This window comes from Lonchura striata, chromosome 2 (assembly GCF_050655825.1).
Source record: "Lonchura striata isolate lonStrDom1 chromosome 2, ASM5065582v1, whole genome shotgun sequence".
NCBI lineage: Eukaryota > Metazoa > Chordata > Aves > Passeriformes > Estrildidae > Lonchura > Lonchura striata.
The window spans coordinates 133146776-133218864 of record NC_140704.1 but is presented as its reverse complement, the minus strand read 5'-3'; the positions used below and the strand labels follow the sequence as shown (position 1 = coordinate 133218864).

General features: G+C 39.4%; 2 protein-coding genes and 1 long non-coding RNA gene across 16 annotated transcripts; 1 reads left to right on the top strand and 2 right to left on the bottom strand.

Annotated features, from left to right (window-relative positions):
* Positions 1–9445: 9445 nt before the first annotated feature.
* Positions 9446–17045, bottom strand: PDP1 (pyruvate dehydrogenase phosphatase catalytic subunit 1). Of its 7 annotated transcripts, none has more exons than XM_085572348.1 (4): positions 16859–17045; positions 16411–16445; positions 14748–14821; positions 9446–13395 (listed from the first exon to the last, which is right to left on the bottom strand). In XM_085572348.1, exon 4 carries the CDS (start codon positions 13349–13351, stop codon positions 11744–11746), a length of 1608 nt encoding a protein of 535 aa, XP_085428474.1. In that variant the 5' UTR covers positions 13352–13395; positions 14748–14821; positions 16411–16445; positions 16859–17045; the 3' UTR covers positions 9446–11743. The 7 variants fall into 7 exon arrangements, with proteins under 7 accessions (XP_085428474.1, XP_085428476.1, XP_021398882.1 ...); XM_085572350.1 differs by having other exon boundaries at positions 14748–14852; positions 16859–17003; XM_021543207.3 differs by lacking the exon at positions 14748–14821 and having other exon boundaries at positions 16859–17012.
* A 118-nt stretch (positions 17046–17163) lies between these two features.
* On the top strand, positions 17164–29090 carry LOC146768431 (uncharacterized). 4 transcript variants are annotated; one of them, XR_014953001.1, is made up of 3 exons: positions 17173–17738; positions 22151–22308; positions 22791–29090. It is a non-coding gene; the product is annotated as an uncharacterized LOC146768431 (long non-coding RNA). The 4 variants fall into 4 exon arrangements; XR_014953000.1 differs by having other exon boundaries at positions 22729–29090; XR_014953002.1 differs by having other exon boundaries at positions 17174–17489; positions 17574–17738; positions 22151–29090.
* A 7724-nt stretch (positions 29091–36814) lies between these two features.
* Positions 36815–70701, bottom strand: TMEM67 (transmembrane protein 67). Of its 5 annotated transcripts, XR_014952998.1 has the most exons (29): positions 70514–70701; positions 68511–68599; positions 66970–67063; positions 65337–65436; positions 64831–64900; positions 64652–64726; positions 63399–63461; positions 61878–62032; positions 61649–61757; positions 60053–60139; positions 58103–58168; positions 55811–55967; positions 55315–55438; positions 54375–54480; positions 52512–52568; positions 52320–52418; positions 51743–51841; positions 51326–51412; positions 50489–50588; positions 50249–50388; positions 48690–48830; positions 48143–48223; positions 46885–47001; positions 45590–45706; positions 45406–45510; positions 44944–45046; positions 43820–43962; positions 39607–39699; positions 36815–36923 (listed from the first exon to the last, which is right to left on the bottom strand). XR_014952998.1 is itself a non-coding variant. In XM_085572338.1 (28 exons), the coding sequence occupies exons 1-28, from the start codon at positions 70698–70700 to the stop codon at positions 39670–39672; spliced, it is 2901 nt and encodes a 966-aa protein (XP_085428464.1). In that variant the 5' UTR covers position 70701; the 3' UTR covers positions 39529–39669. The 5 variants fall into 5 exon arrangements, 4 of the variants coding, with proteins under 4 accessions (XP_085428464.1, XP_077639036.2, XP_085428466.1 ...); XM_085572338.1 differs by lacking the exon at positions 36815–36923 and having other exon boundaries at positions 39529–39699; XM_077782910.2 differs by lacking the exons at positions 36815–36923; positions 39607–39699 and adding an exon at positions 40199–43367.
* Positions 70702–72089: the final 1388 nt, after the last annotated feature.

Below are 72089 nucleotides of genomic sequence, written 5' to 3'. Positions count from 1 at the left end.
AATGACTGCTTTTTCCTGCCCTCTTTTCCAAGTGAGTGTGGATTTTACACTTGCCATTTGCCAAAGCTGAGAGCCATACAAACACCCCACCAGGACTGGAATCATCCTTCTCTGCTTTTCCTGCCCATGTAATCTCAATAAGTACAAAGAGAAGCAATGCTTCCAAAAGACACCATAAAAAAAAACAGTTAATATAACAGAAAGGAAGACTTTTTTCCTAATTTCTGTAAAGAATGTGTCAGTTTCCTCTTAAGAGTTTGCCTTTTGCAAATAACCAATTTTAAATTACTGAAAATTCAAAAGGGTTATATTGAGAAAATATCAGTTTTTACTTCAGGGGACCGAATTTTATTTTGACTTTTCATAATTAGACGGGGAACATGTTTTATATTTGGAAATATATACAATATAGAACATCAAAGAAAAATTGCATATAAGAGCTATCTATAAATTCTATTAAGGTAAAATATTAATTTTTCAAACTTGAATGAACTGTTTCAACTTTGACACATAATCTTCAGATATGATATTTTAAGGTTGAAAATGCAGCATATATTCCAGCTTTACTAAGAGAATATTTGACTGAAAAGTCACCACTAAATAAAACTGCAGGCAGATTGGGTCAGAGTAATTTTGTATTAATGCAGGACAAAGGGAAGTGTTTCCTCTCAGGGTCCTTGCCCTTGTCAAGCCTGAGGCTGTTGGCAGCAGCAGCTGTAATTAATGTAAAATTAATTTTACATTAATTAAAGAGTGGTGGGTAAATTTGATGGTATCTACCATTATGCCTTGAAGCACATAAGCTGCAGCTGTGAATGGAAGGCTGGCTGGGCTCCTCTGGAGAGCATCTTCCTCCACACCGCCTTGGCCTGGCTCTGCAAGAACACCACCACAGCTGGCAACCATCTACCGCTCCTCGGGCTTGCACATGGACCTCCGGTGTCAAGCGTTGCCATACGACTGGAAGGCTTTTTACATATTTATCCTTAATGATTTGCTGTGCCTAAACCCAGGCAGTTGCAGGACCGGCCAGCCTCTGCCCAGCCCTGTGCTACGAACATCACACACAAGGAGGAGCCCCACTTACAAATAATCCATTAAAAGATGAGAGCTCTGCTTTAGGCGTACCCAGGTTAAACAGATTAGCGAAGAACCACTTCTTCGTAAAAGAAACAGTGGCGTTCTTTACAACTAAACTCCCCTCAGAAGGAAGATTTGCCAGACAGGGGATGTTTGCCTAATTATATTATTCCAACTTTTCCCAATTACAAGGAGAACAGATGTTTTGTGACTGGAAATGAACCCAAAGGGAAGGAACATCAAAGACTAACTGCCTACAACAACAGCCTACTAAATCAAATTTTTTTCCTTACACTTGATTAGTTATGATGCCAAGCACGTTTTGCCTAGGCAGGAAGGTGTGATTAAGTGAAACTGCTTTCCTGGGAACTACAGGATGATACTGAAAGGAACACAGTAAAAGTTAGTAGAAAGATTTACACAGTAAGGTTTCTGCCTGAAAGTGCAACAGCAGTTTTCATTTTTAATTTACTGTGCTTATTTCAGAATAACCCACAAAGCTTAGTTTAACTGAGCATTGTTTCTGTTAATAGCTTCATTACTATCTTACAGCTACAACATTCTGGAGAAGGAAGAGCAAATGTGCAAACAGTTGTGTAGTTGTGACTTCCCGTGCTCGATTTTTCAGGTGTACTGAGCCTTCTGAGAGCAGTTTGAAGCCAAAATGGTGCAATCAGGCTGCATGGGCATAAGCTTTTGAAACCACAATCCAGAGCCTGAGGTCTGCAAATTAAGCGATTGTGTTTCAAAACTCCATCTTGAGCAACTTGCCTACAATTACCCAGTCATGCCTGGTAGACTAAGGAACAAAATCCATACCAGTCAAAGATCAATAAAATGTTGCCAGATACATCAAAAGCACAAGCAAAGATTTATCTTGATTTTACATGAGGAAGAATTTCACTCAAGATTTCTTTAATGTAGGTGGGTTTTAGCTCAGTTTTCAGCTCACTCACTTGAAAAGAAATGTGGTTCTTCCTTCCTGTTTGCACATTTAATTTACATACCCAGAACTCACAGTAAGGTAAGCAGTTTATCTTTTTTTTTACGTGTCTGCTGCTATCTTGATTACTTTTCAGTTTAAGTTGTTGCCTATATTGCAAAATAAAATAATCTGAGCTGTTTTCAGAAAAAAAATGTCATTAATAATATTTTTTCCTGCATGATTCAGAAACAAGTACCTTCAACAGATTGTTTTCATAAAATTTATTAAATGCTGAACTTAGGCATTCTAACAAAACCCTGCCGTGCTATGATACTGGCTGGAAAGTAAATCCAGAAGGACCCAAGCAATCTGGGGCTTACTGGAGTGAGCAGTTGCCAACAAATATGATCACAGATCTAATGGGGGCAAAACATTCAGCTGGATGGCACACTTAAAACCAAGGAATACGACCAAGGAAGAACTCATCAGGGATGTGAAGATCACAGGCATCCTTTGGTGCAGTGGCCATGAAATGGTAGTGCATCCCATAAAAAGGAAACATGGAAAATAGCAGCATCGACCCCTGGAGTTCAGGAGAGCAGGTTGTCTTAAGGTGTCTACTTGAAGAAATCCTGTGCAATGCATCCATAGAGAGAAGAGGGAACCAGAAGAGTCAGTCGAGTTTCAGGCATCACCTCCTCCAGCTTCAGAATGATCCATCTCAATGTGCAGGAAATCAGTCAAAGGCAGGAGGCAGCTACAAATATGAGCAAGGAGACTCTGACAAACCTCAAATAGAAAAAGGAACTGTTCTACAAGTGGTAAAAGCAAGGACAGGTGAACTGCCAGGAATACAGAGATGCTGGCCAAGCACACAGGGGAAAGGTTAGAAAAGGCAAAACCCATCTGGAGTTGAGCCTGGTAAGGAATTGTAGACAGCAGCAAATACATCTACAAGTACATCACCTGCAAAAGCAAGCCAAGGGAAAATGTGTGCCTGCTGCTGAATGGAGCAGGGGACCTGGCAACAAGAAGCTGAGGTACCTGTGTTTACTGGTAAGGCCAGCCTTCAGGAACCTCATGCTCTCAAACCTGTGAGAAAGTCTGGAGCAAGAGGAAGAAGATCAAGTTAAGAAACATTTAATTTTAAAAAAGGGCATATTAAATTCCATGGGGCCTTATGGGATGTATCCATGCCTCCTGATAGTGCCAGCTGTCATTGAGACTACTCTCAATTATCTGTGAAAGATTATGGTGATCAGGAAAAGTTCTTCAACTACAGAAAAGAGTGAGTGTCACTCCTGTCTTCAAGTAGGACACAGGGAACTACAGGCTCTTCACCCTAATCTCTGTTCTCTGGAAGGTGATGGAGCAAGCATTCCTGGAGAGCATCTCCAAATAACTGAAAGATTTGTTTGTTTTAGGTGTGTTAGGTTTTTGTTGGTTTTGGTTTTTTTTCAACTGGAACAGGATATTTTACTTTATATTTTATAGACTTTCATCCAGACCAATAATGCTTTTATTGTCATGGTATATATAGGATTGCACATTAAATTATTAAGCTTAAGATGTGAATAAAGTTGTCTTTTTACTTTGGGTTTTGTTTTCCTGTTATGTTTTGCTGTCAGGTGTGGATGTATTACGGTCCCTGCTAGTCAAATGCTCTAGAATGCAATTTTTGCTTAGTTCAGTTAATAATTGATCAATTTGCTGTTGTGAAGTCAAAATGTATGTTGCAGCTACATCCCTGGCAGGTTCTGCACAAACAATCACACCATCATTACAGACCTATTCACTGGTCTACTAAATTCTCAACAAGTGGAATATTCTGGCAACTGAATTTTTCTCAGAGGAAGTTTCTGCAAATGAAACACCCCCAAAAGTCCTATTTTTATACTATGATAAAAATTTTAGTTCCCTGACAGGCATCATGTGATGCTCCCAGTTTTGCAAACAATTCAGTCATCTGATTATTTACTCCCCTCTTGGTAGTAGTTGACCCAGTCATCTCTGTCGACTGGAAGGATCTCCAAATGCCTTGAGGCTCCATTTAAGGAATGCACATAGACACCATTTGCATACTTGCAGCATTGTTTTTGGGTGAGGGTGATTAAAGATAGACAAAATGAACTCTGTCTTTAGGATAGCAGTATTCACCTGAGGTATGGAGAACAGGAAAAACCTGTTGAACAAGGGAATGCCACAACTATTACCATTCATTTAGGCAGCAACTGGTGGAATGCAGAACAGAACTTCCAGTTTGGTATTTTAACAACCACGAAAATGTCAGCGTGTAGTTGCTTTTCACTACATTATAAGCAAAACTTAACTTTTCATGGTCTACAAATGTAGCCCAAAAGTTCAAAAACCTCTGAAAAAAAACCACACAGGCATCATTCAAATTAGAAGACTGACAGAAAAAGAAAATGAAGTGACAATTTCTCCTCAGCTCTGATTTTTTTCCCCTCTACTTAGTTTTTTCTGACCTTTTTTCTGTCATCCTCATTCACGGCTTTCTTACTGTCACCTGTACTGAGGAGCCACTGCAATGTAAAAATCAGGAAAGTACTGTTTTACAAGGTGCATTGCCCTGGATTTTAAAATTCCTTGCACCCATACATTTGACTTATGTCTCTGTTTTCAGATTTGCACAGAAGCATTTAAAAACAATTTAAAAATATTTAAAAATCAGAACAACAGCAGCTATTCTTTGTTCAGCTTTTGTCATTTTGGATTTTCTTTGGTGAGTTTTATGTTTTGGGTTTTTTTTTTTGGGGGGGGGTTTATCTTCTGCTTAGACATTAGTAATTTCTGATCTTTTGATCTGCTGTTTTCTTGTTTTTCTGAGCAGGACCATGTCACCAAGCATAACTGATGCAAGACCTTTCTCTTCATAACCATTTCTGACATTACTGTAGTTTACTTCTGCATTATTGTGTTTACTTTTTATAACTCACACCTAAGTTTCCTTTCATGTGTGCAATTTCAGCTTAAAAGACACATTATATAGCAGGTTTTTCCCCCTTACATTTTCCTACTTTATCTTGAATTTTTTTAGGTGTGAATTTAGTACACACTCTTGCCTTTGTACTTTTGAAACATTCCACATTTTGTTATCTGAATCTGTCACCTAATTTCCTATTGCCATTTTGGTCACTGCTTCACAGCTTATGATGGTCTATTTATGTCTCTTCATTAGCTACACAGACCTCGTGTCACATTTTGGGGTTTTGTTTTTTTTTTTTTTTTTAAGAGCTAGCTGCTGCAGCAACTGAGAGTTTCCAAGCACTCTTCCTGCAGGTACCCTGGGAACACTCGATCTCGTATCAAAGGGACTTCTGATTCTCTGACTTCAGAACCGAGCTTTTAATATCACTGCTGTGATATGCTTCAAATGCTCTTTAAGCTGCAGCATTGAGAAATAAGACCCATAACACTCCAATGTTTCTATTTTAATACAGGTTAGCAAACACAGCAGACATCAGAATTGTCTTTTATCAATTTAGTTATGATATATTTCAACTGTCTGAACCCTTGCCACAGCTCAGGCAGTTTTAATTCCCAAAAAATTTGTATAATACAGTGGCTTTAAAATGCAGTACATCAGCTTAAATGCTTGCCATCTACCAAACTGTAGAGCCTATGTTATTTTTGTGCCCTAATCTTGTGTGACCTTCTCACTGCATTTTTGTCAGTTGGATTTTCACAACAGCTCCTCACATAGTCTTCACTAAGTAGCAGGAGTAAGGGGAGCCTTCCTCAGCTCTAAGAAGTGTCTCATGCACATTGATTCCATAGAATATAGATTCTTCTTACCTGTTTGAACATGATTTGGCATGAACTTATATTAATATAGCCCAAATGTAAAAAAATCCCCAAATACTAAAAATACAAAGTGCTGGTCAAAAAGCAACACATATTTTTTGCTTGTCTGTCTTTCTGTCATTGAGCTAGACAGCTTCTCAGACTCTTTTGTGTGTTTGCTAAGCAGTGAATGGTACTTTAGTGTTCATTTCCAGAGCAGCCTGAGAAGACAGACACAGGACTGCCTTGCATTGCCACACTACAGTGCTGCCAAGCCACTCACTAGAAGACTCTTCTGCCTTCTGTACTATTAACAATAAGTTCAGACTCTGTTTTTTCCCTCATTATTACTATTTCAGCCTTTTACAAGCTGGACTATTTTGATAAAAAGACATTGTCTCCTCAGTTTTGGGTATTTTACTTCTTTTTTGTATAAAGGGGGACTGTGTAAAGACCCAGATCATCATTTCTGTAGAGGTGTTCATAGGATTGAGCTTTGTAAAAAAATGGATAGAATACAAATTCCTCTGATCAGCTGAGCTGGAAGCTTTACAGATTCCTTCTCATGCAAGCAAGAATGAGTGTTGAACACTGTTCCAAGGGCAGGCTTCAGAGGTTGTGCCAAGGAAATCTTCTGTTGCTCACTTAATTGTTGAACACTGGCAGGGCTCTGCAGCAGGGGAGATGATGAGAGTCCTTGGTGTAACAGCAACACCTCCCAGTGCACAGCAGTGACATCCTACACACTGTCAGTGTAGGTCAACACAAAAGATGACACTGGAGCTTGAGCTGCTTCCACATACCTCAATAAGCATGCCTTAAGGTATGCTTCCACATACATTATCAGAATAAGAACAAGCCCTTAGAATAGGGCTAATTGCAGGAATATTAGGTACAAGATAATAAAAACCCCAAAGTAATTATGCAAAAGTGGCAGGTGCAAAAATTTCAGGACTACTATGCCTTTGAAGATCTGGAAAAAAATGTTTAAGATTTGCCTCCAGAAAACACCTAAATGCAGCTACCTATGTGTGGACAAGGTGACTAAGCTTCTGTTGTGCTCAGTGGAGTTGAACCATGGGCGTGGTGTGGGCTGAACAGCTACAGGAGACCACACAGCATGAACACAGCTCCACCACCTCTAACAGGCGCTCCAACGTGCACGATGCAGCACACACAGAGACGTACCCGAGACAGGTGTCTTAAGAAAAAGCTGGTAAGGGATCTGCCCCTACCTGTACATACACAGGAATACAGCGTGTTTTGCAGGGACATTTGAGCTACTTTCAGAGTAGCAGGGTGGCAGCTGCACTAATGCAGCATGCTGTACAAATGAATACACTTTGCTTTTTAGCAGGAGTAAAAAATCCCTAAACACTGCTGTGCTCTGGCTAGGTCCTCTGCACAGCAGCCAGGTTTTGTTAAGAAAAAGATTTACTTTTTCCCCCTGTAGAAGAGGCTGCTACCAGGGAAGCAACATTAATTCCTGTCCCAGCTGCCTAAACCTGGGAACACTTAATTACTATTAGCCATTTAAATCACCTTGCACAAAATCCTGGAAAATAGTATTCTTGTTAGCCCAGCTGTTGCACTACCACAGTAGGAAAAGAAGTACTAGGGATGAGCAACAGGAAAGGTTACAGAATTAATGACTATAGCAATTTTGACAGACTCATTTCATTAATATAGAGCTTTTGAATGAAACTATGCTTAATGCATGGCTGTGTGCCAGCTCATGGGTGCTCTCCTGTTAACAGGAATGATCTCCCTATTTATTAGGCATCTTTCCTGTCTTGCAGTATCATGTACCAGTCCTAATTGAATTATTTTTGCAATTAAGATGTGAGCCAATACATTAAAGGCTACCCTAAGTACACATTTTGGGTATTCAAACTGACCAGTTTGTTGATGGTGCTACAAAATAGTTTGGCATTCACAAATTTTATTAAAGAAGACTTTCTTTCTAGGAAATCTAATAGAAAGTCTATAAAGCAAGCACCATTTTTCTGTTCAGATAAAGATTCACCATGAGGCTAGTGAACAGCCTGCTGCATAAAACATCCCCTAAAATCTGTAAGGCTGACTTACTTATCCAGTCTAGGAACCACAACAGATACATACTTTGCAATTCTTTTCATCTTTTTTTTTTTTTTTTTTTTTCCATCTTCAACACAGGAAGAGACTATATAGGGAGAACAATCCTAAAACAATCTTGTACTGGGTGGTCCTTGTTTTTTGAGCTAGAGAACTTTCAGTCTCTTCCTTTTATTTGTTATGTTAAAAAAAAAATCTAATTTCTTATTAATTGCCACAAACAAAATAAAGTACCTGCTTATCTTGGCATATACTGAATAGTGCTTGTATTTTCTTATGCTTAAGTTATATGTAATCCTGGAAAGTTTAATGATTGATTAGGTGGGTCATTTGCAAGAAATGCAGTTTCAGAAGACTTGCACACTGATCAATACAAGAGAAAAGTTGTTTAGGATTTTTTTTACCCTCAGACCTTGCAGAACAGATAGGAACAGACCACTTATGCATCTCAGATTGCTTTAAATTTTGCCACACAATGCTCCTGCCAGTTTATACTTCATTTGCGATCCAGTCATGAACGTCAGATTATCCTTTCCCTCTACCCAGAAATTCACTAATACTCACAGGCAGCAAATAAAACAGCAGGTATAACAATAGGCTTATCTATTGCATTGCAAATACAACCACCACCACGTCATGGACTTGCCACCGTGTCAGTGGTGTGAGCAGTAATGAAACCTGTCAAGGAAGCTTTTGATTACAGTTCTACATAAGCTGCAGTTAGAAACAACACCCTTTGTACAGCTGACATGGGTTGTGCTTCAACATTCAGATGGATGGATTGCAAATACAATGCAGACAGCACTGGACACAAGGGAACAGAGTTAACAGAGCCTTAAGCTGGAAGTACAGATAACATCTCCCACTCCTCTTATATAGTATTACTGTTGAACTGACATATTCATCTAGAACACTTTTAAAGATTAAGGTAAATCTTGTGTTGACTGTCAAGATTCAGCCATCCTCTATGGCTGAGCCACATATCTGCAGCTGTTAAATCTGTATTTGAAAAAATAAACCCAGCATCACCCTTACACACACAATATCTGTACTTTCCACAAGGCAACAATTTTGGTAGACAAGGCAAATGTGTCCTCAGTCTGTGGCACAAGAGCTGTTTCTGTTTAGCTCACCATCAGCTCATTCCTACCCCAGTTTAATCTCCACCTATTTTAGACTGTTTATTAAATGCATTATTGCTTGATACAGAGTACAGCACCCAGCCTTAAGATCCAAAATGCTGCTGCTTCCTCAGCAGCACTGCCACTGAAGGTACTCATGAGGTGCTGGGAACTGAGACACACAGTGATACTGATGGAAGGATCTGAGCTTTGTTGCCTGGAGGAGGCAGCAGCAGCATGCCTGATGCAAGGTGGCATTGAGCCTCACAGTGGCACTGAAGTGCTCTGAAGTTCAATTCTGTGTTTCTATTTATACTTAGCTTTCATTGGCCATCTGATGTATTCATAATAGTGATCACTCAAAAGAACAAAGTCTTAGCAGTACAGATATCACATTCTGCAGCAACTCAATACACATGGATTTCTGCATAATTGATCATTTTATTGGAATCTGTTAAAAGATGTTTGTTCAGATCACCTGTTCAGCAGGCAGTTATGCTGCTTCTGTTCACTGCATACATACTGAGCAAGTCTCCAAGCAACGCATAAATATTGTCTGACCCCATACTTAAGTATCTTTACTACAAAAAAGCAGCTTCTCCTCAATAAAAGTTGTATCCATGGGACCAATGTGCATTTCTTCTAGCTATGACTTGTACCAAATCCACATCAACAATTGTAGGCTAAATACATCAATGCACATTAATAGAGCTTTAACAGTAAAAAAAAAAGTAAGAAAGTTAAATACTGCAACAGCTGAGATACATACTGCATTCAAATGATAGAACAGTCAATTGACCTAGTTAATGACACAGTCACCAAAACACAACATACAGAAGCAATGTCAACAGCCAGTATTGTCTAAGCATTTAGAGTTCCTCTTTTCCCTTCAAATAAAAAAAGGTTGTGTACATCTTGAATGTGAACTTAGGCATCATTAACCTCACAGCAATATTGATGCTGATAGTTAAGGTTAGGTAGAGACATACTAAAGCTACAGGCCACTGAGTACACACAACATTTGTGAGTTTGAGGAGCCAATGTTTACTATAGCTCAGGTTCATTGTTCAAATTAAGTGCACCCTATGTACAGTAGCATTAATTGGCAAGACATTTAGTAAAAAATGCCACTTTAGAAACCTAACATATTTCAGTTAATTAAGTGTTGATTTAACTAGCTATGATGAGGGCTAGGGAGGTGTTTTAACTGAAACACCTTGGCAAAGTGGAATAAGCTGATCTAGCATTATACTCTAGAACCCAGGAATAAAGTTAAATGTGTTCTCTCAGTCATCAAGGACTAATATTTCAGCAGGCATTTCAGTTTTTAACCTAAGGGCAAGTTAAAACAAATGTGTACACAATGCAACATACCTCAAATAGATGCAATGATGACCAGTTAGCTGTCAGTCTCTACTTTCCCCATTACAAGCCCAACAATTTTGGAACAAGTATAGCCAATCCTTTAAGTTCAAATTCAACCATTTCAAGCCAGAGAGACCCATTTCAGAGACTGCTCTGCAATAGTATTCTGGACTGCAAAAACATGCATACACCAGCTGCCCAGAAACACACAACTAAAAGAAGTTGCTAGAAATAGCCACTGAACATGCATGCCAGTGAGCTTTCCAATTAAAATGCTATTTACAAGCCATACTTCAATTTTTTTGTAATTTGTAATTTTTCACTCAACTTACACATGAGTTCAAATGAGGGACATATATTATGACCTTTTGAAATATCCAAAGTGAAAATGAGTGCAAGTTACAAAGCTACAAAGAGGTTAGCAATGACTTCCTGATCTTTTCAGGTGAAAAAATATTTAGTAGATAAGCAGTGACAGAGAGAAATGGAGTCCATGAAGGACATAACCTTTGGGAAAGCAAACAGCCTTAACCAACAATACCGACTTTTCAAAAAGTCTAAAAGCTTCTTTACACTGAAAACTGAAGTTCTCCATGAAGTTATCTGGTATCTTACTGCATGTTGTAATGGGTTATTGCCCTACAAGTTGTGCAGAAAACCACAGCCAAGTATTAATGCACAAGAAATTTAGAAATTACTATGCATAAGATATGATTAAATTGTAACAATCTCAGGTATTGATTATGGCTTAGACCTGCCTTGAAAGTCAACACTTAGACAAATATTTTTACATTAATGACATTGTCCATATGAAAGTGAGACAACTTTGTTACACTGAAGACTTACTTGGTTCAAGTGACCTTCTGCTTAGAAGAAACAATAGACAATATATTCACACATAACCATTGTAAGAATTAGCCCTGTAAAAAATTCAACAATATGTTTTACTTTTCTTTTCCTTAGCTGTATATATTTGCAGATATTTTATAAGCAAGCTGTTTCTTGAACAGCCAGATCTTTAATAGTTAATTCTTTATCCTACTTCTCCCCTCATCCAAATTTGCCAAATTCAAGACATTGTTTTAGCAGCATTCATGAAATCAATAGTGCAAAGTTGTTATAAAAACTCTTTTCCCAAGCTGGGACATCCTCTTCAAGTTTTGTATTGGGTCAATAGCACTTCCCATGTTTTCAGATCTCTGGGGAAAGGCAGAAACAATAGATATGCTGAATCTAACAAACAAAAATTGTTTGCCAAAGGCTTTTTTAAATTTTATTTTTGGGTGGATTTTTTTAATTTGCTGCTCATACTGGCCCTTGTTACAACTTTAGTAACTAGTTCACTGCATTAAATTTACAATTCCTCATTTTGATATGCGCCTATAACATGGGAATTGAACTGCACCACAATAATTGTAATGTCATCTCTATACATTCGAGCCAGCTCTTCTGGAAGACTAAGCATCTTGGACAGCCGCTCATGATCCACAGTTCCAAACTCATTGTTACCCACTGCATGGCGTATCAGGTGAGTTGCTGCATTCTGATCTTCAAATACTGAAGAGATTCTTGCCCTCCTTTCTGTTAAGAGACCATGCATCTGTCCCAAAGTTACCTTATAGCCACCAACAGCTATTGGCTGTTGGTGGTGAACACCAGTGAGGTACTCCCCCACAATTCTAGCCACATCTTGCCTGTGCATTGTTTCCCACAGCCCATCTGTAGCCAAAACCAGGAATTTATCCTGTGGCCGTAACTTGTGATGTATGACTTCTGGTTCAGCTGTGAGGTACGGGGGAGTGTGATAGTTTGGAGGAATAAACTTTGTATATTCATTGTCATTCAGCTGATCTGGGCCTGATTCCACCACTCTCTTCTGCAGTTCAATACTCCATTTAAACTTCACATCACCAAAAGCTCTGAAAGGCATCAAGAGACCCAAGAGACGATCTTGTTTGACAAGACTTTTCTCTTCAGACTTCGGATGCTCCATTTTCACACGTTCCACTTCATTTTCATTTTGTGCATTGTGGTCATAGGACAAATTAACTGCAGACCAAGATCCATCTTCTTCCTGAACGCCAAGCATTGCTCTGCTGTCACCTGTGTTTGCAATGTGCAAGTCAACACCATCCACATGGGCTACACAAGCAGTTGAGCCAGAAAATGCTACTCGCAGTACTAGGTAGTTGAGAAAAGAATTGGGATCTCCTACTTGAGCTTCTAAAGAAATATCATTGTCAAGCCTCTTAAAGGCATTAATTAAAGCTTCTCTGACATCAGTAGTCTCTCCACTGTTGAGATCAATCAGCTCCTGCCAGTAAGTTCTTAGACTGTTGAAGTAAAGCTTGGAGGCCTCTTTGCTAAAATAATCATTGGGATGCTTGTGCCACTGTAAAATGGGCAACAGAGCTCTGCCATTCTCCACAGCATTTTCTATTTCAAGTAAAGTTTCATGAGGTAACAAAGAGACAGCAATGTAGTAAAACAGTCTTTCACTGACAGCTTGAGCACAAGCACAGCCTGCATGGCCATCAAACACACCCAGAAGCATCCCTCTTGTCTGTAAACAAGTGGCAGCACTCCTCCGGTCCTCTATTGGAGCATTAGCAGGCAACTGGTTGCTGTCAAACCCAAGAACAGAACTTACATTTTTACCATCAAATTCTGGGACTTTGAAACTGTATTCGTTTGCCTTCAGGATGCTGTTGACCTGTGCAGGGGTGAGGTAAAACCTCTGTGGCGTAGAAGCATAATCCCTTGCATGAATAAAGTGATTAAAGTGCTCCTTCGGCCTGTAAAGTGCCGCAAATTTCTTCTGCGGTGCATATCTGAAGTGACTGTGAGCAAAATGAGATGACAAACAACACAGATGTTTATGGTGGCAGTAACACGCAGTACTGCCTATTCTGCTAATCTCACAGTTACGAATCAATGGGAACAGATGAGCTGGTGCTGGCATGGCATCAGACAACAATGGCAGCCTGGAGCTTCGGACTGGAATTGCTGAAAGACAAGAGAACAACTATGCTTAGCAGGACAGCTAAAAGATTTTTTTCCCCCAGAATTGTGTGCTAAGATGTTTACAGCTCCTAACCTAGTTGCTTGTTATATGGAGTTCATAGCTTCAAAGGACTCGACAAAGAGAGCCATTTGCAAGGTGATCATTTATAGACACCACACAAAAAAGCTATACTGTATTTCAGCACGGGTATTTTAGCTCTTATACCCAACTCAGATTACAGGCAGGAAGTGAAAGCATCACCCAGACAGTCAATGAACCTTCAAACAATTTAGCACAATAGGTAGCATGGAGCACTCTACAGAACTGCCACAGAACTTCTACAGATATTTGCTTTCCTGGTGATTTCACAGCTGACAGAGACAGATGTGGCACAAAAGGAAGAAAACACTTTATGTAAGGCTGAAGAAGAGAATGTATCTAACAGGGAGACTCAAAACTCTGAGATGACATACAATAAAGATTGTTTAAACAGCAGAAGCAAGAAGTAGGTGATAGAGAACTCATATTCTTTATGCAATCAGAAGTCAGTAGCAGGTTTTGTTTCTTTCTGCCCCTTCCACATGCAAAACTTCAAACTTGTGTTACATATACAAAACAGCCACAGCAACCTATGCAGCAATTTTCTAGCTTAAGATGTAAGTACAAGAGGTAGAAAGGAAACAGCTTTCCAACAACTATTCCATCCCAGCACATTTTAAGATTAAAAACACCTTGAAAAGCTACTCAACTGAAGGCCTATATATGAACTGTTTGCTTCCATGACTAGAACAGAGCCTTGCACAATACTCCAAAGCTAGTTCAGTGTTAAGATAAACCATTAGTATCTGAAAAAATATTCTACTGCTACTTGACACATCTAAAAGCTTTCCTTATTCTTCACTTCCCTGAAAAAAAAGAGTACACTAGCATACTCTCTCTTGTCTCCATTTACATACCAAACCACAACATTAGTGAGAGTGCCTCTCAAAAGCCTTATTCACTATGCCTCATTATCAGGAAGTCTTTCACAATGTAATACTTGAGAGACAACCCCAGAGTATAGATGGAGTTAAACTGTGCCTTGTGTGAAGTACGCACATTTAAGACAAATTCCATTTTCTCTTTTATGATCAAGTTTCATAGCAAAAGCTTTTTCTCAGAAGAGGCCATTAGAAGGCTTACTGCAGTTTTAAGTACTAATCTATCTACACTGTTAGATGTCAAATTGTTTTACTGAAGAAGTGGATACTGCTGTGTTATGCAAGGTGCTTCAGTCAGTAAATTGATTTTTTTAGCCAAGCAGGCATACCAGTATCTCAGATGAGACTCAATCCCAATAAAATATGCAACAAACCTTTTTTTGCAATTTCTATTAGCTTTCCATAGCTTCAGCCACGACTGTGATCACCTGGGCCAGCTGAGAAGTGTCTGGAAACATACGAAGCTCCACCTCATTATCCTTGTTTCAAGAAAGGGAAACAAATCATATTCTCCCTCCAAGCTTGTTTGCTCTTTTTAAGTAAACCAGAGTAAAGCTTACTTCTGTTACATGACGTGCAAGTGCTGAAAGCAGAGTAGAATTCATGCTCCTGTCACTCCACTGACCCCCCAGTACTAATGAGTGACTGTTGTACATTCACAAAAACTCTCCTGAGTCTCCCAATGACAGCTGAAGATTGAAGTTTTCTGTTGTGCAGGTATCAGGAAGAGCTCAGGCTGTAGTCCAGATGCCCAGGAGCAGTGAACTGGCTGAAGCTTCCAGATGCATACTGAATTTATGTTAGCCATTTGCTTCTCCAGTCCAGGCTTCACACGCACACAGCATGACAGCAGTAGACTGCAACTCCAAATATAGATTTTAAATTCTATTCACTGCCTTCTAATTATATAGGAGCTATTTTGGTAGCAGTTATGTATATTTCTTCACATGACATTTAAAAGCAACAATTTTGCTTAAGGTTCTATGGATGTGCCTGGCCTACAGCAGCACCTCAGCTTCAGCACTGGTCTCCCATTAGACTCCACTTGGATCAAGATGTCCTGACTGCTCAGCATTTGTGTTCAGTGCTCACCCACAGCGGTGCCTCACTGTTCTGACAATTTTGTTGGTCCATGATGAAGCAAAAATACAAATGTATTGCTGCTGTAACAGTTCTGCAGTGCCACCAGAGGATATTGTTATGATTTTGAATCATTAGTTTATCAAATGAAATCCAAGAGGAAGTAGTAAGAAGCTGGCCTCACATTTTCCACGGCTCATATAATGATATGAGATCTATGCCAGCTTAAGAGATCAGTCTGTTTCACATACCAGCTTCAATAATTCCAAAAAATGGAAACGTCTAATTCCAACTATCCAAACCTGAACTGAAACTAAAGTCTCTCCCACTTACCCCCAAAACACAGCTGCCCCAAATATAACCAGACACTCCAACTGCCCTTTAAGTAATTAAGATCCCAATATCATTATGGTTAGTCAAAAGATGGCAGACACGAAAAAGAAGTAGAAATTTTACAGTTCAATCAAGGTTTATAAAGATATTAGAATCAATCTAGTGTAAACACCTCTCCAAGCCCAGAGCAGGGTACAAGCACTATTTTTCAAGCTGTAAATACAATATGACCAATAACGAGTCAAATGGTCAATTTATGGGGTTTTGTAGTACTACATGAAAAAAACAGAAAAGTGTTCCACGTTTCTTTAATAAAGGCTCGTTATAGCCATACTGTTAGGGCTAACTGACGCTGCACAGACAGGTTCCTGCAAAACACTGTACCAAAGGCACCCATGGCTTCAGGTAAAACCACTCAGGTGCCTTTCCTACACCTGACAGACCCGAATGAGCCACCTGGGAAGAACGGGGAAGCGGGGAGGAGGAACAAGAAGCATTCAAGACAAGCAGCACCGTTAATCCTTCCCTCCGGCCTCAGCCCTCAGACACAGCCCAGCCTCGCAGCCCCTTCCCCGGGTCCCATCCGACCCCCGAGCCCGTCGCTCCGCGAAGGGAGATACATACCGATCCGCCTGGGCCCAGGACATACACACATTCTCCTGTCACAACATGAAGCCGCCAACATCCACAAAGCAGAAGCCCGGGGGGCGGGGGGAGAAGCAAGGCAGAGAGTTTGTTAGAGAAGACGTAGAGCTCCGGCACGGAGGCGGGACGGCAGACAGGAGGAGACAAGCACACACAGCCCTTCTGCGGGCGCACGGCGCCGCCGCTGCCTCTCGCCCAGCGACAGGACCGAGCCCGCTACGCAGAGACCGTCCGAGTCCGCCGCCCGCCGGGCACCGAGCCCCGCCGGCGCCGCTCTCCCCGCGGGCGGGGCGGCAGGCAGGGCCCGCTGTGGCTGCGCGCCGCCGCTGCCCGCTCAGGCGCTGCGCGGCCCCGACATGGCCGCCCCTCCCCAGCCGCCCGCCCGCCTCTGGCACGACCACCTCCTCCCTCCGCCCCGGGCACAGACCTGGGCCTTTCCCGGGCGGCTCAGGGAGACGGGTGGAAGGACCGTGCGGCGCAGGAAGGGAAGCGGGTGGAAGGACAGGACCGCGCCGCCCAAACGCACCCGCCACTCCCAAACCCCCGGCAGCCACCGCCTCACGCCTGCGGCCGCCGCGCCTTTATAAAGGGCCCTGCGGCGCGCGGCGCGCCGCCCATTGGCTGCTGAGGAGGGCAAGGCGGGCACGTGACGCGGAGGCTGAGGGAGCGCGCGGGGGGCGGGGGAGGAGGGGAGGGCGGTGCGCGCGCACGGCGCGGGGGCGGGAGGGCGCGCAGGCGGCGGCGCGCGCCGCGCCCGCGCCCGCCGTGCCCGCGCCCGCCCCGAGGCGCCCCTGAGGGCGGGACAGCCTGCGGGGCTGCCCGCCCTGAGACAGCCCCCGAGCCCCTGTGTCAGGGGCAGTCACACAACTTCTGACCGCTATGGAGACCCAGTATGGGAAAATGTCTAAATTTTGTAGCGCGTATTGGCATTTATTCTGAATTCCTTTTAAAGAGCGGTGCTTTCTGAGTTTTTTTCCGCCTTGTTCGAGTTGACTTGCAGTCACAAAGCTCGTTAACTCCGCAAGATACCACTGAAGCTTGTACTGAAACCTGAGGAGGTTGTGGGTTTTTTTTGTTCTGTGGTTTGTTTTTTTTGTTTGCTTTCTTAATTAGTTTACCCCGTGATGTTTTGTGTTCTCCAGAATCCGTCGAGGCAGAGGAGAAGACCAGGGCCCTCTGCCCTGACATCGCCACATTGCTGCCCTCACTACCAGCAAGGAATGGTTCGAGGGCAGTGGCTACCAAGAAGGACCAGCCCTTCCTCAGAAGGGCCACACGTGTCCTTCAATTTCGCATGTGCTTCTGAGGTACTCTGATCAGACTTTTCATGTACATTTCTGAATATGGAAAGTATGTAAGTTCGACAGTGTTTTGATGTCTTTGATCATCTCTCTGTTTATAGATGCCTGTGCTCTCATGCCTTACTATTTTTCAGGGTGTCTGGGATGCCCACTTTGCTGTGTATTGTTTGCAACAGATGCTCACAAGCCTTGGGGTTTGCCATTACCATTCCCTCAGCAACTGTAACAAAACAGAGATTTTTGACTATACTTAGGTCTTTACTCAGTTGGTAGGATGTGTATAGCTGTGTACCAAAACCAGGAGAAGAAACAAAGAAAAATCTGCACTTAGTGCCCAGAAGACTCAAGAGCTCTACTTGAAATGTAAGAGTGTGGAAAATACTGCCCTGTGACCCTCTGTGTGAAAACCAGCTAGAACAATAAATTTATGCCATCCTTAGAAATGCAAGTTTTTCATGGTAGTAGTTGAAAACACAGAATATTAAAATTTTCATTTATTGGTGTTCTTAGTGACTTTTGAGACATTTATTTCTTTATCCAGAATGGTATGCCATCATCTTCTCTTTGATGCTTATTTTAGAAGTAAAAAAAAAAAAGGCATCAGACAGACACCATTGTACATTGAAAACTTCATTAAACAGCATGGAAAACAAATTATTTGCATTCATTTTTAATGGTAGCATATGGTTAAAAATAGATTGCCAGCATGTGCTGAAATAACAACTATTTATATAATTTTCTCTTTCAGCAAGAGTGACTGTAAGGCCCCCAAGTTTAGAAATTTTCTTATAGACTGTGTAAAGGTGCCCTATCAAGCCATCTTCTTACCTTGCCAGAAGGAAGAAGGCTGTGGGAAGACAGACCTCTGCCTGGGTGAATTTGAGTCATTGTTCTAGGAGGAGGTACACAGAAATTGATTGGGATGAAGTCACCACCGATCACCTAATACTCCTCTAAGTGAGGAGTTTGCAGACTGGCTTCATGTGTGACTTTCACAGAGAATGTTGTTGTCTAAATTGCCTACCTAGAAAAAAAGTTCCACAGCATTTAGCACTTTTGGTCTTCAGAACATCTTGTGCCCATTAGTTCAATTCTCCGTAATTTGCTGTGAGATTGAAAGGTTAGTTTATTGATTTAATTATCCTTTTCTTCCTGATTTGAGGCCAGGAGAGGAGCTGCTTTTAGAGCTGGTCTTGGAATTTGTAGCTCCCTGTCTCACAGTATTCTATTGATACATCTGAACATTAGACAAAATTTGAATTTTAAAATACTGAGTGAGAAAATATTGTGGTCTTACTAGCCACATATAAATCCCACCAATAAGAGACAAAATGCTAAAATTTGGCTGACATTTTGCTCATTGAGCTTATGTGAGTTTCTGGTGTGCTGCCAGATGTTAGATGTTGCAATTTAACTGGAAAGTTAGATTTTTCTTCTCTTCATCTTGCTGCTGCCAAGACCTTTTTGTGCAACTTTGAGCAACAATCCATTTTTGCTGATACCAAAGAATAAAAAAATGTTCTAATGAATAAAACCACATTGTTCCACATTTAACATTTTACACCAGAGATTGATGGAAAAGCAACTACTTGTAACTACTTCAAGGTATGCAAAGTCTCCCTGTTTTCCTGGATGAAAGGATTATCAACAGAGTGTAACAAGAGACATCAGTTCTTGTCTTAATGTGCCTGTTGCCTGCAGTGGCTAATTCTGCACTGCAGAGCCAACAGGCAGCTATGCATTATCACTGCAGCTAAAGTGCTGCAGTACTTACCCTAACACACATTTCCAGAGAAACTGTTACAGATCACCAAAATCCATTTTCATTTGAAATCAAGTGTTTGCAGTAACCTAGTTTTAAATTGTTTCTTGTGCCCAATGCATAAATAGTTTATTGATTCATTTTTATTGACTCACTTTTACTGTAAGCTAGTTTGGGAGCACAGGATAATATTTCACTGGTTTTTATATCCCTTAACTCCTTAACATTCTTCTGATATCCTTGCACACAATGTTACAGAAATGCTGTGTTGCTCCTATGCTTGTTGAAAAAAACAGTTGCTCATAAAACCTGTCTTAAAACTGAGTGCACAGATCAAACACTTCCACTTGGCAGGCTGCCATACCAACGTGGAGCAGGGAAAAAGGGCAGAAGAATCATAAAAGTTTTGAGAGCAGAAAGAAAAGCCTAACAAGGGAGAAAATAAGGGAGACAAAAAAAGCCAGGTATGGAATTAACGGGAAGGACTGGACAGGATTAAACTGTGTTCTTTCCTTTCCTGAGAAGCAATGACAGAAGCAACGACAGCAATCTAAGTATGCTGTTCCACAGAGCAGCAATTTATTTTTAGCAGAAATCAGGAGCATTATGTGGCAAAAATAAATGTGTTAGTAGAGCTCAGAGCAGATGGAGTACCTGCAAACAGCGGTGGCCCGCGCTCTTCAGCCTGCTTCAGAGGGTTTGGTTGTACATTCAAGTGTTCTGCTGCCCTCTCAGGGAGTGTTTGCTGTGGGTGATGCATCTCTCCTGCCTCAGTGCAGCTGGGTTCCTGCGTACAGTGAATGTTTCTGAAGTTTTACAATGAGCCCTGCAAAAGGTGATTTTAAAGAACGTTTAAGAGTAATAACTTTAGAGTAAGCCAGCAGCACTGAGTCACATGGTTCATCTCTCCCCTGCCCTTTCTAAAGGCAAGTCCAATGACAAATCACAGACAATTGCTTTCAATGGGTATTTTGCTGTCACTGTGGGATTCATCAATAGTTTAATTAATTTTGTCTCTCCTAGAGGCCCTTTGTATCTTCACTCTTAATTCCTTTCTGAAATGAAGCAATGGGTCTAATTCATTCAGCAGCTCAGATCCAACTTCCTAAACTCAGAGAGTAATTGAGGTCAGACAGGACCTGCTGAAAGCAGGGGCATCTTCAAAGCTGGATCAAGTTGTTCAGGGACTTGGTCAATCCTGTTTTAGACATGTTTGAGGACTGAGATTCTCCAGTCAGCCTGGGTCCCAGTTCCAGTACACCACTTACATTTTGAAGATTTCTAATTTTTAGTTTATCAGAATTTTCCATGTTAAGCTTATATCTGTTGTCTCTTGCCTCTCAGGACTTTTTTTGTACCATCCAATATGTTGATTCCTATCTCATTAGCCGAGAATTAAATGCATTTTTTTTTCATTTTGTAGTAGTTGTGCACTAGTTTGCACTCTTCACCTGGGCTGTTTTTTCAAGGTCTGATGTCCAGTTTGGGGAATACAGCATTCTGACAGCTTGATGAAGTGAAGGAAATTCTGTAGAAAAATAATTTTTTTGCCAGCTTCAAGAATGATATTTAGGACATTATCAGTGTCTGACTATGAGGAAGTAGTTTGAGGATATCAGGAAGTTGGATCCAGCAATAACTTTGTTTCTGAAGTGTCTGATCCTGTTTCCATCTGTAGTTCATCATGTGCACTTTTCATATTTCTTTGTTACAGTCATTTTCAAAAATAACTACATTTGCAGTTATAATGGCTGCCATGCAAAAGATTCAATAGACTTCAGGGGAAATAGTGGAGATTAAAATTGGGAGTGGAATCTGCTTGCTTTTTTCCATGCAGAGAATAGCTTACACTTTTGAACAGATAAAATATTGTTTCCCTAATGCTGCTGGAACAATGATATCCTGGGTTCATTTTATCAGATATAATGCCCTGAAATAAAAGATTGCTCAGATGCTGGTAATTGAATACAGCCTTTTGTCTTGAGGTCACTGGAGTCAAGGAATGGAAGCCAATGGTTGGTCTGTAGAAACAGCTGGCTTGAGCTGAGATCTCTCTATGCAAATGTGAATGTTAAAGACTAATATTTTTCTCCAGCAATTAGCAAGAGCAACCAATGCCAACTACTAGAAGTACCAGTGTTACTGTCTTAGCAAGAGGTGGTACTTTGAAGTGAAAAGTAGATATATAATGGAAGTTATAATTAGAAATTTCAATTTAGAACCAAGAGTAGCCTCTGAGCCAATCTTTTAGGTGTCTTGGGGCCCAGGGTTAGATGAGGTCACATTTCCACTTGTAACAAGGAAGTTTAGAATGAATATCAAAGTAATCTCCTACTCATTCCTCTTTGCCTTTCTCAGTTTAGCCTTACCTAAATGCTGGGAAAATAAGACCTTGTATCCTTTGGGGTTTGTATTTGATGAAAAAATAAGCTCTTTTTTTTTTTTTTTTTTTTTCTTTTTTGTAGAAAAATGATGAGTTAGGTTACTGGTTTCCTTGGTTGAGAAACAGATTTATTATCCCAAGTGACCCCATCTACAAAAATATTTACCATTTGCTTTATACTATATGTTTCATTTATATTTTTAACAACAAACCAAACATATTTGTTCTAACCTCTTCCCTTCCCTGACTAGATCCAGTATTCTGTTCTTCCAGGCAGGTGTCTCAAGCAGAAGGTTACAGAGTCTCATTTGCTGCCTCTGAGCCATGGAGTGTTGGATTCCTGTGTGAGTGACCAGTCTTCTCCGCCTCAGCTGACCTGCAGCCAGACTGTAACAGGACTCACCTGGAAAAAGGGGCAGTGTGGAATCAAGGTGACAATTATACCAGCCTTTTATATTTAAAAGCTTTAGCCATTAGGCTGTTATATGGCAAGATAGGAACAAGCAGAAAGAGCAACACTGGGCCTTGCAAGTGAATCTGGAGCTTTGTTTATGGTATTCAGGAACTGGAGGCAGTGAACTCCCTCTGAGAGATCCTGGCCATCTCAGCAGAGCAAAGTTCTGGTCCTGCCAGGCTTTTAGTCAAAAGAGAAGGCCTGACAGTGATAATTTCCAGCAGGCCTGCTTTAGGGGTGCCTTTCTCCTCCTGGGGAATTTTTATAAGGTCATTTAGAGATCCCCATTCTAATTTTGCCCTTCATTGGCACTGGGGTGCTTTCCTTGAATCTGGATTCCAGCCCAGGGCTGGATTTGGCTTTCAAGTCTGAATAACCTGCATATTCAATTGCACAGCTCAATGATGTCCCTGTGGCAGAGGCCAGGGAGATGGTGCAAGATCACATGTTCCCACACAGATGGGCTGTGCCTCTGAGGAGCCTCCATGAAGATCTAGGAGCATTGGGAGGACATTCAGCAAGCACAAGATGTCTGCTACCCTGCTGCTTCTCAGGAGCTCAGGACACGTTTCCTGCAAACCTTTGGGGCTTGTAAGTTAGCAGTTCAGGCACCTTATTCCTTCCCCATGGTCATTTTACTCAATGTGTTTCAAATGCCCTGGAGCAAGTCCAGATTGCAAGCTAAGGGTTTTAGAGTAGTATTTTAAGAAGAAGGATTATTTATTCAATTAGTGTTGACTTTAAACACTGGAGCTAAACACCGGCTACATCAGGCTGTTTCTTTGAAACTTCTTTGAACTTTGGATGCATTTCTGCAGCCTGCAGCCTTGTGTAACTGCAGAGGTTTGTTCAATTTGTCTGGATGTTATATAAGCTTTTATTTTCCTTTTGCTTGTTATCATGTTATGTAGGCTGCCTTCTTAAATTTCAAGAACCCTAAGGCAGCCTGAGTCATATGTATGAGGCTCTTTTTTGCACGGTTGTGTAAGGTAGTGAATTGCAAAGGTCATGGGAATGAGTTATTTAAAAACTGAAACATGCTGGGCTCTATCCAGCTTAGAATAGATGAGCTCAGAAAGGCATTTGCGTTTTAAATTACAGTTTGGGTTATCAAGGACTGATTCACCTAACTCACTATTTCAGTTTCCTTAGTAAACTGTTGTAGCACACAATATTTTTGTTTATTTTAAATGTGTTGCTGATATAATCATGCATTCCCATGAGATAATGAATAAAATATTTTTTTTTCAATACTAGAAAACAAATACATTCACAAATACTGTCATCATAGGCACAATCTTCACACTCATTCATTTTCAGTGCTCACAGCAATTAATGTCCCTTAATTTAATCCCAATGGAAGATCCATGTTCAAAGTGCAGAGAGGGCTTTGATCTACCCAGTGAACAGCTGGGTTGCGATGTGTCACTGTGCCCTTGTGTAAGCTGGCTCAGTCATACCGATGCCATGCAGGTTAAAGGTACAAGAACAGATAACCCGGGAAGTCTCTAGGGCAGAAGGCTGTGTTTCTGTTCACTCTGTCTACTGTCTGGTTGGTTGAAGCCATCCAATTGTACCCTCATTTATAGAAAGACCTTTCTTGCTTCCTATTTCAGGTCTCCTATGAGGCCCTCCAAGTCACCACCCATAAAAAAGTGTATCCAGACATACTTTAACATGAAAGTGCTCTGAACTCTTCCAAAAACACTTTTCAACTTGGATAATTTCACAGAGCAATTCAGGGCATGAACCATCAACTCCACCAACTGCTCAGCACACGGAGCAGGGCAGGCAGCAGTCTCTGGCAGCAGGGAAGGGCATTGCCAGCAGGCCAGAGGAGCAGGAGGGAATACAAACCCACACCCTGGGAGTGACTTTTGTTCTCTCTCTCTCTCTCTGGCCATTTGCAAAATTCATGTGTGCAATTGTAATTTACTTCCCTTTTCATGCAGCAAAATGTAATCAACTTGTGATCACATCAGCTCTTGTTGAAAATAGTGAGAAAAAGCTATGTGATGAGAAAAAAATACATTAAATTGGTTTGGCATAAAGAAGCAGTTAAATGACCCTGATTACTGAAACCAAAACCAGTCCAACCCACCTCCCCAAATATTGCACCAATATCGCAAAATTAAGTAATAGCATGTCCCTATATAGGCTTGCAATGCATTGTACTGGTAAATGATTCAGACAGAAAGTGGTTAACCCAGAAATTGTGGAGTCATACATGGGCATGTAGGAGAGGGGAAAAAAAACCCTATTAAAAAAAAGGCTGGAAATGCAAAGAGCACAGTAAACTGTGTTCAGGGACATGACACTGAAAGGAAGGAGAACACTGGGGTAAAGGACTTCCTGGAAAGGGCTTGAATGTAAACACAGGTGAGCTCTTGCTGTTTGCCTGCTTTTTGCTGTGTTCAGAAAAACAAGAACTTTTTAAATACAAGAATTAGATGTGAATCTATTGCATTGTACCCAGCATCATGACTCAAGGTGATTGCTAGGAACAGTTAAAAGAAGAGCTGGAATAACGGAGGACAGGATCTATGAAGTTTAAGTGTTTAAAGATGCTGGCAAAAAAAATCCCAATTATTTTCCTGTATTCAAGTCATTCTGGTTTGTATTTGCATATATCAGTGGGTAAAATATATGAGTCACGGGATGGGGTTTTTTTCTTGCATGTTAATAATGGACACCTTGCCTTGAGTCAAAAAGCAGTGCCTTAGGTTAATCCAGGAAACACTTCCTGAATCTGCCATCATGTAAAGACTGGAAACAAGCTCACTTTCTCCAGAAAAGAGCTGTAAAACCAAGCAAGAGAAATTGCAAACAGAAAGGCTGTTCACTTCTCTAACACTGCTCTTAACCTCTTGGACTATCTTGGTTTGAGCAGCTGGAAGACAGCATGTTCTGTAGGCAGACAGCTCCTGGCAGGCAGGCAGTACAGCTGTGAATACCACACTCTGTGCCAAACATGAGTCTGTAATTTCTCTCCAATGGTCAGCTTTTTGAGGATAGCATTTAGTCATTTCCTGGGAAGACAAAGGGTGCCCATCAGAGCTAATGATACTTTACTTGCTCATGCATTGCCATGTGGGAGGTGGCTATAAAGCACACTTGGAAAACGAGCACAGCTGATTCAAAATTACAGCAACGGTGTTGATGCAAGAATTTGCTGGCAGGCAGTTCTCAAAATCCCTGCACCCTTTGTCAGACAAGGAGGCATTTTCTTCTGACTTACTTTTCTTAGCCATCTGAATAAGAGAGCAAATGCACCTCAGGAGAAATAAAAACTGTGTTAGTTTTCATTAACTTTTAATTTGAAGTCTGCATAACTGAATGAAACCACTGTAGTAATCTGTAAAGGGTATCTGAAAGCCCTGTTGAATCAGAGATAATTCCTCCCTTCTCTCTGAAAAGTACATATTTAAAAGGTGCTTTGTTCAGAGGCACAGTATCCCTGCCAGTACTTGCAAAGAACTCAAACAGTGGGAGCAACTCTAGAAAGTCATTTCAGGCTGCTGCAGCATTCCCAGGGCTGTAGTAAAGGTCAGTGTGTGTATGTCCTTCAGCCATGTGGAGTTTTGATTAGCAAGTCTGCATCGCTGACAACTCTGGACTGTTTCCAGACAGTGAAAATCAGGACTCCCATGTGCACAAGAAATGCACTCCCTTCGCCCAGCTTGTGCTCAAAGGCATGGGACTTGCTGCACAGTGTTCAGTCTGTAACACATACTGCAGCAAGGCTCACAGCCAAACGTTCCAATCGTGTCAGTAAAGAAAAGTTTTAAAATGTTGTTTTGCTTAGGAAAGACCTTTGCAGGTCATTCTTAAGCTTAAGGGGAAAGGGACTATGGCATAACTGAGTTTCTTCCCACACTGTACCACTTTCCATGGTTATTTCTTAAGGCCATCTTTACAGCACTCACAGTGCAGACCATCATGTGTTCATGATTCCTTGCCTGCAGCAATTATAATTCTGCCAATGCCTTGCCACCTGTACCTTTTGTTTTGCTGCTGTGGCCAAACATGTTCAGTTTTGCTAGCAAGGCCAAATCGCCAGATGTATTGTGATACTGGGAAGCTAGATGTCCCTGACCCTGTTGGGATTCAGTAATGACTTCTGCCAGAAATGTGCCCATCCCTGTGAACTAGAAATGCCTTCTTTGTTGCATCCAAGCACCACTAACCAAACTTGTGTGGCCATGGATTAGCTTAAGTGTTTATCAAACATAGGTATGGTGCAGTTGTTCGACATGATGCATTGGTATACTGAATGTTGAAATATATACAGTACCCAGAGAATTCTCTGGCTTCTCTTGGACATCAATAAATAGCAAGCAAAGAATTGTTCACTGGCTGACTCAAACCAAACAACTCTATTAAGAAATGTTTGTTTGAAAATTATTATTTTCATCCTTTTGCTTTATCTTCTGTCAGTTACTTTCTGTACCAGAAGAGTAGAGGAAAATGCTCTATGAAGCAGAGATGAACAGGTTTGTACTACATACCAGGGAGCAGGTGGTGAGTGAAGCACTCCCTGACAGCCCAGAACATCAGGGGAGCTGGATGTGCTATATTGATCCATTTCTTCTGTTTTGTTTTGTTTTCTGTTAATACCATACTACTCCTTTATTTGAGCTTACGTATGGGAAATACTGGGAGCTGTGACAATGCAGCAAGCTGAGGCTGCTGATGCCAGTGAAGGTGGGAGGGGAAAACACACATATGTAAGAGAAGAATTTGGTCCAGTGTCCCCTTTTGACTTTATATAACGCAGAAAAGTCTGTTGCTGACCGTAGCAGCTTTTGACAGTAATTGCACAGTAACAGGACATTGTATTAGAATTTATGTTAATACTTAATCTTGTTGAGTTTTTTTTTTTTCTGTCCTCTTGAAATATATCTTAATACTTGGCTACTCTGAAAAACCAAGTCCCTGTAGTCAACATGAACAGGCGATGAAGAGGTAATATCAAATGATTTCTTAAAATACAAATTTCTTCTAAAGTCTTTTTTTTGGTTAAAGTTCATGTCTTTGAAATGTTTGTAAGATGGTGAGGTAGCAATTTATTCAAGCTTGCTAACTGCACTATTTTTCTACAGTCTCAGTTAAATACTGTGAATGAAGATTGCCATAGTTAAAGCTGTGTTCACAAACTGGCACTATTGTATTGTAATTCTGGTTTCTTACCTTGCCTCCCTTGCTCTGGTACAGTGAGACACATTTCCATCTCTGTAATTAACTGTGGTATGAAAGATCTTGCATATTCATTTAAAAATACTTGAGAAAATGTGAAATAAGGGACATTTTCCATTGTCTTGTTTCCCCCAAAACCAGTGAGCAACATGGTACTTCCTGCATGTCTTCTGTGCATATCTTCAGCCTAGTCCTTAAATTCAGTTTGGCATTTTAATTCATTGCAAAAATATACACCACCAAGTAAAAAGGTACACCAATGACTTCCTTTTATATGGGATGTGTTGCATGTAAAGACCTGCATTATGTTGTCATTTATTTTGACAAAAAACAGAGGTCCCAACATGACTGCAGGTGGCAGGCCTTAACACTGACTTCTGTGTGGTTTGGATAGGTCTCAGGATGGTGGCTGGTAAGCAGGAATTGTCAAAGACTTAGTGTAATATCCTCTGAAAAGCAAATACCTTCTCCCCTAGCTGAGGAACAACAGGGTATGTCTTACTGTCAGAACAGCTTGTCTCCATGAGCTGCTTTCCAACACATCAAAAATGACACATGAATAATTGGCAATGATTCAGGCATTTTGTCAGGCTCCCGAGTCGTTACAAAGCAGACTGGCATCTGGGTCGTACCGCCCTGCAGGTGAGGACTTGGCATATCTGTGTCTGCCCAGAGCTCACCGGAGAAAGCGTCGCCTCCCCTGCTCATGGACCCGAGCGGGGCAGCGGCTCAGCGATACAGAAGCGACAATGCATCAATGCATCCTCACCGCATCCCCGCATTCCTCACCTGCAGCCCAGCCCCCTTCCTTGTGCCGGCTGTCATGCTTCACAGACCCTTTGCCAGGACAATACAACTTCCAAAGCTGGAAATGGATGACTATACTTTTTTTTTTTTTTTTTTTTTTTTTTTTTTTTTTTTTTTTTTCCCTGCGTTGTATACTGCTGGTTCTGCTGGTTCAGTGAATTGATTCTGCCCGTAGAGGGGGCAGGGGGTGGCTGTGTGGCTGTGCTGGGGCGGGGGGAACAACCATTGACCTGGGGAGAAGCAAAGGGGAACAAGGAAAGCAGGTCTGCTTGTCCTCTTGGCTCTTTTCCATCATCCAGCTGTACCTTTTGAGCTTAAAAGGTATGTGTTACCATAGGATTTGTTAAACAATCTGCATCTCCTCTTTAATACAGTAGTGAGAATAAATATGCTTTATTCTCCTGAGATGGTGGGTGGGACGGAACACTCACAGCACGAGATGGGGTAGGGCCAACCTTTGTCCTGTGAATATTTTCCTGTAAATTTTTCCCAGACAGGATTATGCATGTATGTGCCTTAGAGTAGGGATCCCCCGGTCATCTGGGACAAACCACCACAAACTGACATGAACAGAGCTTTGTTTTGAATATTTGATACAATACTGGTAGAACTTTAGGGAAAACCAGCATTCACCATGCTTTCCTATTGTAATTGAGCTCTCTGAAGTTGTATGCCTAGCTCATCTGCACAGTGGACATAATGAAATATGCATTTCATACCCATAATGAAATAAATCTTCAGTCTGCTTGCTACCTATGATTGTGATGCCATATGCTTGGCTTAACATTGCTCTTGATGGATCTCTGTGCAAAGATGCCTTACACTGGAGGCTGAGTTCCTTGGTGAGTCACTGCACTAGAATGCATGGTGGAAAAAGCTCATTTCCCCAGTTACTCAGAGGTAAAATATTTTTGGATCCATGCCTGGTTAGTGCTAGGAATATTAAGGATGTTTTTGTTTTTCTGATAAAGTTCCATTAAGAGAGCAAGTGATCCAGTTAGCACTGAATTCTCTCAAACTGTAGTTGAGTTTTCCTCTCCAAAACATTTATGTGTCTGTGTCTGAAACATGCCTTGAAACAGGATGGTTGGTTTCTGCGTTGAACACGCAGGACAGCATTTACTCTTTCATCTTTGCTTTATCTTCAAAGTCCTCAGTGGCAAACTGGCATTGAACCCTCATCTGAAACATGGTCTGTAGAAAATCTATAATTTTTCAAGCTTTGATGCAGTAATTAGAAGATGAAAAATCATATTTTTTTTCATCTCTGTTAAAATTATCCTAGTTTTTTAAAATTATTAGTAGAATTAAAGCTATTGTTTTAATCAAAATCAAAGTACTGGAAGGAGTGTCTAAATTTTCCTGTGGTGGAAATCTGATGAGGCCCAGAGTGAAGTACTGCTGGAGATGGAGGTCAGTCAGTAAAGACATGTTCTGTGCACAGGTGTCTGTGCAAGGTGTTGATCAGCTCTCATGAAAACTGGATGTGATTGAGTGCATCGCATAAGAATGGGAAAAGGACAGGCCAGTGCCCAAATCAAAGTGTCTGTCTCTCCATTTATTGAATCCCAACTGCTTCTTAATATTTTATTTTTTGCATTTGTTCTGTTTCTGAGGGGGTGGCCACCTAGTTTCAGAAGGCAGCATTGTCATCTGAGCTGCCTGTGGTTCTGATGTTTTTTTGACCAAAAAAAGCACTATGAGCTGAGCATGGTGAGGATTTCTGCTTGTTTCTGCTGAAGATAGAATTCTACAACCTTGAGGCACATGCTTTTAATACACAGGGTGATCTGGTAATCAAGTAATTATAAGAAAAATAGGGTGATGCATGAGTACATGATTTATTTGACATCAGAATATTTGACATTATCTCATAATCCCTGCTGTAGGCACAAAGCCTTGGTGGTGACAATGAGGAAACCTTTTCTCTCCTCATCATCTTTCCTCATGTTCTCTTCTCTTGTTCCCTATGTGACTCGCTGCTTTTACTTCCCTCAGGCAAAAGAAACAGGATACATTTAGTGCCTTTCCTCAAAACCTTTTGGAACTATGGGACACCTTCTCTGCTCTCAGCTTGGGTCTGACACCCTTTGCTGTGGGTGCTTCTTTATGCCCACCAGGACCTTGTGAAGCTGAACCAGAGCTCTGGAGGAATGTGTGGATATCTGATATGGTTGTTAATGAGGAGTTCAAGCTAGTCCTTATAACTAAGCAGGTGGTTAGCCACAGGTAATAATTCAGAAACACCAATGGAAGAACTTCAAATTGTGAGGGAGGCCTTGTGCCTTTGGGGTCTGGGAAATGTGTCTGTCAGAGCTAGGCACCTGCATGTTTACAAAATGCCCTGAATGTCACCTTTAGTGTGAGTTCTGGGGACCAGTTTTCTCTGAGTTGAGGATTGGAAAGGCATCCAAACAGTTCTGCATGGGCAAGATAGTGAGGGTGTGGACTTGTCACCTTCCATGAAAAGCCCTTGGACTATGCAGAATAGCCTTTGCTCCGTCCAGCAGCATCAAATGACCCACCCAATTGGACATCCAGTCTCACCCTGGTGGTGGAAGAAAATATTTATCCAGAAGAAGAGACTATCTTAGCCAGAGCAGTTCATTCCTTATTTGCCCCATCTCTGGATCTCATACAGGTAATTTCACTCTGTCATATATAAAGGAAGCAACACATGTTATTAAAACACCTTGGAAATCATTGGCAAATAGCCTTTATAGACATCAAACACAGGAGAGATAAGCACTTGGATAAAACAACAAATTGTGTGCCCTCAATACGATGGAGGCACCACTGAGGGAAATGTATTTTCCCATAAGAAATATTCAGGAAAACCTGCAGATACTGCAAGAAGTGAGAGGAAAGGATGGAGACTTAGAAAGTACAAATATTCTCCTTTCTTAGGGGTGGGAGGACAGGTGGTGTGTCTGTTCCTCACAGACAACAAAGGAGATGTTAAATTTCAAAATGAAGTTTTGACTGTATGAAACCTGAATGGAGATCCTGAGGATTTAATTGCTTAGGGTTTGGTGTTCCTAAAAACTTCCTTTAGTCCAGGAATTTAATTCTGTGTTATCCAAGTCTTTGTCAACGTGTCCAGGCTCCTTGTTTCCTGGACATTGGAACCTTTATGTCCTTGGTGTGTACAGGATGCCAGGCTCTGTCCTGTTCTGCAGGAACCTATAAGCCCTATTCATGCTAGGCATTTCCAGTCTTTTCATCCCTGGAAAATAAAAAGTCTGAAATACTAGCAGCCCTGTGAAGCTGTGGATGTGTGAGTCCTTGGCAACTGTGCAGCTCAAGAAATCAGAAAAGAGCGAGGCAGGTCCTGAAAATAATCTGTTTCTTTTTTTTTTTTTTTTTAGAAGTTCATTAGAAACTGCTCTGCTGGTTCAAAGCCTGCTAGATTTGATGAACTGGCACTTTCTGATAAAAACCCACTGTTTTGACAAAAATTCCTGCCAGCTGTAGGACGTCCATTATTTCCTGGTGGAGCAGCAGTGACCAGTGGGAGTCAGGCCAGCACACTGAGCATCCAGGTAGTGCAGCCCTGCTTGTTCTGCACCTGGCCAGGGTCCCCGAGCTGCCTTCACAGCAGGCCAGCAGCAGAGAGGAGCAGTGTTCCAGGCAGCCAGGTCCCTCACATCCCCCACAGTCAGTGGCTAGAAGGGCCTGGCCCTCCCCTCCTTTCTCTGTTGATGCAATGGGGCTACCAGAGTTCTGTATCTCCAGAGCAGTTTCTAATTTGTTTATTGATGTTGACAAAAGCCCATTTTTAGTTCTGTTAGCAGAGGTGATGTGGCTGTAAATGAACAGGCTGCTCTGCCTCCCTCATTATCAGCAAAATTGCTAGCTAAATACTAACTTCTGGACCCTCTGGCTGATACATGGAGCAGAGCAGCAAAACAAGTGCCTATTTACATTTCGCTGTGCTGAGGGTGAGAAAAAATGTGGTTTTAACTCCTGAATTGACTGAGTTTGTAACCAGGGAATGTACATGTATGCAGGTGGCCCATAGTTTCATGGAAGTATATTTCTGATCATAACTGATCTAAAACAACTGGGGCTTTGGTAAGGTCTAGCTATTTTGCCTCAATTAATACTTTCTGAATAAAAGTCGTAAGTTATAGATGGGGATAACCCTGAGGTGATCTGCATATTGTTCCGTATAACAATATACATAACATATACATAAAATAACATTAACTCAGATTATTGTAGGCACAACATTACAAAATGACCATTAATTTGAGATAATTACAGGGAGATCACTTTAATTAAGACTATACTTTCACATTTATGCCTCTCCCTCACCGAGATCCTATTCCTATGCTGTTTTGATACATTTTATGCTTCTGCTGGGCACTTAAATAACTGGACTGGAATTTGGTGGGGAGATTGTCACAAGCAGAAGTGGAAGGCTGTTCCTTTGGCTTTGGTCCCTCAGTAGCCAGCAGAAGGGGAGTCTGACACACACCCAACAGATGGGTGGTCAGGGGAGGTCAGTTTTGTTCACTTTGAAGAAGCCTCAGCATTGAAACCCTGCTGGCAACACTGGGATTGCTGTTGGAAAGGCAGTGTTTAGGTTAGAACTTGTCCTTGTGCAAGAGCAGGCTGCACATAGTGGGCTTGGGCCAGGGATATCCAAATGCTTGGCAGATATTTGGTGGCAAAGAGGTGATACAACATTTTGCAAAGTATTTGGGAGCATTCTGGAGTGTTCAACCACCATTCGCTGTGGGCATCCCTAACTCTCTGTGCTGCAGTTTCATCACATATTAAACTGCCACACCAAAACTTTCAGCATTCTACCCAGGCATTTTTTGAAAACAACAGCTAATTTTTCATCAAAAGGCATTTCTCCTAGGTTCCCAGATGATTATACCCTCTCCATCAGCCCTCTCTATCCCAGGAAACAAAATAATGTTCTGTATTGGTCCTGGATGAGGAATTTTTCCTGGGCCAAGTGTAGTCCTGTAGTTCCTTTCTGTCCAAGAAAAGGCTTGGCTTTGCCTGGCCTGACTTCTGTCAGCAGTTGAGAGTAACTGGACAGGATGGTGGTAGCAGAGCTGCCCGGTGTCGGCCCCGGCCCCGTGAAGAGACTGCAAGGCGGTGGCACTGCCTGCTGTGGGACACAAGCGCAGGGAGACCCTTGGAGTGTTGCAGTATGGTGGTAGTCAGACCCGTGGTGTTTGGAATAGGCAGGTGCATAAGGTGAGGAAGTGTCCTCAGAGGGGATGAACGACTGCACTTGTGAGCTCAGAAGGGAAGGGGAGTTTGGGGCGACAGCCAAGCAACTCCCAGCAACACGTCCAGGACCAGCGCGACAGCCGCTGCTTGTCCCTCGGGCGCCGGGCCAGCTGCCCCGAGCCTCTGCGGCTCCTCCCTCTGCAGCTGCGAGCAGTTTCCTGCTGAGCAGAGCTCGGCCTGACAGCAGAGCCCCTGCTGCGCCATGGCTTTGATGCTAACGCGACCCTTCCCGGCCCAAAAGGCCCTTTCGGGGGCGGTGGGTGGTGCAGGGGTGTGCGAGCGCTGCTGCGGCTGCGCTGGGAGCAGCAGCTGGAGAGAGGAAGGGATGCCAGAGAACGCCCTTCCTCCTTCGGCCTCCACGGCTTACACGAGCGTGCCTTTTGTCCCGCAGCTTTACACGCTCCCAAAGGTTCCCCTGCATACATCACCCCTCTCAGCTCGCTTCCGAGTTTTCGGAGTGCAGCCCCCTGACCCAGGAGCCAGCCCAGCCCCGGCAGGGCTCCAGCACTGGCACAGTCTTCCAAAATCACTGTGAAGCTGTACCTCATTTAAACCTGCATGCTCAGGTATAGGTAAAAGGGGAATTACCGGCTACTTTAATTGGTGCTTTTACAGAGCCCCCCCCCCCCCCTTTTTTTTTTTCCCACTTTTTTTTTCTTTTTTTTTTTCCTTTTTTTTCTCTCTCTCTTTTTTTTTTTTCTTTTTTTTTTTCTCTCTCTCTCTTTTTTTTTTTTTTTTTTCCTATGATGGGCCAGTGCAGCCTTCCATCAGAATTAATGAGCACAGATGGCCACTTGGGGAGTGCCAACCCCTGCCACTGCCATAAAGAACCTTCACTGAGTGGCCCCCTTTTCTCTCCAGGTTGTGAAAGGAATTTAAACTTTTCCAACAGGTTACCATCAAGACAATATTCTTAAATCAACACTGCTCTGGGACTGAGCAAACAAGGAGGTTGTTTGAAACATTTCTATTCCAGGTTTGACTTGAGTAAAACCTTTTTATGTGTGTGTAAACCCAGAGGAAAATTGTGTTTAACAGTGTAGGTCGTTGGGAGCATGAATACCTTCTGCTCAGAAATTAACCCTAAAAATAATTACCTTGGGAGCAAACTCTGCGAGAGCCTGTGCTGTGACACAGCAAGGGGGATCAGGCCACCAGTGGAGTTTCAGCATATGCTTGGTGGGCTTCTTTGAGAAAAAAACATTTCCAGATAAAGCAAATGGGGCAATTTCCCCTTTCCTTTAGCTAAATCACTCCTTGGCAACAAAGGAGACACAGACCTGCAGCATCCCCAGATTTTGGACAGGGATATGACCTTTGGAGCATTTTATCATTGCTTACAGCCCTCCTTTAAACTCTTAAGCAATGACTTGGGGCCAGGAAGGTCACTGGTCCCTTCTGACTCTTGGGCTAATGGTTACAAACACCTGGGGGCCAGGTACCTTTAACCTGCCAGCGTGGTCACCCTGCTGGGAACCATCAGGTTTGTTTGCAGAGGTGGTTTGCAGGATTGAAAGTGCACACTGGGGTTACCCAGACCCACTGCTGGGAGCCCTGCAAGATATTGCTCTCTACTCCCCACCTTGCTGATGCCTCCAGTCTTCCCACAGAGTTTAATTTGCTGCATATGACCTTCTGTACTATGGATCTTCTGTGCCTTTGACATATAGAAAAGCTGGAAGGTGGCAACTTCCTGGACTGTAGGGACTTTTCTCAAGAAATGCCATTCTCATGTATTTGCTGCGACAAGGGAATCTGGTAATTCTTGGCTAAAGTCTGAATACAAAACCATATGAGAAGGTGTCATCACTGGCTGATTGTCTCTGCTGCCTTGGCTCAGGACCCTCACTGTAGTCCCAGCTTGCCCCCGTTGGGTGGCTGGGTGTGTGGCTTGCTGACAGCCACAGATGGGGTGGTACCGTGTGTTCAGCATTCACGCTTACTGCATGCCCTCCTTGAGGCAAAGGGGCTGCAGAGGATAAGCACACAAGAATGGGTTGCCTTGTTTCCTGTGCAGTGCCAAAAGCCAGCTGAAAGCTTGTGATCCTAGGCTGGTGCTATGCTTTGCTTTGGTGTCTCTGGGCAAAACTGAGGCCTGCCCTGGACACCTCTGTCCAGGCCTGGCTCCTCCCCTTTTTCCTCCCCTCACCCGGTGCTACCACATCATCCTGGCCCTGCAGGACAGCAGACCCTGCCAGGGCTCCTTTTGCACCAACAACCCTTTGAGCCACTTGCCCAGCTAGATCCATTTCAGTACCACTGCATGGATAATATCAGGGGCTGAGGCTGGTTCCCAGCTGTGAGCTGGGTTATAGAGGCATTTATTTCCAAGCACAAGCATGCGCAGAGTTGGCTTGTGCTCCTTGCAGATGTCTAGTACACTGTCCTTGAGCTGAGAGACCGACAAGGGGTGTGAAGAGCAGCCAGGCTTTTATCTTCTGCATACACACAGGCAGAGAATGTGAAAACATCCACCTCCTCTAATTATACACGGTGGTTTCCAGTACAGCTTTTATAACTATGGATGGCATGGCAATCACTGGTGGGAGGTGAAACTTTTTGAATTTTCTAACTTTTGCCCTTTCTTACTGCATCGATTTCAAACTGTCCCAGGTAAAGCAGGAGACAGAAGTAATTCCCCAGAGCAGATAAACTCCTTCCTGTTCTCCCAACTAGATCCATTTCAATGTCTGCTGCTTAATTGCATCATAAAGAATCCCAGCCCTGCCCTGGCAATGGTTGCTAAGAAGGCGACGGATCCCTTGATGACAAGGGATGGGGAATCAGTGTGACTGTGCCAGAGGAGCTAAGAGCCCTGAGTGGCCACCAAAGGAGGTTCCATTACCTCATGGTCTCTTCTGGCTTCATGTCTGCTCAGCATGGGCAATTAATATTATTATTACAAAGAAGTGTGTCATCAAAGTATTTCTCTGCATTTATTCAGGCTGTCAGAAATAAGCCACTGGAGAGCAATGCTAGCTCTAAACAGCTAGAGAGATCAGGGAAATTGTGGTTTGCTCAACAGTATTTGGGGTGAGGAGGCAAAACTTCCTCACTGACAGCAGCCAACCTTTCCTTACAACCTGTATAACAGGGGTGTCACAGCTGCACAGCTGCAGCTGCAAACCAGCATTGCTGTAGGATCCTGCTCTTCCTGTTGACAGACTGGATGCTCCTGATCCACAGGTTTCAGACCCAGCACCTTCCAATCACCATGCTCACAAATCCCTGAGAGTCATCACAGCATCTGCAACCTTCAGAGGAATTCAATTGTGTTGCTGTCCAAGGGGCACAGTGCTGGGGTTTCTGCAGATGCAGAGACAGGCTGTCTGTCACCTAAGAGAAATAATATGCAGTAAGATCAGTGTTAGCCACCAGTAAGCTGCAGCTGCCAGTGCAAGCAAGGCAGCCATATTCTCTCTCTCTCTCTCTTTCTTTTTAAGAACTGTAACCATGTCTACACAGATTATTTTGTCAGGCTTTGCCTCCATCCTTATGAAAAGGTGTACCTCCCTGTCCCTGTGGATTTAGGATGATGTGGGGAGAAGCTAGTGGCTCATCAAGTTCTGCACTGAATTTTTGGGTGCCCCATGTCAAAACACTCACTGCATTATAATTGTAAAAAAAGAAAACATTGCAAATGGGAAGTGCAGCCCCTTTCCTTCCTTTCCTTTCCTTTCCTTTCCTTTCCTTTCCTTTCCTTTCCTTTCCTTTCCTTTCCTTTCCTTTCCTTTCCTTTCCTTTCCTTTCCTTTCCTTTCCTTTCCTTTCCTTTCCTTTCCTTTCCTTTCCTTTCCTTTCCTTTCCTTTCCTTTCCTTTCCTTTCCTTTCCTTTCCTTTCCTTTCCTTTCCTTTCCTTCTTTCCTTTCCTTTCCTTTCCTTCTTTCCTCCCAAACTGTTGAAAAAACAGAAACTAGTTTCTGACTGCATGCTTTTAGGAGAAATGAACACCTGAGGAGTCCCTCTCCCGATGTCACTGCTGCTCTGACCTTCCAGGATAGTGCAATAAATACCGAGCTTTCAACACAGCTGTTATTAAACAAAAAGATTTCAGTTTAACTCCTGTAATCCCCTTGACAATGTTTCTGGGGCTTGGCTCCCTGCAGGGCCAGGTGAGCCTGAAGAGGAGGAGCCTGAAAAGGAGAAGGGCTGGTGCAGGTGGGGCAGCAGCCTGGAGATGTGCCCCAGAGCCAGTATCCAGATCCATCCTCCAAGATGCTGCGGAGGGGGGGTGCTGCCCCAACAGCTCCATGGAGTGTGTAGAGAATTCAGGGGGAACTGTAGCACATGAAAGTGCAAAGTTTATTCATCCCAGGTTGGCTGCCAGTGGCAGAGCACGGATGGGAAAGAGAAACAGGCTCTGGGAGGTACTGAGCTGTTTGCTTGGGAGGTCACTTGCACAACTCTTCTTGTCCTAGAGATCAGGCAAAGCCAAAAGCAAATAACCCCATTCAGCATTTGCAGGAAGAACTGGAGAGTTATTTCTTGTATGATTTGAAGGGTGTTATTTTCTTGCAGCTGTAAACCAGGGTGAGAAGATTATGGTGACCATGGGGTTCCAGGTAATTTTACCCATTCCCATTTCCTGCATACTGCATGAGCCTTTCTGCTACCCTGACACAGACCTGTAAAATGGAAATTTGGTAATTCCATAATAAAACACTTATGTAGAAACCCAACCACTGAAATAAACCCTCTAGAGCTGTCTCTTAATTGCTGCAGATTTTCTAGGAATAACTGCTTTAATGCTATGGCAAGTACATTTCCTTCTCTCTGCTCAGATTCAGCCTCTGGTTTGATTCCATGAACACCACAGGTTGTGAGGAGATTGACAGGTGTGGGCTCAACTTTCACGAATTAACAAAAGAACAATTTTGAACATTCAAAAGGAAATTCTCAGTGTCAGCTAATCCAGTGCTGCCTCCTAACCTCTGCAGAGCTATTCCACAGATGAGCTTTGAACATCACGTATTTCCTGATCAGGCCCAAGGGCTGCCTCACTTCTCCCCAGCTCCTAGGCTTGGAGCTACTTCTGCTGTGACTGAAATCACAGGGGAAAATTAAAGGAGTGACAAGTCTCGAGTAGCATCAGTAGATCGGTAAAGCAGCTGGAACAGAGAGGGATGCAGCTGGTCAGGCCTTTGGACCATCACAGCTTACTGAAGCTCTACCAGGGTAAAATGTAACTCAGCTTGCAGAGAGGCAAATGCGTCTCCCATGGAGTTCCGTGGAGCTTGTCCCACAGGCTCCAGGATCCTTAGCCCAACCTGTGGATCCAGGTCCTCCCCATGGGCCCTGGAGCCCAGACCTGCCCATACACTTGTGCCCATGGAGGCTGGCACAGCTCGGCCACCCTGCCTGCAGGACACCGTCCACAGCTCTGCTCCCTTTGGCAGGCAGTGGTGGGTCAGCAAGGACTGACCCACTGTGTGACTTTCACACAGGGGTCACCTGTCTGCTCTGTCATGGCAGGAGGCTAGGAAGGAAGGAAGGAAGGTGGTGTCTGGGATGGAGATGGTACGTAAGCAATAGAAGAGGCAAAGCTGGAGGACGGTTTCATCTTGGTTTCATTCCTTTTAGACATACACAGAAGTTGGGACTTCATACTTTTAAGGTGACCTTTAAGGCTATGTTTGGATTTTCATTCTGCTCATCAAAGAACCTGTGCTGCAACCCTGAGGCACACCTTGGTACACAGTGCTGCTCAGCTCAGCAGCATTCTCCTGCTGAGGTCACATCTCTCCTTATTTGCCCAGGGAAGTGGAGAAAGGCAGCATCTGGCGTGGCAGAGCCTGGCTGCCAGACCTGCAGGAAGAGAGGGGCAGGATCTGCCTCTCTGTTGACATTGATGAAGTGATGGAGGAGGTGTCAGGCAGTGACTTGGGGTACAGGAGAGTTAACAGTACTTTTAATTAGTGAAAAGGTACAGGAGAAATGGGCATGATACTGGGTAGAGAAAAAAAGTTAGAGCAAAGTAGGTAGTGTTGAGGGAGACCAGTTTTGAGAGGTTGGGGAGTTACCTCCTTCCACCATCCATTTACTTGTGATTTTCTTAGGCGTGTGTCACAATGTCACTGTACCCTTCACCCACTGCTCAAACACTCCTGTTGAGCCTGAAAAAAAAACAACAGCCCTTGAGCTGGGCTTGGCTGGCATCACTGTGCTGCAGCAGCTGATGGAAGGGTGGAAGCTGAGCACTCTGCCAGTTCCACTTCTCACCTCTGGCAGGGTTTACCTGTCACACACCCACCCCTACCATTCAAATAAATGTTGTAGTAAAATGGCAAGTCCTCATCAGTAAATGAAACCTGTAAATGTTAACATATTTTTGAAATTACTGTACTTTGTCTGTACATACAAATTTTAATTATTGCTAGAAATAATTTGTTTAGTATTTAACTTGGCAAAAAACAACCATCTCATTCTATTAGTTCTGACTATCCAAAACCATACCCGCCATTATTGCGTGGACTGCAAAACCCCTTTCTCACACTTGTTTGACAGAGCTTCTCTGGACTGCAGAGCCAGCAGCAGCCCCTACTCTCATTTGAATGGAAGAAGAAACTTGTAGGTTTGGGTCAACTCAATCAATGAATGGAAAAAAAACCTGTCTCCAATCTTTAATATTTTTTTATTTCTCAGAGAAACAGACAGGAGAGCCTGAAATACCATGTGGTAAAACAGAACATTTAGAAACCTGAAAGACACTCATCACATGAACAACACATTGTAGATACATATTAATTAAAAAAAACAACAACCAAAACATTAAGCTGGAAATACAACCACAAGGGATAGTTATTGAACAAATATCAAGCTTGATATTTCCTGAACTAATATCAAGGAATAGGGGAACAAAGCTCAGCCAACCTGTTCCAAGTGTTCACTGGACAGCAAGAGTGAAGAAAAGATTCTTTGAATTCCTGGAGCTTTTGACTCCTGTAATTATTTCCTAAATCACGTAGAGTGCCTATGTTAGCAATATTAACATTTTAGACAAATGATCTGGAAAACTAAAACAAAACAGAGTAGTGTGTACACTGAGGAGAAAGAGAGGGCCAAGTGACTGAACTGTTTTGACAGGATGTTTTTAATTTATCATTTATCTGTTAAGAAGAGTTGCTTTTAGCAGTAGTTCTTGCAAAATGCAAGGTCATTAAAGCTTTCACGTGCCCCACTGTGCAGCAGATAATTAAAGGCATAGCTAAAGCAAACTCAAAGCAGGAACTATGTATATAGAGGTGTACCTGGTTAGCACAAGCACTGAGAACAGGCTGCAGAGCCCCCAGGCTGAAATGTCTCCATTTCTGCAGGTACTGAACTGATGAAAGCTGAACTAATTAAAACCACACATCTACAGATGGCACAACCACATCTTCATTCTGCTTTCAGACATTCTCTGATTCACCCAAATCTAGTTAGTTTAGTTATTCTGACTGATCATAAATCTGACCACTCAGGAGAAAGTATGGTTGAGGCATGGTATTAGAAACACTTCATGATCATGAACACATCACCAGAATTCAGAGAGAAGAAACCTGTGCCTGTGACCACTGACAGTGATGTATATAAAGACCAGTATTAGGGCACTGCACCAGGGTCACCCTTGCTCATTAATGGACCACAGCAAGTCCCTGCACCCCTTTAGTCACATCTGTTAGCTTGAGTAAACATAGTCACATGCCAAAGATTTTATTTCCTCTCATACACTGACTTTGCAGGGACTTGTAAGGACTTAAGTTTAGCTAAGTTATGCAAAGACAAACCCAAAGAAATACATGGACACCAGGTGAGGCTGCCTTTGCCTTGTGAATGTCCTGCTGCAGCTTCTTTTTCAGATGGCTCCTTAGCTTAATTTACAGTTATGGCTCTCAGTAGATCACTGACAAGAAACCTCACAACTAATCAGCTCATACAGTCATGGTTCCCAGTGGAAATACGATTTTTGGCTGTTTAAACAGATTCAGAACCTAATGGACACTTTAATTACTACATTCACCATAAATGCAACAACCTTAATTTTATTTATCCTGAACACTTCATCAGAAATTTTGTATGTACACCTTTTTGAGGCATAGTGTGCACCAGCAAACTAAGAATTGTGTCCATAAGCAGATAGAAACAAGGAAAGCATGAAATGGAAATGCCCATGCTAAACTGCACATTAATAAATGTATGTACCACTGCAAATCAACTTTTTAGTTATCTCTCTGGTCACAGCCTTACTGGCAGGCATGTTCTATCACTCAATACAACTGCATTGGACAAGTAAGTGACACAGGCTTTGCAACACCAAAAGCAAATGCAGTGGAGCCATAGCAACTGTGAGATTTACGTCCATGTTACTCTCAGTTTAGTATGATATGACAGTGTACCAACATGAGAACATGTTCCACTTTATGAAGCCAAAAACCATCTGAAACACAATGCTGCTTCAACTCAGATAAGCATATCTGCACTGGAAATCTGCTAAGTTCAACTAGTCATGTCCTCACTCTGTTTCAGAATAAACATGAGATGATGGTGACTGATATTTTTCTGGTATTTTTCCTCCTGTAAGTCCCTTGTTGAATCATCTAACGACAAGTAACAGCTATAAACCCAACAAACACTATTTATGTTTAAACATTTACTGAAAAAACACTAAGTATAAAGATAGGGAGACTTTTTAGTAATAAAAATGGGAGGTAGACACCTCGGTTTAAGGTGATTTGAAGGCCATTCACAATCTCCTTTGGCACTTGAGTAATTACTAACTTCTCTAAATTCCAAAAATATGATGACAGTAAAATGATTATATCTCTGTTATACCTAAAGATTAAAAAAATCAGAAAATTAAGAGACCATGAGCACCTGTGAAAACAATTCTAAAAAGATTTTAAAAAATTGCTTCCATTTCACTTGTGCAGAAAAAGTGAACAGAATAATTATTGTTGTTTCTCTGAACCTCTTGCTTCACAAGACAGAAGATCAAGAACAAGTCCCAAATGCTGATGAACATCTCCTCTGCTCTATCAGTCTCTTTCTCTACATCACTGTAACACAACTGTATCTCAAATACATGTTTGGGAAGTCATATGTAGGCAACACCCAAGAAAAAACAATGATAAACTCCAAGAGAAGAGACAGAAATATACAGTACTGTATCACACAAGACAGAAACATTAAAATTTCTGCAAATAAGAAATCTTGAAACATTCCTCCTGAAATACTAACTTAATTCAGAACAAATCCTGTGCTGTGTAAAATTTGACATATATTTGCTAAACATTACATGTCAAAATAACTTAAAAAAAGGAACAAAGATTTAAGGTATTTTCAGAGAATTTCAGAGTTGTCAACCTCTCCTGTCAATAAGATGCTCAAATTGTTTCCTCAAAGTCAGTGGTGCATATCTTATCAAAAGACATAAAATTATTTTAATCTTATTCTAATAATAAGAACAGTAAGTTTACTTCTGTCTTATTTGCATGTACCTTTCTTTTTAAAGCCTATGGCTTAGTGTTCACAAATTAAAAAAAAACCCTATAAATACATAAAAATAAAGCTTAATAGCACACAATATAAAAAATGACAAGTTTCAAACCCATTACATTGTTACTGTGGAAAAGTGCACTACAATTAATCTGCAGGTCAGAGACGCTTTGATCATGTTCATATTTTCCATTATTAAATCCTTAACAGTTTTTCATCTTCTCAATTAAATGAGAAATCTTTGATCCACCAAGGTTTTGGAAGCCAAATTCTTCTGCCCAAGTGTATTACGAATAAACCTAAATATCTAAGAACATTTTGGAAAACATGTATTAATGAAGAAATACTTACATTAGTATGTTTCAGTACCTAACATAAAATAGTAAATTCAGATTATCTTTAAATTGTAAATAATAATTAATTAGGTGCTTAATCCCCTTTAGCATTTTTAAAACATTTTCCACTATCTTTCTATCCCAAATTATGACAGAATTATGTGAGATTAATTTTAACAGATATTTCCATTTTCTATTGAAAATTATTTGTAATCTCTTCATTCAGGATCACCATGTGAACAAAATTAATTTCTCACAAGTCCATTTGACAAAATAAATAAAAAAATTATTTCATAAGGTCTCAGTATAATCTTCTCTCACTGCACACTGCTAACTCACTGCATTTATTATCTAGCTAACTATTTAAACTGCCATATTGACTCCCATTTAAAAAATATTACTTTACTCTTAAATTGAAATTTACCTCTTGTTGCAAATATGTTAGAATAGCTGCTAAAACAAAACTTTGAGAAGCTAAATCCACAACCGAGAAAAACAGGATATCAAAGATGAGCAGTGTTGTTTCATTGCCATAATAGAGAACATCAGTGAATGAGTGTCCTTCATCTATGGAAAGAGAATATTTTTTTAAAAATTAGTATTTCTGTGAGTTGCAAGTTTGTAGAGTTCATCAGTCTGTGCTGAGGACGCTGATAAGAAAAAGGAAGATCAGAGATAGAGCAATTTATGACATTCTATGGCAACACAGAGATAGTCCTCTCATTCTTCTGAAAATCAATACAAACTTTTCACTTATAAAATGGCATCATACTGATGAACACGTGTCACACACAGCTCTATTTACTCCTGAGATCTCAATCAGATTATTTTAAAAAGTTGTTTTAAATCAAGAAGCAGATGTAGCTTCCCTGTCACTGAAAGTTTTAGTAGCTCCTAGCTCTGGCCCCAACTCAACAAAATCATAAAAACATATGCTTCTTGCCTTATTTATGAGAAGGTTCAGAGCTTTGCATTATTTTTGTTTAATGGTCCCCCAGAAAACGGGTCTTTTAAGGTGAAAATACCTTTTTCACAGCCAAAGTACTCTAGACCATTTATCTACCTCTTTATTTTAATCAAAAAACACCACTTCTATAAGAGAAAAGAATATGTAAACAATTACAAAAAACTTTTCCGTTTTCTTACTTTTTCAAAAAATGTCCAATACAAGTTTGATTGGGAACAGTGTATTTTCATTATAAATTGTGTACTTCAGTGCCATGAAATCCTGATTTATATCTAAACTTCTGGGAACCATAGCAGTCTAGACTATCAAATAATATACTTCTATCAGTGCTTATGATTATGAATTTCATAAATGTGTACGTCGGTCACTTTCAGCTGCCTTAAATAAAAAAGATCACAGTCAAATGACAAATTATAAACAGGATTTCTATAACCTACAGAACTTCTCTTAAATACCTCCCTCACAATTAGTCACTTGATCTCTCCTGCTGTCAAGTCCATCTTAGATTGTAAATCCTGGGAAAGAAATCTACATAGAAACCAGAATACTTAAAATAGTACAAATACCACACATCTTTTTACCATTATAAAAAATACTTTTCTCTATTGGTTCCATGAACTCCATGCCAAGAATTCGTTCAAGCAGCAACTTATCTTTGACAATATAATCCATTTCTTTATGAACCTGTAAGAAAAATAAAAACAACACATCTTGTTTTATGATTTCAAACCTGCTACAAAGTGAAGTACAGCTACTTAGACCTTTATGAATGAAACAAAACCCACTGGTCTATTCCAAGACAAAAATAAGCACATAACAAAAAAGGATTTGTCATCTTGAAGTGCAGTCTGCACTTCTGAACAGCACTCCAATTCTTGTTGTTTTTTGTTGGTTTTTTTTTTTTTAATGAAGCACTGTTCTGGATGCCATAAAATCTTTAACAATAAATCTTAAAGCACATGAGCTTAAAGAGGAACTGCAATTTTTAGTCTGTATTTAGAGTAAGTATATTTTCCTTAATATAGTAATGTCAGTATACATACATGATCAATAAAAGAACTGAGAAATTTGTTCATGGCATTGTAGGCCCTTGTGCTTTGTTCGAAAGTATTTGCAGATGAGTTCAAAAGCCTGGCAGGACCTTGTTTCTGAAATACAAGACCAAGACTTTAACAGAGAAATTTTGTATTTTAAATAACATTTAAAGAATACCAATATCTCACTTACTCTTGTTAAGGTTTCATGAATCCAGTCATAGTTTAGTCGCATTTTTCTTGAAATGGAAATCTGAAATGTCTGGCCATCTGTGTTTGGTAACAAACCTCTCTGACTACACAGATTTTCCTATACAATTAAAGCAAGTGTAAATTAACATAATTAATGTCAATCATAGACCCAAACACAGTCAAAAGCTTTTAATTTCCTCTCTTTCATGTATAGATAATACTTAGTATCTCTAAATATTTGAAATCACTGTACTCTTGCTCTACGGCAGCAAGATTTCCTTAGGACATGAAATCCTGACCCCTGCTGTCACAAAGTTCTATTTCTCATTTCACCTGTGTTCAGTTCATTACCTTCTAATAATACATATTCTGGTATTTATTCTGAAGACCTTTCTTTTAGGTCTATAGTTTCTTATATACTTGTCTCACTTTGCTTTTTTTGCTTCTTTGTTTTGGATTCCTGACTTTTTAGATGTGTTTTTCAGATCACATTAAATAAGTCTCAGAAACCGCAAGAAAATAAAAAAAATTGACATTTTAATGGGGAAAACCCCGTTTTTCCCAAAATTATATTAAAATAAGCAATTAGAAAAAAAAATTGTAAGAACGCATAAATCAAAAACATTTTTAATAAGATTCCTCTGTATTTCAGTGTTTGAGATTTAATTTTCACATGGTTTTGTTTTTTTCTGTCCACTTAACATTGAAATAGGAATATCTTTATTTGTCCCTAAAAAGATACAAGATATCATGAAATTTAATGCATGTATTAGACATTTTATATTTGCCTGATCTTGCAGCAAAGATATAACATATGAAAAACTAGAAAAAATACTTATGCAAATTAATTTCTATAAAGAATGGGTTGTATCACCATAGTGGAAGAGATGGAATAAAGGAATTGATTGGCAGATTACAAGTTTCTGTATTAGTGTTTCAGATCTGTCTCTTTACCAAAGCCTTTTGGTATGCACCCTTTTGAATGTGGCTGTGACCTTATGAAAAGCTTAAAAATTGAGAAGAAGGTTCTTAACTATATGAAAAAACCTTTTTAGAGAAACAGGAATTTTATATCCTTGAAATGTGAAGAAGTAACAAGATGAAATAGTGAAGAAAAAGAAAGATGAAGAGTTAGCTGAAAGAAATACTGAGTCATATATTTACATACCAACAGCTGCTATCTTTAAGTAACATGGTTCAATGTAGTGCACAATTGCAGATCCATAATGTAAATGTGTGTGGTCTTTATATAAAGTAAATAATTGAGCAGATATAAACGTGAATACTTTTACTTACTGCTTCTCTCTTCAGGTTCATATTCATTTCTTCCATATTGGTATCTGCATGTCCATGCACTGAGCGACCGTGGATATAATGACCAAAGCAGTTGTGTGACAAGAGAAACACTGAAATCTAAGAGATGGGGAGAGAGAGAATGCTTTAATCAACAATTATAATTTTATTTTTGATCTTCTGAATTCAGAGTGAATATCAGTCAAACCAGCCAGTCCTGCTACAAATACAAAGTAGGCAAGTACCGAAAAAAATGTGGGAGAAAAATATTTAGCAACTCTTTTACTAATTAGTTTTATCTGTATATAACTAGAAATACATACCAGCTTCACGTTTAGTTCATCAAGAGCAAGGATCTGCTGCTGCTTAATTCCATTGAGCCAAGAAGTTAAAGCTGTTAGATTTTTTTTATTCAAAGATTATTTCTGTGCTACATAATACATATGCATGATTCCAGCTGAACTCCTAAAAGGCTGTATTTAACATAACTTCATTAAGTATGATACAATGCTTATAAACCACATAAATTCCAAAACTAATTATTTTCTACAATCCAGGAACTACATGGGTGTTTCACAGAGGAGGAATAACCACAGCTGGAAAGATTGATAAAAGAGGTAAATCAGTATTTTTAAGAAGTTTTGGGAAATGAGGTAATCCAATCTATTCTGACTGCACTCTTCATAGGTTAAAAGGGAATTCCTGCAGTACAAAGCTTCAAAACCCATATGTAAAGAAGAGAAAGTTCAGATGTGAGTAAGAGAAAATGAATGCAAAAGGTGATAACTGTTAAGAGGAGCAAAATTAAGTTCAGCAGTTGAGGAACAAGCACAAGACAGGAGCAAAAACTGGACATATATATATTAAATAAAACCAAGACAACTTGCAAGTCAGAAGTACTAAAACACAAACTAGTATACAGAATGGCAGTAAATGGTTCCATGCCTAATGTCTGTTACAACTTGTTATTTTTGAATTCTGTATCAGCACATGTAACCAATTTAAACTAAAAAAAAAACCAACCAACCAAACAAAAAAACCTAAAAATCAGGTGTTTAAAATAACATATTGATACCTATGCTTCTGAAATAATTTTCCAACTAAAGTTGAGCTCATAAAATGAGCTGAAGGAAACATCAGCTTTGGCTGTTAGCTACTAATCTAAATTAAATTAATAAATATTACTTAATATTCTTAAAACTATCTTATGTACTATTCTATTTAAAATGCCACACTACAAATGAGACAAAGAAATACTTACATTGCTCACACAACACAAATCAACAAATTGGCTTATCTTATCTTCAACAAATCTTTCATAAATCACAGCAAAAAATATAACCTGAAATAAATCAACCACATTTTCTTTCATTAGTTCATTGATGTTATTAAGCAATTAATTTCACTATTTCACACCCACAAACAACAGACTTCAGTAGTGGCCACCACTGCACTGGACTTAATGAAAAGGGATTGACATCCTACTTCCTTTAAGAAATAAACTGTTAGCAAGAACCTGCTTTTTATTTTGAACTTGTCAGATGCTTCAAAGTTGTTTAAAATAAAACAAAGTATGTGCATAAATTCATATCTTTGAGAGGATTAAAATTCTGATCCAAATTCAGATGTCTCATATCTCAGAAGATTCATTTTGAGTCCCAAAGGTGTACTATGCTAAAACAACTAAACATTACAGTTAAGAACATCCTCCATGCTATGATAAGCAGCTTGGACAGTCTAGAGATTTATTCTAGCTTCCAAGAACCAGCCTAAAAATGGTAATTCAGGATGTCACATATTTCACATACTTGTAGGATGGCAATGGCTCCCCAGAGTGCAGCAGACACACCAAATCTTAAAATGCAGCTCCAAGGAGCTACATAACTCTCACTGCTTCTCGTGAGACTGGAAGAAGCATCCATTAAGGCCAGGTTTGAAAATCCCACCACCTGAAGAGATAAGAAGGTCAATATAACAACAGGTGAGAATGAATAGTATTAATTAGGATCCTGTTGTTTCCATCATAACAGGAAATAAGAAAAAATAATGAAAAATGGACCTGGGAAGAGTAGCCTGCTCCCTATGACAGAGTTCAATTGTGTGATCCAAAAGTCAGTATTGGGTTCTACTGAAAATGTCCAGAAGATTCTACTACTGTTCTGCATAGGGATATAACTTCTGCCAAATTTCAGCTCTTTGGTACTATATATTCCAATGTCAAAGCAAATTTTCATGTGCTTTGCAACTCTTAAAAGACTGATTTGTTTTGTTTTTATTGTATAGAAATATATTTTCCTCCACCATCTGTATGGTTGAATCTATTTTAAACAAAAAAATGTAGAAAAAGTTCCAAAATAAAAAAGATGAGAGGAACAGTATGTGTTGAAACACTTAAGAGGTGAAAAATTAGTGAAAATCTTTCATAACAGAAGTTGCACCAAAATATACTTGTGGTGGGTTGACTATTTCCTCATGTCCTAGTGCTTGTCAGTTGGGAGAAGTAGCACCCACCTCACTTCACCTTCCTTTCAGGTAGCTGCAGAGTGCAGTAAGAATAACTGCTCTCTTCTCCCTCTCTTTTAACATTGCACCTAAGTTGGACCTGGCCTGTATTTACCAACAGCAAAAATGCTCACATAGTGAATCAATAAAGTTTCAGGACTTTCATTACTTAATTTAATGGAAAAATTTTATAAGGACTATAAAATTAAATGGAAGTGTTAAAATATGCATAAGAACCTCAAAAAAACAACTATATGCTACACACTTAAAGAATACTTCCTAAAATAGAAAAAACTAATAAACTGCAAAAGAAACAAGCCCAAATATTTTTTAAAAGCTAAAGCACAGTTCGTCACATATTCTGAAGCTGTAACTGAAGGCATACTGCCATGGGGAACAGAACTGGCACATTTTATTTCCAGCATAATAAAAGGGTGCTGCAGCAAATTAACAGGAAGGAAGCTCAGTTCAGACAAATATGAGATCAGGAATAATGATTCCTGACTGTGGCAGGAGGGTGCTAGTAGGCAAATAAAGAATTGAGTGTGTACACAGATTTATCAGTCTCTTAAGCCTTTTAAGGTAACTAATTACTTAAAAAAAAAACCAGACAAATCTAACAAAGATCTCTAAGGTAATTAAAGGTTGGACATTTTTTTAAGTCTTCCTTAATGAAATATTGCAATGACCTATACATACATATAAATCTAAAACTGCATTAGAATAATTATTTTACTAGGTTACATGATTTCAAATGAATTTAAAGTGATTCACTATTACCACACAAAATGCAAGAATTAAACATCAGACCCTATGTTACACTCTGGTTGTGAATTATAAATTATAATAATAATAGTAATATTACCTCCAGAAAAAAAAGAACTGCAAGGACTTGAAAGAGAGGATTTATTTTCCTCACTGTCTGAATTTCGTTCCATTCATTTGCTATAAAGTACGTCCTCCATATGCTCACAGGTGCAGCAGCACTTTTAGTAACACCTTCACCTAAAAAGAGTACGTACAGTAAAGCTCTAAAATGTAATATCTGAGAGTAATATCTGAATTTCATTAAAGCTGCTTATTAAAGAAATGTAATTTGAATTACCTTCAACTGCTTTAAAAACTTTGCCCTTAGGTCTTTCCCAGTCAATAAAGAAAATATCAATAGCAAGTTGTGAAACCAGCAAGTGCAAAAATTGTAGAGCCTAGGAGAGAAAAGTAAGGACAGAAACAGCATATACACAAAGATGGAGGAATAGTCATTGCATGTATTATTCATGAAACATAACAAGCAATATCTTGATTATACAAGAGACTGCAACTTTATTACCAACTTTTGATAATCTTTTGTTTGTTTAAAAGCTTGGAATAATGTTAAGTTGTGTGATGATGTCTAAAATTATGAAGAAAATACAGCAAAGTAACAAATTTTAAAAATTGACTTTTACCCCATAAAATACTAACCTGGACTAGGAATTCCAATTCAGTATAATACCCACAATTTATATAATATTTGTATGTGCCATGAAGACAGAACAGTGATCTTAGGAGTTCTACATATTTGAATGTAATTATTTGGTTCTGTCTTCTTTCTAATCAGGAACTCACAGCACTTACATTCTGCTTTAAATAGAAGTACTTGCTTTCTTGATATGATGCTATTTTATTTGTGTTTCTTTATACCTTTATCCTTAAAAGAATGACTTTTCAGTCTGTCTTTTATGACCTTCTTGAGACATTTATTTTCCTATAAAGACTCCACAAAATAAATTTCTATGAAAAAATTACTTAATTCTCAGAAGAACATAACTATTAGGACATAACACCCACACACTAATAACTAATAACTGTACAAGATATTTAAAAACAAGCCTACTGAAAATAGGATACATACATAGAAGCATGCTGACATGTATTTTATGGTGAGGAAAAAATTATTTACCTTTAAACTAAATGCACATGCTATGTATGTAACAAAATCTTCTTCTTGAGATGGAAGAGGTAAAAGGACAGATACAAACTGCTGAGCCTATAATTGAGAAGTTACATTGAAACAGTAAACCTGCATACGTGACAACATAATAAATGCTTAAGTGTGAATAAGCTTTTCCAGAAAAAGATCAATGAATGTGTAAAATATTTTAAGTGACTATTAAGCAGACTGCAAGTACAACAAATCCTAAGGAAAAAAAAACAGGTGAACACAAAATTTAAGTACACAAACCACAATGTTACATAGAACTTGCCTCAATAGTCTGACAAGAAAAGGAAAAAAAAGAAAAAAGAATATTAATGTCCATGTAAAAATATATTTAATATTACTAGGTTTTTATACATCCAAATCTGGAAGAACACTTACTTTGAAGAATACAAGCCAATAAATCCCTGTGCCCACTGTGATGATAAAGAAAACGTTGGCTAGGTCTCCAGCATAGAACAGTAAAAACTTGAACACTGTCTGCAATTATAAAAACACACTGTAGACATCTGTAAAACTATTAAGTAAGGCACATGTTCATAATGCATTCATATAAAACATTATGTAGCTCACATAAGAAACTCTAGTACTGAAAAGTAGCCCTGAACAAAAGCTTTCCACTGTGGTTATATCACCAGCTGAAACTCCTACATGCTGGCTGTTGTTCAAGGAAGAACTAATCTGAAAACCAAGTCCACTCAACTGATCAGAATAGCCCTGTATTTACATGTATTTTTTAGAGCAGCATTTCCTGAATGACAATATCAGAATCAAAAAGAATGCAAAATACCTACTTCCTCAAGTGAGCCTAACTATGGGGCACAGTTCTATGCAGCTAGGCTAGAAATTATTTCAGTTACCTTAAGAAAACAAATCATTATAATCACAGGGAGTGACAGCAAAGGTGCCCTTAAAGAGAGGAAGAGATGTCCCATTTCAGTCTGGCAGCTGTTCATACCTGCAAGTCGATTATAGAGCTTCCTGTCCGCCTCTTCCAGCCTGCAGTCTTGAGAAGAGACCATAACACTGCCAGTCCACCCAACACACCCAGTGCAATCTGAAAATATAAAAAAAATATTTGCAGATAATTTCTGCACAAAATACAGAAGTAAATCATTATGTCAGCAAATTAAAGGGAATTAAAACTTACATCAGTCTGAATCTGAGCCTCTCTCTGATTCATCTCATAGCTGACTGCGAAAGAAACCTGAATATTAAAATACAAAAAGTAAATATACACAGAAATTCTGAAGTGTTACAACCATGACAGACAGTGGTAGCTTTCAGTTTCAGTTGGTGGGAATTCTCATCTAGGGCTACTATACAAGTACCAAAACCATATTTTTTTACTGCATATGACCTGGTGTGCTCTGTTGCCAGGCTCAGTACCAGCATGTACTATGCAACTCTTACTGCAGATTTTACCAGCAGTAATGCTGGGGATGCCTGCCCTCTGCAAGATACCAGCTATACCTTTTTGTAATTCTTTCAAATGTGTATGATTTCTTCCTCCTGAAAGGAGACACTGAATGTTTGATACTTTCCCTTTTATCACTGATTAAAGGTAACCTTGATGTAATTAGACCAACATGCAAAATCATGGTAAGCTTGCACAGCTCAGATACTAGAATTTTTTTCAGCTTGAATGAAATAAAAATTGTCATGCAGCATCAAAATTGTTCCCTCTAGCTTAAATTTAACCTAAGACCTCCTCTTTTGACTTTGGTCTGAAAAATTTGTATATGGAAGAGAAAATGTTCACCTTGTTTTATAATATTCTTTCCTGAGTCTTTGTCACTGCACAGCTAAAATTAACACAAGCATGATAATAAATAGTTTTTCTAATTCAGTTTAAAAGAAGTATCACCCCTCCCTCCCCTCCTTCCTGACATCTCGTCTTCCCCAAACATTTATTCCAGTCAGATATCACTGAACATGGACTTAAGTCTATCATCTATCACTGAACTTGGACTTAAGTCTAAATATCCTCAGTTACTACAAGCTCAGTGTTTACAAAAACTGGAAACAAAATTCAATGTATTTTTTAGTTGCATAAAATTTGTTAAATGCAACAAGACATCCAAAACTGGCAATACCCAAATACATCTCACATAGATACAAGGATGAAATAATATGAAAACTGAGGAACTGAAAGCAATTGTTCCTACCATCACAATTTGAATGAATTACTTTCTGGATGCAGTGCTGTCTAGCAGTTAAATAAAGACATCAGTTAGCCAGAAAAAAAAAAAGTCTTAATTTTTCTGTCTGTCTAATTCTCTTGCTTTCATTCAACTAATGTGGAATTCAAGGAATGCTGCTAGCACCACAAATTTCTTCTAGCCAGATGTCTATTTGTACTGGAAGTCTGAACAGCTGAAGGCTGACAAGCAGAAAATGCTAATATTAATTTTTTTTTTTTTTGTTCTACCATCAATATATTTACTTTTTAAAGCAGTGTGATCTAACACACCAAGACAGAAGAATGGGACATCTGTGCTGCTGCCCATGAAGGCAAGCAAAAGGGCAAGTAGGAAAAGTCCCTTTTGCACCTGCTACAGTAGAATTGTTGGTTTTCAGTACAGAAAGATGAAACACTAAAGGATGTTTTAAATATATTACCAATAATTTAACTTAAACTACACATTACCTGAAATGTTTGTGTCATAACAACCTCCTCTTAATGCACTGTTCTAAATAAAAATACTAATTCCTTGCATAAATTGCTTGCGGTGCTGCATTAAGTCCTTTATCTGTTATGTGTGTAAAATTTTATTTGAACTGTAGCCTAATTTAGCATTATAAAACCAGTTTCAAGTTCCAAGTGTTTTAAGTTAAAAAAGACTGAAGATAAACTGAAAAGAGAACACTTTTAACTGATTTGTTTTAAAAGGTTTTAATGAAAACTTGTAACTTCAAAACTGATCAGAACTAGAAACTGCTTATTAGATTTTTATAACCCACTACCAAAAACAGAACTAAAAGTATAATTAAAGTAGCATAAAGATCTCACCATCACACTCTGGGTTTCAGGGTTTTGAATAAGCACATCTGTATAAGCAACAGTAATTAGAGGAGGGTAGATGGTTCCTCTCTGTGTATGGGACACCAGACGGATACTGCAGAAATACAAGAGTATGATTTTTAATTAAAAAAAAAAAAACTGGATGAGTGCTTGGGAAGCAATAATTGAAACTTAACAAGGAAATACTAAATGAACAGCACAACTTGAGCAATTAAATGTGAATTTCTAATCCAATGACATGGTTTCACATTTTGAAAGTACAACTGGAGTGTACAAAAGCATGTACAGAAATATATTTTAAAAATCATGGTAAGAATTGTTTACTGAAAATACCTTAATCAATCTTTACCTGTCTTCATCTTACAGGAGGACATCACATAAAGAAGGAGGAAAAAAGTTTCTTCCAAAATATATTCCAGCTGAGATGAGCAATTAGTAATGACCCTAACAGGCAGTCTCACAATTTTAGTTAAATAACTACAAACCTATTCTGGATTGTATAACAGAACAGGCAATGGGCTGGAAAAAATACTGTAAAAAAGAATATGGAGTATGAAATAAGATCATTGTATAGTCAGCAACATACATATTGAAAAAGAATTAACAGAGGAGTTTTTAGGCCTTTCCAGACAACGCTTGCTTGTAAGAGGTGACTGAATACCTGCTAACTTGCATTATGCCAACATGGTCTGATCCTTGTACCTGGAAGGGAATCACGGTGATTTCAATTCTCACAAGTCAATGTTGTTTTCTTTCACTCATCAGAACAACCTATGGAATTTTATTCCATTCCCAAATATGCAATGGAAAAAGCAGCACATATTACATACTAAAAAATATATAACAAAACAACTTTAAGACAATAAAATGCAGACTGTACAACACTGGCTTTATTTTCTATGTACTGTATATTATATGAGTTAATCACCTTATTGTTATTTTGCTAGCAATCCGAATTACCCTTGGTGGTTTTCCCAAGTCATTCTCTTTTCCACTAAGTGCATCCACCAAAAAAAATCGACGAGTCAAAAGCCAGTTGTTCATATTACTGTCTAGAAAACATGACACACACATTGTTCAACACACAAAAAGAATGAAATATATTAGAAACAACACATATGTTGTAATAACACATAGTAAGTAATGAGGATTTAAAATTGTTTATTTTCAACTTATACAAATATATAATGAAATGAGATTTTTTTATTTGTACATATTACTGATTCAAATGGTGTATGCAACCAAAGCTTGCACTTAAACAATCCGAACTTGCCCACAAATACTCCATTTTTAAAATGGAAACAAGTTATGATGTGTTGTGGTATCTTTAAACATAACACAGTAACAGTACTTAACATAGATTATTTCTATTTGAAATTTTCAGATTGTTTAAATTCATAGAGATGCTACTATCACCATCTTACCTTGATTAACAAACTTTTCTTTGTATTGAAGATTCAAATTTAAAACTGGCACAGCCCAAAGATGTTGCTGTCCATTGCCACCATTATATTCAAGGAACAGGTCATAAAAGACCGGATTAGCAAAATCCAATAAAATCTTAGAAACTGAAATTTTGCACTACAAGAAAAAAAAGGGAAAATTAAAAGATCACTTTAACCATTTAGTTAATTTGTCAAGCTGTGGATTCCTTCCCTACAGCCACTTTTTTACTCCATTAAGAGTGCACCTGTCCAAGCCACAAGCAGAGAGTTTCTTGAGAATGCTGTGAGAAATTGTGTCAAATGCTTTACTGAAGTACTGATAGACAAGGCATTTCAGCTATCTGCAAACAATTACAAAGCACTAATGATTTTATGCAAACTTCCTGGAAATGATTGCAATTAACTAGAATGACTAATGTGGAGAATTTTTCAACAGATTTGGAAAGACTATCCTAGCAAACCTCACAGACATAAAATTTGAAACAGCATTAACATTAAAGTCAAGAAACATAAATGCAGAAGTTGTGAAATCTGGTTCTGGGCCCACCAGTACAAGAGAGAAATTAAGCTACTTGATACAGTCCAGCACAGGCCACTATGGTGAGGAAGAGACTGAAGCATCTCTGCTACAGAGAAAAGCTGAGACTCTTGTGCCTGGCAATAAGAAGGCTCAGGGTGATCTTACCAATGTGTACAAACATTGTACAAGGGAGGGTGTACGAGACAGAGCCAGGCACTTTTCAGCAGTGCCCAGTGATGAGACCAGAGGCAATGGGCATAAACTGAAATAGGAGGCTCCCTCTGAGCATCAGAAGACAGGTTTTCACTGACACAGGCTGCCCAGGGAGGCTGTGAAGTCTCACTCCCTGAAGATAAAAACCCATGTGAATACGGTCCTAGGCAACCTGCTCTATGTGGCCCTGCCTGACTTGTGGACAAGAGAGCCTCCTGCAGTCCCTGACTACCTCAACCACTCTGTGATTGTGCAAAGAAGTTAAGATATGAAAGCAGATAACTTTTTGCAAATGTGAACAACCATGCATTTAAAATACTCATATAATTTGTCAACTCTGTTTTCTCCAAAGCCACATGGGGAAAAACAAAAGTAATGCATACCATGGACAAAAGTTATATTAAAAATACTCAGTAAGTTACTGATGTATCTATTCAAACCCAACAATATTAACTGTTATTAATACAGGTAATACAGAATCAGTATCAAATACTCAAGATTTTAAAAAGAAAAAAAGGCCCATACTCAACTAGTTCAATGATTCTAAATACAAAATGCTTTCATTCTGTCTGAAATATTGAAATATGGATTAAGCAACATTAAACAATATGAAAGATATTGTTAAATATCTTGATAGATAAAAATAGTTAACAAAGATTTGCCAGTGTTATTTGGTAAACACTTTAAATTTCCCAGAGTAAGCTTTGACAGCTATGACTTTCCAAAACTTTCACACCACCTAAATAGCAGCCAGAGTTTTGTATTTTTACACTTCAACACATAATGTGGGGAATGGTTTTCAGTGTTCGATGAGTTAATAAACAATATTAATATGTATGAGATGCTGTGATTATAAAGATGTTTCTTTCTCCACTCGATTGCCAAAGAGACTACCGACTTCCCATCTAACATATTAAGTGACAAAAATTAATGATGCTTTATCACTGGCAGAACCATTTCTGCAGCTGACATAGTTCAGTGTTCTAGTCCCTCTTCCTTTCCTGATGTTTAGTAAAGTGTGAAAACCCCAACAATGTTTTTTCATAGTTAAGACAAGTAAAGATTCTCTTTCCTCTGATGAGTAATCTGTTCAATTAAAATAAGTTTTCAATCTCTTCACTGAATTCACTGAAATCAGGGCATACTATAAAGAGTAAATGGGAACAATATTCAGGCATGGCATGACTGGACTTGACTTCTTTCCATATGAAAGATGGTGGTAGGAAATTTAGGAGATATGATACAAAGCATACGGCTGTCATAATTCAGGCACTGTGTTCTTCCACTGCTAAGTCAGCAACCTCACAAACACAAATGTCAGTTTAATTTACTGAGATTATGCTATGTAGTAAAAAAGTTTTGTGATGCAGTTAAATAATTTAAAAAACCTACACTTATTTCATTCAATTTCCCAAGGAAGAACTCCATGTTTCAGCCTGTGCCTAAACTCCAGAGGTTCTTCAGTATCCACTGAATAACTAATGACATATAAGGCAGCTTAATTCAAATTTGAAAATATCATTTTATATCTTACTTACATTTTGTTGGTAAGTTGTTCCAAAAACATAAGCGGCATTCAATTTAGTTTCGGTATCAGGACAAAGCTGAATAAAACATAGTTATAATTCAGTTAATTCAAAAGTATCATCTTCTCATGTGAAAAATATTTACAAGCACTTATGTAATAAGAGTTCTCACAAAAGATATTTTTCTATTTTTTAATAAGAGAAGGATTTATGTTTTTGGTAAACACAATTATTTGTTTCACTAACACTGATGTGCTTAAAATGCTAGTTTAACTTATTCATACTTGTATAGTATTTTTCAGTTCCATCACTGAAATCTGTGGACAGCAGCATCCAAACAGGCAAGAATAATCTTTCTGTGGACTGAACATTCAATGCACTGTACAGCCTCAAGCTCAGTCAGAGGCTTCTGCTAAATTCAAGAATACCATAAGAAAATAAGTCCATATTCATACAGCCTGGTTTCTCTTAAGTTGGCATTCTCAGAGAATCAAAGTTATAGCAAGTAATAGATTTTTTTCTTTTTTTAATACAAAACTTATATTTTCATCAAAGAACAGCAGATTCAGCTGAATACAGAAAAAAATGGTCCAAAGTGCAACATGGAGGCCAGAGCCATTTTCCCAAATGAGAATGAAGTTTATATTTGCATAAAACACAATTCTGTTTGTGTGAAATTGAAATTCTGGGAATTGCTACAATTATGCATTGATACCACTTTAGCATTGTGATGTCTTATCATCATGCATTAAAGGAGGCTTTGAATGGAAAAGCTATTCCTCTCTCATTGGCTCTTGACAGCTGTTAAAAGGTTTGCCCTAGAAAATAAATGTGCCCCATAAACCTAAACTTGTATGTCAGAATATATAATTTTCCATGCAGAGTAACTGTCTTAGTAACCTGTTCTCTTAAACACTAGTTTTCCTTAAAACTGGAGACACAGGCACAAGATGGCTCATCCTGAGGCAACAACAAAGTAAATCCTGAATGTCAGCTGCTCTTCTGTAGACACTGAAATGTTTGAAGTGATGTGCTCCAATAGAAAATGAACCAACAATTCCCAATTGTTCTTGCTAGTGTTCTTATTGTTTATTTAGGGAAATATTGAGAGTGCCTAGATCACCACTGAACTGCTAAACAAATTCTATTCTGTAACATGTTGCAGCTGCCCACTGTTCTTTCTGATAGACTAATTACTATTGCACTTTCTAATTGCTGCTTACTTGCATTTTTCACAGCCTAACTACACAGTGTAGTACTACTGAAGTAGAATGTCTGTGCCCCTGAAATCTGAGGATGTAGTGTCCAAGGGTATTGCCAGTGGTATTCCTCTTTTCTATGTAAAGTCTCCCCTAATGTATTTATAACTTTCTGTTATGAAAAAGGCACATGCTGGTCATAGTGTGCATTTTCTATTTAAAACAAAAAGAAATAAGCAAGCAAAAAAAAAATCCCAAGACAATGCAAAGATCAGCTTTCCTACATCCCTTGACAGTGACATAACCACGGATTTGATTGTCACCCCCATGATGTGTGCAAATAGTTGACAGCATCTAATAGGGACATACTCATAGCATCATCTATAAACACATGTGGACACAGAGCTAAAGAACATAATTTTCTCAACAAGAAAAGGATGTTTAGTAAGAAACTACACGTGAGCAACTATGCTGAATGGAAGACAGAGATAGCTGATTCCAAATGATTAACAAGATTTTTCAGAATTTTCCAAAGTGCCAAATTTATTCTGGTCCAAAGGATAAAGGCAGTGTTGATGAATTTATACTTCTGATTTTGTAGAGATCATTGTGAGCAAGAATAAAGGCCTATTTTCCCTAACCTAGCTCTACAGTTATGAACTGTCATTACTGTAATAACCAAACATTTGGCTTTTGCCTTAATTTGGCTAAAGGAACTCAGAACATTGTGTTGTCAAGAGAAGATAACTGTAATAAAACATACCTGTAAGAGACCTCCTTCCAAACTTTGCCAATTAAGAAAGCTTCCAGATGCATCAAATGAGGCTGCAATAAATTTCAGTTTTACATCCTGTTGATGAAAAAAGATAAAGACCAATGAAACTGCCCTGAAGTGGACATACACATTTTAGAGTCTGCTGTCTAATTGTTTCATGTTTCTTAAAACTTTCAGCACAATCCTTAATTTTTCTGCCCTTTTGATTTTTTTTTAATTTTGGGTTTGGTAGTTTACTTTTTTACAAAAAAACATACCATTCTTGTACAGCTTCACTGCAGAAGAATGGAAAATCCAAAGGAACTTCTACCTATGTAGACATACCCTAACCTAATCAGGAATCCATGCAGATTTCTAATGTATACAATGCTGGAATCTAATGGGCTTCCAGGACCTTCAGTGTTAGGGGGAACAAGTATTTTAGTTATTAAAACAACTGCTACATTACAATATTGTTTAATTTAAAACATAGTCTTGTAGAATATGGCTGAAAAAGGCATACTAATTTTATTTTTGAGTCAGTAAGAAAACTAGATAAATTTGGCAGTATAACTGAAAAAGGTTATCACTAGTACTATTTTCTCTTATTAGCAGAATTTGAATAACCTATTTCAGTTATTCTCATTTACAATTAATTTGGAAAAATAAATCACTTCACTGATTGATTTACTGATTTCTTCATAAAAATGTGACAATTTACAAACTACTTAAGCAGTTCATCCCTCCCAGGGATGGATATCTAGCTTTGTTAACATTATTTTTCTTTTTATTTCCATAATTCACTGCAGTAAGAGGAAAAGGCTGGAGTAATACACTGAACCCATCTCTGATACAATCAGCTTGTAGAGATTTGTAACAGAAATATTACAACTAAATTGAGTAGGGGAGAAATGTGTGTGTAAGCAACAGAAAGTGTTAAACACCACATAACAGTGATGGAGAACACTGTTTCCAGCTACAGAGCTGATAAATGTGATAAAACCTGGCACAGACAACTTGTCAGCAAAAGACCCAGCACTATGGGACACCAGGAGGGTGGCAGTAAAGACACAGCACATCATATTTACCCCTCTTTTTCACAACAGTTCACCATAAAATCCGACAAAAGGATGCACATATTTAAAAAAAAGACAAAGATCAACTTTGCCTCAGACTTATGAAGATGGAAGTAAACAAGACTCTGAAGCAAAAGACAGTGTCAAAACAACTATGAACTCCTAAGGTGTCTAAAACATTTGTCTAATTACTAGTTTACCACTGCCAATCCAGATCCTTGGGGACACAATGAACACTTAACAGCTGGCATCCTTTGTTCCCTTTGCCCTGGTCAGACCACACAGGCAAGCATGTCTTACTTGGCCTTATGAGAATGTGGGTATGAAAGTGTAAGCAAAGAAAGAGACTAGACATTATTTTAGATAAGTATCACCTTCCTCTTCCATAAGATCTCACACTGAGTTTTGTTACACTAACTGCCTAGAATTTACCTTTAGTAGAGTCACATCTATAATAAATCTAAACATTTTATGTGATTATGTCTTCTTCCTAATGGCTGCTTCCCTTTGTCTACTACCCAACACCTACCTTATCTGTTCCCTTGAAAGTGAAGGTTGTAGGAAAATTATTTTTCTCAAGCACTTGGGATGCTAATCCTGGTTGGTCACCATAATACAGCCATGGAAGATTATGCCTCCTGAAGAGAATTACAATGTTTTCTTTAAAGAAACATAATATTTTTCATCAAACAACATTTAGAATAATAATTTCCATACAAAGCTATTAAAGACCAAAAGTTATGGAAAAGGCAACTTACCAGTAGGGTATCGAATGAATGATGCCTACCCTTGCTGTACTGACAAAAATATACTGAAATAAACCACAGGCATCAGTACTTGAAGAACTCAATGAGTTCATATTCATCACACACATATTTCCAAGAGCTTGGCATGCTGTTAGATTAGAGTACAACTGCAGTGGAGAAACACAAGAACACAGCAAAAAAGTATTTAATTACCCTCCCTTTTGTGAGGTAGTCATAAAATTAATGTTATTTTTAAGAAGCCACTCCTAAACCTTTGTGTTCACTTGAAAGTAATTTCATTTTGTCAATACCTACTATTTTCTTCCACATATTCAGGTACCATATTTTTATAGATCTGCAGATGACAGCATGAAATCAGTACTCTCACTTTTCAGCTTATTTTAGTTGCATCTGCTAGATGGTAAAAAGTGACAGAAATGTCAAGATCTGCACTTAGAAAACAAAGTAAGAATCAAAATATATAATACCACTTGGACTGTACAACAGAGATTTCTCCTTCAAAGACCTAAAACTGCAACTATAGATGCAAGTAGTATTTTCTCTTCAGATTCATGCACCCCGTTCAATTTTGGTAAAGACACCAGTGCCAAGTGGTATGCAGAGGTGACCTGGCATCTGTGTACAGGGGTCATTGCACTGTCATTAACTTGCCACCTCCTTACCCCCATTTTTGTGGGTCAGACCAGCAGCTGCTCATCACAGTCAGGCAGCACCTCTGAATGGCAGAGCAGGGTGAGGCAGACAGGATAAACTGATGTCAGTGATAAAGAATGGGACCAGTGGGAGAATACATCTCAAAGCTGTGTGTATGAGATGGTGATAGGAGCAGCTACAAAGGTGATCTGGGAAAATTCTGAACAAAAGTCTGCTGAAACACTGACTGTAAAAACACCACCTGCCAACCCAGGAACATGACCTGGGAGTCTGAAACATGCTTGAGAAGTGCAGCTGAGTATCTGAACTTCAGAGATCACTGAGATATGATCAATAAGCACAAACCCAAGGTATTGTAATCAATAAGCACAAACCCAAGGAATTGTAACAGCAACCTACCATCTGAAAAGATGAAAAAGAGTCTAGACAAGAGTGAGGGTCTAGAAGAGAGAAAACATTCCAAAAGAGTAGGAATATGCAACTGCTATTGATGGTTGTACATGAAAAGGTAGTAACTACTGGATATGTAAGAAGTTAATTTTCTGAGTGATCCCTTACTGGATATTCTAATTTATATCCATATATATGGACAGTAGGTCACATACTACTGAATATTGAAGGATTTTTTCTTTAACACTATTCATCTTGTGAAAATTCCAATGCTATAGACTCACATTAACATTGACTAGCCCTCAATATTTCTAAGCATTCTGTATATATAGTTTTTCTTTTCTATTCTTATCTCAAAATAAAATTCTTTAAAAATAAGCAAGGTAACTTCCAAATATAAAAGCGACATGCTTTTATAGAGTACCATTCTGTATAAAAAAGCAAACTGCAAACATTAATGAAACTCACCCAACAGGCAAAGGCTGAGGACTGAAGGTTTTTCAGAAACCATGCTGATGCCAGTGTTATACCCTGTAAATAAGGAACTTTTTCACTTTCTTTGCTCACAACATTCATAATGTAACAGTTGGGAAAACTATGTCAACTAGAAGATGTTACTTATTTTTTTCTAAGAGCTTTCTGTCCTTTTTAAGTATCTCAGCCTAACAATATCAGTTCAAAACACAACAAAAAAGCAGTAATTTATATCACTTCACTAGTACACAAAGTATACAGGACAAGAGCTGAAATATTTAAGCTGTGAATATGTATTCTGTGACGCAGAAGTTTCTTCACCACACAAGGGAAGTAGTACCAATTTCAAGAGTAAGATGGAAAATCTAACTCAGGACTAAATTTGCCAAATTAATTACTTCACAACCCCCTTTTTATAACTACTCACATTTGAACTACACATAGCATTCATATATACTGTAAGAAACTGAAAAGACATATTTTCAATAAAATATTCCTGAGAAGACAGCATTTTCAGGGAGCAAATGGATGTTTGATATCAGAAAAACTGAAGACTCCTTTTCACTTTCTTTCAAGTGGCAGCTTTTAGCATCAATTCATTTAGGAGCAAAATACATTTCTTAGCCACATAGCATTTCCTGAATTCAAAACTACTTGGAAAATGGTCCTAATAACTTCGAGCAGATTTCACAATTCATGAAAGCTCACTAGCTAAAACAATGAAAACCCCTTCAATCTTCTCAATAGAACATATTTTCGTTCATTAAACAATTCAAGGAGTTCAGCAATTTCATACGCAATCTCAAACTTTATAGGTGCCCATCTTCTTCTAAAAGTTCTAAGATCAAGCAGTAAACTCAAGCCTTATATTTTTTTTTCAAGTGTTTTACACAAATACAAATTTTATATAGTAAAACAGTCCAGAAACACTCATGAACTCTTCAGTATGTTTTTGTGATACAAGAGTATGCTTTAAATGCACACAATTAATGGAAAAGGTCATATGCTACTTTTTTGATACTAAAGTCATGTAAATTACTTCCCTTTTTCAGTGTCCAAAATTGCATGAATTTTTAAAAGCTTACTCCATTATAACAATGCTTACTTGATGTCCATACTTGCACTCTATCTTGATGCAATCAAGACCTTACTATCACTGGGATCAGACAAAAAAATAGGAATTTGAAATACTTACTGAGAGTAAGTAATGAGAAAGCTTGAAAGTGTTTTAGAATAAGTATACTTACTAGCTGTGCAAAATGAACGGTTGCAACTCCCTTTGGGGGTAAGCCTTCACGAGCCAAGAAACACAATCCCCCAGTCTGAAAGAAATAAAATAATAAAAAATATTAATAAGGTATTAATGCACTTGTCAAAATTACTCTTCTTTTTCTGAATTCAATACAATAACAATTCTTCTACTTACTAGAATGTTTGGGGTGTTGCAGTCACAAGACTTGCTTACTTGGATGAATGTCTTTTCACATCTTACACACCTATAGATCACAAACATGAAGAATGCACTTAAAATGTAATCAAGTATGATATTTACTCCTCAGAGGAAGTTGATTATATAGCTTGCCTGGGAACAGCATCAGGAACTTCACTAGTTTTAACTGAAATTCAGAAGTTATTACTGATTTGTTTCTACTATCAGTGAAGTAGAAAGTAAATCAAATAATAGTTTATCAGAATAGGAATTCTCTTCTGCCTCCAATCCAAAGCCTGCTTTTTAGTCACATTAAAGTAAGACAAAAAAAAAAAACAAGCTGCTGGCCATACAAGGATTTCAGTGAGCACAAAACATGAGGGTTTGATACAGGGTTGAGGATTTACAATTCTCTGCCTTCAAAACTGTCATCCCAAAGATACAATCTGTTCCTCAGGAATATTCCACTTAAACTAGCATGACAGGTTGAAATTTATCATCACCTGCTTCCTGATGCATCTGGGGCAGAGAAGGACTGCTCACTTCCATTGCAGTGTATGCACTTCGCTTCACTAAGCAAAATGCCATCGACGCTTCTTTCCACTAAGTAGAAAAGAAAAGCAACGGTGATAAAACTGCCTGATGCCAAGTCTCACACAATTCAAGATAAATGTGAAAAAATTCAGCATCTTTGCAGATCTAAAATAAATTCAAAGAGTTTATTTTGAAAAATTCAAGAGCACAACATACAAATAATATCCACTATAAATGCACATTCGTGTATGTGTGCACTTTTTATAGCTTTGCACATGCAGTTTAGTTTTAAATGCGAAATGCAAGACTTCATGTCTACTTTCCAGACATGAAATATTCCTCTGTTATTTATTCTGAATAAGATTCAAACAAAAGCCTCACTGCAAAGCAAAAATTCAACACAACAATTTGGCAAATTATTGGAAAAAAATTACATTTAATCTGAAATAATTCATGGAAATGTCACAATTTCCAAGTTTCAAAATGGCATCTTCCACCAACTACATCATCTGGCAAGATATTTCAAATCTAATTATTAAAAAAAATCCAAAGTGAATAAAACAAATACAGTACTAATGTTCTTCCTGAACGTCAAATTACAGAATCAGCTTTGCTTTCAGTATTTTACCATAAAGGCCTGGAATGTATTTTGTAACTGTCATAAACTTTCAGGCAGAAGTCTGGTGTTCAGTGTTTTCCAGATTCCTAGGAAAATTTAAAATTATTGATCTGGAAAACAGTGATTCTCCAATATACTCTGTTAGAAATATAACCAAAGTGGGCATTTGTAATACTTATTCAGAGAATTACAGGCATTCCATGTCTTTGAATAATAAGGAAATATATAGAATAAATATATATATATATTCCTTATATACATATAGAAGGAATATATATATATATATAATATATAGGGAATAATAAATAAGGAAATTCAGTGGTCCCAAGAGCTTTTATGTTTAAAAGAAAAACTGACTCATGAAAACTGTACTTTGCTCTTATGTTTCTACTATGCAAAATAAGCAAAAATCTATTTAACACACTAAATTTAACATTCTTTTTCTGTCTACTGAAAATCATCTGAAATTACTAGAGAGCATCAAGTAAGAAGCACAGGTATAGGGAAGCACATCTCAGAAAGTCACAGGTACAAGTGTCTCAGGGAGGCATGAAATCCACTGACACTAATGCACAGCCATTTGCTTGATTTGCTCAGCCTGTTCTCTTCCACCTACTCATGTAGGTATAATTCCTTTTCTGCTCTTTATACTTCAAAACGTTGTAATGTTTTTATAGTCTATACTGATACTGTTTTTATTGCAACTTTAATGACACCATCAATTGCCAAAGAGCTTGAAGAAGCAATACATCAGTATTCATTTATGGAATGTTTTCATAATAGTTTTTATTGCAATGAGCAATGGTACAGATTTATCTGTTGTCTTTCACAACAATTAAGATCAAGACTAATGTTGAATTTTTACAACAGATATGAAAACATATGTAAAATTTTCTTTCTTACTGAACAGAAGAGCATTATCTTAGTAAACTCAAATATGTAAAACAAGTGCTATTATCTCATAATTGGACTACATTTTTTACCTAATATTTCATTACTGGGGCATTTACAATTTCCTTCTGAAGTCAGGCCTTTGGGGCAAGTAATACAATTCCATCCATCTTGAGTAACTCCGCTCTAAAATAAAATATAAAACCATTAGAATTTTCAAAAATGTAGAGATCACCTAGTATCTGTGAAGAATGCCTTATCCAGCCTTTAGTTACTAGGAAATGTATTCAGATAAAACATTGATAACATTCATGAAGCTTTTAAAAATAAAAAAAGGCTAAACAATCCGACAAAAGTAATTTCTAGAAGACACACAAAAAAAAGTTAAGCTCTTCTGAACCTGTTAGCTTACATCCTTCAGGGAAAATGAAAAGTAGAATGTTTAAAAAGAGATACATTGAATAAACATAATAATGCACTGATACATTGAATAACATAATATACATTTTGCATATAAATTGCACACTGCAATTGCATACAAATATACAGAAGTAATGGAAATGGAAGAGTTCTAAGTGAAACAGCTTATATAATTGTTTGGAATTTTGTACCTATCCAGACAGTTCACAACCATACTGATTATATACCATGAAGAAATTGCATTACAGATAAAAAACACTGAGGAGAATGAAGACAACTGCTCATCCTCAAGCGCTACTGATGTGACTCCCTTCTCCATTATGACCATTTTATCTTTGCAAAAGCCTTGGCAGCAGATCAAAGGCAAATGCCACCATAGCAGTAAAGTGGAAAAAAAAGCAAAAGATCACAACACGAAAGGATATGTGCCAAAGTCTTTGTCTAACACAGCAAGAAGATGGAAAGAAAAGGGAGGTTACCAACATAGCCCATTAGCCACTGAACACCTAACTCAGGCAAGTAAGCTGCTCTCCTGGGAGTTCTTCTATAGCTATTGAAGAGAAAGAAGTATTCAGGAATGCTTCAAATGTTGATTTGATGGAAAAATACATTTCTTTGCTCACTATAGTGGGGAAAATCTGGTTTAGCCTGCTGTCTCGGGATCAGTGCTGAGATTATGACAAAAAATTATAACTTAATTTGTCAAGGAATGTCAGAAGAACTGATCAAACTATAATTTTAATTAAAGTAACATAGTAGGAACAGCTCATTTTGAAGTAAGAAGATGAAATATTCTGGATTATGAAGATACAGCCTAAATATTACAGTAATAGTATTTACATAAATAATCAGTTAAGATACCTATGAGCTGAAAAGCATCTTTAACAAGGTATAGGGTTGTGCTCTCTAGACAAGGACAAAGCAGAGAAGAAAAGCAGTGGAAAGAACTTAAATGCTTAAAAAATTATTATTTTGTCTGTGGGGTCAAATTTGTAATGAAAAAAGCCTACAAAATAATAGAAATAGACAACTCTAAATTGAAAAAAAATACTACATATTAGCATGTTCTTAAAAATTCCCAATGAAAGACTATTATGCAAAAATATTTTAAATTAATGAAAAATAACTTGCAGTCAGGATAAAATTTAAAATCCCATAATGCTTATGATTTGTATTCTATCATTATGGCAAACATGAAACATTCAATACTTACCATATTTTCTGGGCATTTTTCACAAGTAACAGAGAACCCATCATTACTAGAAACCATCCTGTATCCTGGTTCACATTCACAGGAACTACCTGAAGGAAAAAAAAAACAACAAATGCACTTTTAAGCTATATAGAACTGACAGGTTGCAACAGAATACTAAGAATAAATACTATTGTTCTCAAGAGATCAAGATGGATTATTAGATAGAGACATAAAACACTTGAGTGAGATGTGAATTAAAATCATCCTGCTTTTTAAAAAACGCTGATGTTACAGTTTGCACATAGATGTTTTAGGAGAATGTTAAACAGCCTCTGATCTACCAGGGTGGAACAGGGACCCAGAGCTTGTATTTTGTGGTTTGTTTTTTTTTTTTAATTAAACCAAATTTTACCAGTTGGTCTGTAATAGATATAATCTCTCCATTAAATCTTGCCACAACCTTTCCCTCTACAACATAAAACACATTACGTGTTTTTATGTAGGTTTTACTTTTTCAATTTGAAGTCAGCCCTAAAACCAAAATGTGTTCCTGTGAAAAGGTTTTTCAAAATAAAACTGTTGCATGAAAAACTGTTTTAAACCCAAGACTTTTAAAATTGTGCATGGGGATCAAGGTTTATATTGAATGGTTTCCAGTGAGTGAACAAAAAATACTTAACATTTTGTATGAAATGAAACACTATTTTTATGGAACAGTATAATGCCCATCTACTAGTGCTAAACAGCTTTTTTTTTTTTAGAAACTTTCCCTCTCTCAGTGTAATGAATTTCTCCCTGTATTTTTAAACACATACCAGAAAACAAAATTGATTATATGTACTAATGAACTTTTTCTATTGTTGAAGCTTACTGAACTGTGAAGGCAAAAATAATGTCAAATTCTGTGGAAAGTTTATCACTTTAAAGTACATTCTAATGAGACCAGGTGTACAGAAACACTTGTTAAAATGATCAAACATTTCTACTTAATTCTAAAGAAGAAAAAGCCCAATTGGATTAGATAAATGAAAAGTTTGAGTTGTGACACTCACAGTGACAATACCTAGATTTTTAGGCATGTGACCTAACACCAGAATCCAGACTGATGAGCTAGCCAAGATGGCCCAATTCCACTTGGGCTAGCCAGTGGAATTGGGCAATCTCAAGTGGAATTCAGTAAAGATGCAAACAGCACTGAGCAGCACCTACCTACACTGCTCCAGTTAGATCTACAGGTAAAAATTAACCCTTGACCTCTCCTTGGAATTTTCCTCTCCTTGAAGCCCTTTATTTAGAGGAAGATTCAGCCTAAAAAGGAGTTAAGGATCTAGGCACCCTCGTTATCAGGGCATCTGAAAATACTGTATTTTCTTCCAGTAAGTGAAATATGGGGTTCATGGTGGTGGTGAAGGTGAGCAGTTTTCAGGCAGCAGCTGTGAACACAGCCCTGCCCGTCACTACTTCCACCCAAACAACCAGCTCTGGACAGAGATGTTGTCAGGTCTTAGTCTCAAATTTGTACACAGGGAACTCCTACTCTTGTTGGACTGTGTATTTTATGAAAGATTAACCCCTTAACACCTCTTTATGGCCAAAAGAAAGCAGCCAACTACCTGTATTTTCCATTTAGTACTGTCAGGCTGTGCTGTATGTGCTCCAAGTTCCCGTGTGGGACTTGGACTAGAACAGGCACAGACTGAGGATCTCAGACACTTGGTATCTCGGACATTCAAGTCTGACAAGGAGCTTCAAGGTACAGAAGTGCTCGAGAACATAAATTCAGGGTCCTGTAGAATTTCACAGATGAAAATGCAAATACAATATAACGCTCGAGGAAAAGAAAGGTTATTAGAAAAAGGTTGAAAGTAATTTCTCTGAGCTGTATCTCGGACACATCGCGGCTGTCTCAGAGCCGCCCTCGGGCGCGATCCAGCGCCAGGGCCGGAGCCCGGCTGAGCACCTCCCGCTGCTGGGGACGGGTTCAGCCGGAGCCGCCCGAGCCCGCCTCCCCCACCGCTCACCGCCGGCGCTCTGCCGCTGGTGGGCCCCGCAGGGCGCGCAGGCCAGGCGGGAGCTGTCGAAGTAGCGGTCGGCGCCGCAGTCGGCGGGGCGCTGGAGCGGGACGGAGAAGGCGCGGGCGGGGCGCGGCGCCGCGGCCAGCGCCAGCAGCAGCGCGGCGGCGGCGGCCCCGCGGCCCCGCGTCGCCATGGCCACCGCGCGCGCCGCCCGCGCGCGCCCATTGGCCAGAGCCGCGCGGTACGGCGAGCGCCGGGGGCCCGCCGCCGCAACAAGCGAAGCGTCCGCGGGGCGCGGCGAAGGAGGGCGCGGCGGCCGGAGTTGATGCGTTTGGCTCGCGGAGAGTTTTGTGCGTCTTGTGCGGGACCAGGAGCCAGAAACGAGAGGACACCCCGGCCCGGTTTGCACTTTCCGGTACCTCGTTTCCTGAACTGATGCACAGTGCATCATCCAAATGGAACAGGTGTTTGTAACTTCTCCCCAGAGAGGGTAACAAGGTGAAAATACAAAATGCCGAGAGCAGTGGATGCTCAGCCAGTGTTACTGTTATACCTTTGTGACACTCTTGTTCACGTCCCACAGAAGCACAGAATGAGTCCAGTTGGAAAGGACCATAGCGGGGGGCTTGGTCCAACCTGCCTGCTCAAGCAGGATCATCCCAGAGCACATGGCACAGCACTGTGACCAGAGCTCCTGAGTATCGCCAGTGAGGGAGACTCCACAGCCTCTCTGAGCAGTCTGTTCCAGTGCACCCGCGCAGTGAAGTTCTTCACGCTCAGGTGGAGCTTTCTCTGCAGGTTTCTGCCTGTTGCCTTTTGTCTCATTCCCTCAGTTGTTACCAAAACTTTGCAACACACTGTGTCCTGGATTTTAGTTATTTCTCATTGTACCTCTCCTGCGTGCTAGTTGCCTTATTATTTTCAACATTAGCATGTTTTGTTTCTCACTGGATTTATTTTCTTGGCTCAACAACTATTAAAAGGTTGAGTTTATGTTTTCAAATCAAATTACCTGTCCCTAGGCTCACGTTCATGTAAATTTGATTGTGTAAAGACATAACTTCTTAGTGGCGTGCTTGATTTGTGGAAACCCCCACCTTGTACCCTGCACAAAATAATATCTTTTTTCTAAACGAGACTATCCGTGTTGAAACACATCCTAAAGTCGGTAACATTTCTAGGTGAATCTACCATAAACAGCACAGGGATGTTTTTCCTACATAAAATGGAGCAGACAAGTACTGGGTATACATAAAAAGACAAAGAACGTAAAGTCAGAGAAGGCAGGTAGGATAAACATTAGGATAAGTATACCTCGCTTGCACAACCAAAGTACTCAGCCTCTGCCCTTCCCTTTACTTAATCTTGAACCTTTCCTCTTTCTCCTCCGTTCCTCCATCCCTGCCTTCCCTTCCTCTCCCAGCCCAGGCAGGAGCCAGCCCCGAGCTGCGTTACAAATCGTGTCCAGGCATCCAAAGAGCCGTGAGGGGCGCCTGAGGCGCGGCACGCGCCGGCCCCGACGGGAACGAGCCTGAGCACAGCGCACCGTGCGGCGGCGGCGCTCGGTCACCGTGTGCCCGAT

Excerpts from the sequence above, each read along its gene's own strand:
- PDP1 (XM_021543206.4), bottom strand. The coding sequence starts at position 16,471 with ATGTTGGCGGCTTCATGTTGTGACAGGAGAATGTGTGTATGTCCTGGG. Across the intron at positions 13,396-16,410 it reads TCCTGGGCCCAGGCGGATCG|CAATTCCAGTCCGAAGCTCC; the intron begins GTATGTATCTCC and ends CTTGTCTTTCAG.
- TMEM67 (XM_077782910.2), bottom strand. The coding sequence starts at position 70,700 with ATGGCGACGCGGGGCCGCGGGGCCGCCGCCGCCGCGCTGCTGCTGGCG. Across the intron at positions 64,901-65,336 it reads CCAGATGCATCAGGAAGCAG|GTGTGTAAGATGTGAAAAGA; the intron begins GTGATGATAAAT and ends TGTGATCTATAG. Across the intron at positions 60,140-61,648 it reads CTTTCAAGGGAACAGATAAG|GATGTAAAACTGAAATTTAT; the intron begins GTAGGTGTTGGG and ends TTTCATCAACAG.